Here is a 72,089-nt window from a genome sequence, read left to right on the forward strand (position 1 = left end):
TGGGGATGAGTATGTGAACTAGTTCCAGCCAATGAAATGGAAGGGTAAGTAGGTCCGCTGGGGCCTCCGGGGAAAGATTTTTCTCCTTATTAAGAAAGTAACCTTTTGCCCTCTCTCTGCTTTGTATCTTGGATGCTGTTATGTGAGGGAGTGGTACTTGAATGAAAAGGACAAATCTGAGAATGGAATGCAACACATAGAGGATAGCAGAGCATAGAGACTAAAAAGAGCTGGTTCTGAGCCGGATTTGGGCTAGCCTATGTTTTGTCTTTAAGCCACTCTTGGCTGTGTGTTACTTAAAGCCAAAAGCATTCCTAATGGATTACTCAACCTTCTCGAGCAAACTAACTTTGGTATGCCCCTCAGTCCTGTTTACCCCAGGTATCTAGATTGTTTTGGCCTCATTTGGAAACCTGATACACATTCTTCTTTGCAAGTCACCTAATCTGGCTCTATCCCTTCCTACACTCCCTAACTTTACCTCTGTGCTCTCTGAAATTCAAATTCTGTGAACTGCAAACTCTCTTGTACTCTCAACAGCTTCATCTTGCTTCAGCTGATTCCTGGTTATCCTTCTAGGTCTTTCAAGCAGAGGCCAGCTACTTTTTCTCCCATATGGGCATTCCATAATGTCGGTGGGTTAGGTATCTTCCTCATTCTCCATTGTTATTTCCACTAATCCCTTTTTTGTTTCCTCACAGTCACAGCTCTTTGAAGTATATCTGTACATGGCCACAGACTTTACCACACATTTCTACCCTTAGATGCCATCTTCTATCAAATTCCAGGACACTCGCTACTTCATTTTTTTTTTTTAATGACTTTAGCCTCTGGCTCAGTCTTCTGTCCACCAATTTCCCTGTTGTTATTCTTGGTGACTTCAATATATTCGTAGATGTCCAACCCTCACTTGGACCTGTTATTTCCTAGACTCCTCAAATCCAACAATCTTGTCCTCTGTTCTACTTAGTGTAACTGTGAAGAGGAGAGGATCAGTGGAACTTAGCCAGAAGGTCTTTAGACTCCTGACCCCAGCCCTCCTTTGAACTCTACCTTGATGCCTTCACAGTTAGTCACTACTTATGGGGACATTAACTCGAATGTCTCTGCATTCAACAATGGCTGGTTCTAGTAAAGATAACAAGGTATGAGTTGTTTTTGTTACCGTCTGAAGGAAATAGCATCCTTCAAAAATGTCAGCATAAAATGCCATTCAAGTCAATTTAAAAGGTTAATGATACCTTGGACTTCCTAGGTGGCGCAGTGATAACTAATCCTCCTGCCAATGCAGGGGACACGAGTTCGAGCCCTGCCCTGGGAAGATTCCACATGCCACGGAGCAACTAAGCCCGTGCACCACAACTATTGAGCCTGTGCTCTAGAGCCCGTGAGCCACAACTATTGAGCCCATGTGCTGCAACTACTGAAGCCCACGTGCCTAGGGCCCATGCTCCACAACAAGAGAAGCTACTACAATGAGGAGACTGCGCACCACAACGAAGAGTAACCCGTGCCCACAGCAAATAGAGAAAGCCCGTGTGCAGCAATGAAGACCCAACACAGCCAATAAATAAATAAAATTAAAAGAAAAAAAGGTTATGATATCTCGTTTTGAGGGTTTCAAAATACATTATCAGATTAAATAGAAGCTACAATAACGTGTCCCCCATGAAAAGACAAAATAATTAGCTAAAGCTATTTAAATATCCAGTAAATATATGAAAAAATTCTATTAATCAAACAAGAATGTGTTTTAGGTTGTTTGCTCAAAACAGACCCATGTTCCCCAGTGGGTCCTTTCATATGTGTGAATGTTCAGTACGGTCGTCAGAGTTGTCACTGAGCACTTAAATCAGGCGAGGTCAGGGAGGGGCAGGGCATATCTAGCAAGAATTTGTGGTAAAGTGCTATTTTATGGAGACATTGATGGAGTCATAATTTTTCTGAGGAATTAAGTGAATAGCCAGAAGACAAGTTTGGATAGGCCAGGGCATCTTGAGACAAAGGCTTAATGCTGATCTTGGGCTGTGGTGTCTCCTTGGTAACCATGGTGAAGTTGGATGAGCTTAAATACTGCATGCTGAAAATTCCTTAAGAATGAGTCAGTAATGAATTTCTTGCCTTTGGTGAAATTGGGCTAAAATACTTCAAAGTCAGATTTGGAAATCTGTGCTTGAAGACTTCAGAGTCACAGAAGTTTCATCTACAGTTGATCAAAGAAAAAACAACCCTCAGTCCCTCATTTCCAAAAAAAATTTAAAAAAATAAAAAGATACCACACCCAAAAATGTGATGACTGGAGTCTTTTGAGCAACTTTTATTTCTTAAAAGGACTGGATAACCAAAATCCACTGATTTCTCAAAATTACAACTATGTGCAAAGGTTAAGAGCAAAATCCTTCTGCTTAGAGATGAGTAGGGTATGTGCAGATCCTGTGAATGAGTTCAAGATTAGTCATTCTAATATGTCTAATTCTTCCAATAAGGATGATAGCTGTATTACTTCAATATACTCCAGCAAGATTTTGATGTGTCAAAATCTTCTTTTGAACTTCCTGGGTCTAAGGAAAGAAACATCTCCCTTCTCTTTCCTCATCCAATGTCGCTGTTCTCAAGTATCCACTGATTAACAGGGGAATAAGAGAATCAGAAGTCATCATTATACCTTTTAATAACCAAGACATTGGCTTCTGCAGAAGGGAAAAAAAGGTATTTCTTTTCTGAGTGTGGTGCCTTTATAGTGGTTCATAGTCTGGTAGTCTTCCTCTCCCAGTTTAGTCCCTTTCAGGGCTAGGGTCTCTCAACTGCTAACTACATAGACATGTTAGTTATATATTGACTACAAAAAAAGGATAAGCTATATATCTGAAAAACAGAACTTAAATGGGATTTGAATGACAGAAATTTCCATTTATTGACCCCATAGGAAATAAGTAGACCAAAAAGTTGTTCTTCATTATCTACTTCAGAAGAAAAAGATGCACACATTCAGATAGAAATATTTATTACTTTCCCCATCTTTTCCCCACTGCAGAGGAAGGATTTCACTCTGGCACCTGTACCAAGTAAGCCATTATTTAGAATTGAGGTCAACACAGAATATAAAATGATGGTAGCGAGTGAGGAGATAAGCATATCCTAAATGCTAGAGGAAAAATAAATCTTATAGAATCTAGTAACCATCTTACTCTCTTAAGTGCTTATAGAACAAAGTATTTGAAAGATCTTTAAAAAAAAAAACTGATTAACAATTAAAAATGGTGCACATTTTCTTGCATTGCATTTTATTACAGTTCATTCTGTTGTATTACAAGGCCAAACTAAAACTAAGTCAGGGTAATGAGTCAAAACAAGTGGTTCTATATTTCTCAGGCAAAGTAGTTTATTCTTCTAGGAAATGCCTAATATGCTTGCAATCAGTATCTCAGGTAGTGACTGATGGATTTAGCCAAACTTCTTGAGCCTCTACAACTCCAAAACAGCCTGATTCAATCTCAGCCCCAGCAGAGTGCAGGCTGCGCAGGCAGACATGTGAAGAGTAGTCCTGTTAGCATGCAGAGAAATTGTTTCAATTTATTCCCACTTAGCCATGTCTGGTAAAATTAAGTTGTTCAACTTCTGGGAAAAATGCAATGGAAATATATCGGTTGCCATTTGAGATAAAGGTAAAAGAGAGAAAGTATAAAGTGATATTTATATACAATGATGGATATCTGTGATATTAGCATTTAAGATTGCATGCAGGATTAGATTACTTATTAGGTAAAGTGACGTGTGTTCAAGACACTTTTTCATGGCTGGGAAAGGCTCAGGGCAGAGGGAATAAATGTGGATATTTGTATGTTAGTGAGTATGGGGTGGGGTGGGATAGGGGAGTGGGGTATGGAATTTAGGAGATGCACTGTTAGCCAAACAGACATGAGTTGAAAAAAAACATCAAATTATTCTGGGTATGTGTCAGAGAAAAGTGCTACTCCTACTATGACAAATACTTCAGACTGAGGCAAAAAAAAAAAAAATAAACAAACAAAAAAACTCATGACTTGCTAATATTAGGAGGAATGAAGCTACAACTATTCCATATTTGATTCCCTTTTCACAATAGGCTGCCATGAAAAAATTCTTAGAAAACCAGAATTGCAATTTGAGTATAAAGTAACACTTGTTAGACTTACCTCAAGAGATTATAGTTTTCCCAAACTTCAATTAAAATGACACTTTTTTCCCTGAAAGAAAAAACTCGTATGTGACTTGAAAACCAATAATTTAAATGCTTTCCTTTATTATAAAATTTCATAAAACTTATCCCTTCACCATAATGAAAAGCCTAGTTTCTGTCCTGTTTTGTCAGAAATAGCCTTTCTTTGGGAGTTATTTTTTATGCTTGGAAACACCGCCCCCTGCTGTAACAAATGCTTAATTGCAGAAGGGTTTTTTTTTTTGCTCTTAAATAGAGGATACAAAGAATAAAGTTAGAATTATTAATGTGAAAGAGACTTTATTTTGAATAATAATATACATATTCATTCCACTTAATTTTCATAGTGCATAGCTATGTATGGAAGTAGATAGGGGAAAATAAACATTAGAAATACCTAAGGATGGAAGTATACAGGCAAAGAAGACATTTGATATATACCCATGAAAAGGCATCATAGGACAGTATCCATTAGAAAAGAATGAAAACCATGCAAAAAGTCTATCCAAACCGCAGCAGGCAAGTGCAAACAGTACAAGTTATAGTTTCTTGGATACAAAAAGTATACATGTTCTTTGGATTGAAAATATAATATAAATGAGTGACTTGGCTTTTATGTCCAAGCCAAAATCATCTATAGAATTAAAAAGTGTGAATAAAATATTCAAGGCCACAGATGGAGGTCATCAGCTTACAAAGAGAATACTGAGAGGCAGAGCAAATTAAAAATATAGAGATATGCAATAAAGCCACCTCTGCCTAAGTTAGGAAATAGCAAATGCATAGGTATTAAAATGATAACAGTTCTTCATACTATGCTGCATTTCTATTTTCTCTGTCAAAAGAATTCACTGTGTATCACTACAAAATTCAGTGAATAAGATGAGGCAATAAACATAGAGCCTTGGCATTAGGGCAAGTTTAATTTCCTTTTTATTTAATACAAGAAGGGAAAAAGAATATAGAACATGAAATGCTCATCTTTCCATTCAAACACTAACTTTTAAGTGTTTCATATATACTGTGTTTGGAATAAAGGGGGTAGGAATATGAAGGCTTAAACCCAAGCTTCCAACTCAAAAGACTTTACATCTGGAAAGCCAAGAAAAGGTAAAATTCTTTACCATTTTTCAAATCAAATGCTTAAAGCTGGTTTTAAAAATTGAGATGAAAAAATTTGATAAGGAAAAAACATCAAAGAAAGATACTGAACAAAATCTCCTGGTTTCCTTTTATAGTTTCTCTTTCTCTTTTTATTTTTCCAAATTGCATTTTACAGTAGAAATGCAGACCACTCTGGATAGTTATGGCTCAATATTGCTTGGTGCTCTCCTCTTAAGACATCATCTTCTTACACTCCACTGAACAGAAAACCATCCCTTCTACTGGCATGAACTTCTGCCCAATGAGACACTTGCTGCAGCAGGAGCACAGAAAGCACTCTGTGGACGCGTGCCAGCTGAAGTTGTTATAGGTCACCCGCTGCACTTCGGGATCAATGGCATTGTGGCATCCTTGACATACCTGTTAAGTCAATTATACAAAGAAGAGAAAAGGATGAGATCAAACTGTGATGTTAACATTTTGATGTTAGAAGAAACTCAGCGCATTTCTTCAGATGGCAAATTAAACTGATAATGACAACCTCAGATCTATACAACTGAGAATGACCTTCTAGTTAACCTTCATAGCCAACAACTGTTAATGGGGGTCTATATGTGGAACACTGTGAGAAATAACAGGTGAAGTCCAAACAGAACTTGATGCTTTTAAGATATCCCCACGGTGTTCAAGGCAGAAAGTCTTGATGGCAAGTTCCAAAGCAGTGTGTTTGGTTCCAGTGTATTCTACTAGATTGTACATTAGCAATTATAAAAAAAAAGTTTTATGGTTTTTCCTATGCCACCAAGTGCTGGCATGGATGTGGAACAATAAGAACTCTCATTCATGGCTGGTGAAAATGCAAAATGGTTCAGCTAATCTGGAAGACAGTTTGGCAGTTTCTTATAATAAAACTAAACATACCCTTATCATACAATCCAACAATCATGCTCCTTGGTATTTACCCAAATGAGTTGAAAACCTATGTCCACACAGAAACTGCACATGGATGTTTCATTCATAACTGCCAAAACTTGGACGCAGCCAAGATGTCCATCGGTGGGCAAATGGATAAATAAGCTATGGCACATTCATACTATTTGGCAATAAAAAGAAATGAACTGTCAAGCCATGGAGGCACATTACTTAGTGAAAGAAGCCAATCTGGGGCTTCCTAGGTGGCACAGTGGTTAAGAATTCGCCTGCCAATGCAGGGGACACGGGTTCAATCCCTGCTCCAGGAAGATCCCACGTGCTGTGGAGCAACTAAGCCTGTGTGCCACAACTACTGAGCCCATATGCTGCAACTACTGAAGCCCATGCGCCTAGAGCCCGAGCTCTACAACAAGAGAAGCCACAGCAATGAGGAACCCGCACACCACAGTGAAAAGTAGCCCCCACGCACCACAACTAAAGAAAGCTCATGCACAGCAAAAAAGACCCAACACAGCCAACAAAATAAATTAAAAAAAAAAAAAAAAAAAGAAGAAGCCAATCTGGAAAGGCTACACACTGTATGACTCCAACTATACGACACTCTAGCAAAAGCAAAACTATGGCAAAAATAAAAATATCAGTGGTTGCCAGGGTTAGGGAGTAGGAGACAGGGAGGTAAGAAAGATGAATAGGCAGAGCACAGAGGGCCTATAGGCCAGTAAAAACATTCTGTATATTACAGTGATGGATATATGTCATTTGTCCATTCTATACATTTGTCCAAACCCATAGAATACACATCAAGAGTGAACCCTAAGGTAAACTATGGACTTTGGATGATTATGATACATCCATGTAGATTTATCCTTGTTAAAAAATGTACCACTCTGGTGAGTGATGCTGATAATGCACAAGGCAACGCATGTGTGGGAGGAGGCAGGATATGGGTAATCTCTTTATCTCCCTCTCAATTGTGTTGTAAACCTAAAACTGCTCTAAAAAAACTGTCTTGAAAAAAAAAGATTTTTCCTAACTAAAGCTTTGAAGTGGTAATTTTACCAATGTTACCTATGACACATGAGATTGTTAACACCACTAATTTCTAGACAGTAGTAAGTGAAAACCATGTTCAAAGTAATTGAGGACTCAATAAAAAAATACTGGCAGTTTTTGAGAGTAATTAGTTTGCACTAAAAATATAACTTATAGTTAGTTGTCTTCTGTTCTGTCATGTCATAATAAATTATGATCTAATATCATGGAATATTAGCACAAATTCCATATACCATTCAGTGTATGTGTATGTTATATACAAGTAAATATATGAGATACACACATCCACACCCACAAACACATAATTTTCTTCTTTAGCTGGACAAGTATAGGAAGAAAAGAAATGAATAACTGGCAATATTATAGCAGAAAACAAAACTACCCAGTTGAGAGTTCCAAAATATTAGATAGTCCATAAGCCTTCTTGTTTAATATGTGTTATAAATGAATGTACCTCAAGTTTTCATTTTAAATATTTTATAACAAATGAAGAAACCAACAAGATTGTCCAGCATTACATCAAAGTGACTAATCTTCCACACCCTTGGTCTCAATGTGATTGTCAGGAATTTCGGAGAGATGAGAGTGGGTGGGTTGACGAGGATCATTTAGCCTGAGCCTTCTTACTTGAAAGTACCTCAAAGTGTGGCTGCCACTCAGTGGGTGAACTGGTGTGAAGTGAGGCCTTGTTATAAATATTCACTTCAGACCTGCAATATACTTCCCATATTTTTTAGAACTACAAGCCTTCTAATTACAGAGATTGTAGCTCCTTAATTCGCAGGTTAGGTCAACCCAGTCTTCCCTGAGACCTTTAGCAAGGGAGATACTCTCTTTGCATATCAATCCACTATTCCTGAATACAACAAAAAAGAGTGTTTTGATTACATACTCCTAATTTGTAGCTCACCATGCAAGCAACTGCTTTTGTATGTATTCTTTTTATAGCTTTGTGATTCATTTAGAATGTTGCCCTCTGTTGTTTTCTACATTTCATATTAATTTTTCAATATTTGAAAACTTATTTGTGTACAATAGAAGCATTTCACACTCAATTTTTATTCCCTTGACTTTAGAACATGATCTTCATATCAGCCCCCTAATAATATGACGATGATCTTTTTATAATCTTTCAGAACTTACATTTTCATTTGCAATAAAAAAAAACGATAACTACTGTTCAACTGCACATAAAATTAAGGAAATTCTTTTGGTAAAAAAAAAATAACAAGGGGCTTCCTAGGTAGCACAGTGGTTGAGAATCCGACTGCCAATGCAGGGGACACGGGTTCGATCCCTGCTCCAGGAAGATCCCACATGCCGTGGAGCAGCTAAGCCCAGGCACCACAACTACTGAGCCCATGTGCTGCAACTACTGAAGCCCCTGTGCTTAGAGCCCGTGCTCTGCAACAAGAGAAGCCACAGCAATGAGGAGCCCGCGCACCACAATGAAGAGTAGCCCCCACTCACCGCAGCTAAAGAAAGCCCGTGCACAGCAAAAATGACCCAACACAGCCAATAAATAAATAAATAAATTAATTAATTAATTAAAAAAAATAACAACACTGAATGGTATAGGAATTGCCATTCATCCCAAAGTCTGACATGATCCCAGGTAAAAACTACCAATCCCTAATTCTTCATAGATCTGAAACCTGCCCAGTTCACAACCAAGGGTCTGAAGACTGCAGGATGGGTCAGGGAGATGATGTACTTCACTACTTTCTTTTTGGCATTAGATTTTTCCTGGATTCTTAATTAAACTGCTAATAATTCAGTAAGTTCTGATTTCCTTCAATCCATCCTACTTCTTTTATTTGTGTATGCAATATAAAATTGATAATGACACGTTGTAATGTGCTTTCTAGCAAGAAGGTCCTGTGAAATCTCAGAGATGTGAATTCTGGGGTTGGTCATTTGAGACTGGAATTCCAGAGACATACAGAGACAAACTAAGTGTATTTCCCATTTTCCTCCTTCCAGGTTAATTTTTAACTCAGAAAAGCCCTGTTTGGAGTTGTTCTTGGCTTCAGGTCTAAAAATAAATTGTATTCTCACTCCTTTTTTTTTTTTTCTTTTTTTAGATTAAAAAATCTAAGCAGATCAATGCCCTGAGCTAGATAATCTTCAAATGTTTCTATCACTTAGCATGTTGCATGGGTACCTCTCTTTGCTATCAGCTAAGGTTTGTTCAGGTGATGGACAGATATGTTCATAGTAATATTAAGCAAATGGCAATAGTGTATCTTACTGAGAAAGTAAACTTTCTAAAAGAAATCATGCCACACTGTAAAGCTAAATAATTTAGAGATTCTCTCATTCTCTTTTTAATCATATCTGTGCTTATTCCTCTACAGTGATTATTGCAATGTAATGGAGAGAAGCTTGTAACAAATAAAGAACTCTTTTCATCTGTTTAAAGCTTTATTTTATAAATATTTGAGTGCCTGTGTTGTTCTAGTGTTGGAAATAGAACAGAAAAAAGCAGACAAAATCCATGCCCTCGTGGAGTTTACATTCTAGTTCTTGAGACCAAGGTAACACACCCTACAGTAAAATGCAAATTATGATAATCCTAATCCTCTTCTGCAGAGAAACTGTTGCAACAACATTTAGAGAAGCATTTTTTTAGCTAAATGATGTATCAAGCCACACAGTGACTCAAATCTTATCCCCAGGTATAAGGAAGGTCCACGCTGACCCCCAAAGCAGATGAGAAATGTTAAAACACAAGTCAGTCACTCAAATATTTCCTAAGTGCAGACATTGTGAGTATGGAAATAAAGAGGTAAAACTCTACCCTCCAGCTATTTACAGTCTGGTGGAAGAGACAGATGAGTGATATTAACAATTAAACACACGTGGGCAAGCACATACAGAGCCCCCCGGGAACAGAGAGGCACCCGGCCCAGCCAGAAAGAAAGGAGTGGAGCTTGGGGTAGGGAATCAGAAGAGGTGTTTTGAAAAAAGTTAAGCCTAAGCTGAGTTGGGAGGAATGTGCAGGCATGGTCAGGTAAAACAGGGAGGGAATTTTCCTCGCAGTCCAGCGGTCAGGATACGGCACTTTCACTGCTGGGGGCCCGGGTTCAATTCCTGGTTTGGGAACTAAGATCCCACAAGCTCCATGGCAGGGCTGGAAAAAATAAAAATAGATAGATAGATAGATAGATAGATAGATAGATAGATAGACAGACAGACAAAAAGAATAGGAGGATATAACAGACAAAGGAATTAGTGTGAGCAGAAGACAACAGTATATAAACTATGAAATACAGGTGACTTGGGAAATGTATGATTTGGGTTAGATAACTAGAAGTGGCTGGACAGGTAAGAAGGGGCTGGATCTATTAAGCAAAGGTTTAATGATCAGATTTTCATTTTAGAAAGATTATCTTGTATCATTATGGAAGGTGGCTTTGAACAAGAAGAGTGGAAGTGGGGAGGCCAAATTGAGGTCACTACAATAATCCAAATGACAAAAAATAAAGATCTGAAGTAAAGTAGTTGTAACTGTGAGAACCTGAGATGTATTGATGAGGCAAAGTTGATAGAAAAGGAGAGCTGACAGATTATATCTGGGGGCAATGGGTAAAGGTTGAGAACTGGCAGTGACACCAAAACCTCTTACTTATTTTCATCGTATCATACTCCTAGAACTATATATAATAACTATGTCATTTTATTCCTTAGCCAGGAGTCTCCTCTACTTGATAACTCAAGGAGATCTTTACCTAGTACTTATTATCTGCATATAAAGTAAACAGCTATCCTTTTAATACCCCCTGGATTATAAGTTTTACCATATATGGTCAACTCTCTCTTTATCTACTCTTTATCTAATTTATCTATCTCTGGACCATCATGCAATAGCAGCTCTATGTAAGCAGGGTAGATTTTATATATATGCATACATACTTTTACATTAAATATTTGAATGTTTGGCTCATGCAAATAAATATAAATATGCAAGTCAAATTTTATTATAAAATTTTGTTATCTATATCAATTCAATGAGGGTTTAAGAAACAGGCACTGTACAATCTCCAGGTAGCAAAAACAAAGCCACAGTAGGTGATCTGGTAACATGAACAGAAACATAAGCATTCGAATAGAGATAAAGCATATGAATAGTCCCTAAAAACCTTAATTTAAGTGAAATCTGATCTGTATGACGAGAATCAATCAATCTCATTCTCATTAAGGAACTTTTTTTGGGGGGGAGGGGTTTGATGATCAAGTAGCACTTTAATAAACATTGTAAACTGCACAGATAGAATCTTGAGGTGGTTCATCCTAGTCAGTGCATGTATTGTTTTGAATTACCTGGATTTTAACACCCTATGGTAGGAATCAGGTCTTCTACTTAAAAGTAGTGCTTTCTGTTTCTCATTTGTAAGAGGCTTAAATAAAGCAGTTCAAGGCTACCGCATCCCAAGATGTCTCTTACCACAGCATGGTTCTTCACATAGCAGGGCTTGCACACAGGCTTGTCGTTGACCATCACGTATATCTCCCCAGCTAGGATGTTGTCACAGTCAAAGCAGCAGAAGTGTTTCAGATGCCAGTTTTGGTTTTCTGCCTGGGTATACTCATTGCTGAATATCAGCTGGGAAGAGGATAAAAATAAGATCAATCATGTTTTTTCCTTTTTGCTACAAGTGACCAAGCTAGGTTCTTTAAACCAATAAGGGATTTAGATCTACAAGGAATATCAGTCTACTTTAGGGGGTTTGAAGTCTGAAAATAACCTAAAGCTTGAACTTGGGTGATTACTTAGTTTAGTTCAAATCAATCTTTTGTTTCTGGATAGTATTTCATTAGTCAACACAATTAACATGGACACTCAGAATGACTGAAATTAAGTTTTTTTCACTCAGCTTCTTTGGATGTAAATAAAGCAACTGATGCTTGGTTAATTCATGTTGCCTTCTCGCTAAGGGTGGCCTGGTTACCATGGTGAGGGAACCACAGGAGGGTGGAAAAAGGAGCCTGCATGGGGGTGGTCCCAGAGAACATACCTCATCACAGCCAGCACACCGGGGTTTTTCACTGTCACAGTAATGCCTGCCACAGTACAGCTTGCCATTCTTCCAAAAATAAATCATGTCAACCAGGAGTTCATGGCAGGTACTGCAGACGAAACAAGCTGGGTGCCACAGTTTATCGTAGCCTGCCCTTTCAGCATAGATGGCTGGGTCTCCTTCCTTCATACTCAGTTTGCAGCAGTAGCAGGACTGAAAGGGAAACCACCAAAACAATCTAGTCATCCTAAGACTGGCGTTTCTCATCAACAGTTTTAGTAGGAATTCAGAGAAACCACTTTCAAGAGAAACAATTTCTATTGAAATTTGTAATTTGTCCATGCAGGCAATACAGTGTTAGTATTTGTGAAAGGGAATCTCTTGGCTTTCTCCAGGTTCTCCAGACCTAATTCTTGCACCCTATGTGTAACAGAGCACTGCTTACTGAATTAAGGCTGCTTATGGAAAAAGGCTAATGCTAATTTGCACCTCAATCTTAAGTAGTTCTTTCAAAAATGATTATCTTAAAACGTATTTTTTTTTTATATATACACAGGACTAAGCCTTGTTGGTTGATGTGCTAACAGGATCTATGAGGAATACATTACAGTAAGTTTAGTTCTTATTTTTTGTTCATCTATGTCACAATTTTCTTCTACTTTCAGAGCATGAAAAAAGACTTCAATATCCCTCTCTAGGACGGGGTTTTTAAAAGTATGATTGCTATATATCCACATAAATTTAAGTTTGAATGTTAGGCATGTTCTTACAAGCAAAACTGAATTAACCTAAGCATATGTTATTCTTATTTATGGGAAGAGATAAACAATTAACATCAAAATTTATGTTTAGAAACAGATACTAGATTGTATGTTGCATTCCAGCATGATACCAATGCTAAATGCTGTGTGTACATACAACTCACAATTATCTTTGGCAACAGATAATCAGAAAACTAGGCTTTAAACCAAGGCTTCAAACATGATAATTCTCTAAAATAACCCTAAACTGAATTATATTTCAATTTATTTCCCTCATCTACTCCCTTTTGGAAACTGAATAATGCAACCTCCGCCCCCTGCCACCCCCAATTCAAAGAAATGGAATGAACCTGCAAAATATACCAACTGGGCCAACATCGTGACCGCTTCACTTACATACTGAGTTCTTTTGTGTTCGACCGATTTGTCCTCCATGGCCCCTACCGCTGTTGTGGTGCTTCTGTCCCCTCCAGGAACGTACACTCTGTTGGGGCCTTGAGCATTCATGTCACGGGGAAGTTTGACATCTCCTACTCCCAGAGCCTCGCTCTTATACTTCTTTACAAACTGCTCCATCTCCTTCACCTCTTTGGGAGACAACTCATGGCACTTTGAAGGGTCCTGGTCATGGGCAGGGAGTTGCTTTGCCAACTGCTTCTTCCGGTACTGCGCCCCCTCTGAGCCTGCCACTGGCTGCTTTTCTTTGGGTAGCATCTGCATGTACTGTCTGGCCTGGACAACAAGGAGACCAGTGTTAACTGAGAGAGGCCTTGGCCATCCGATAAATGATGTTTTATAACACTCATTAGAATCAAATTACTGAAGAAAGAGGTTAGTTTTATCCATACTAACAACTGATCTTCATAATATAAATATTTTGATAAAAATGGTACAATAAATAGATTTAGGTCAGTAAAAATGAACATGTTTTCATGAAATTAAAGCTTTTTTTCTCAGTTTGTAAAAAAGACTTGGGTTACTAATGTTTACTTATGCTAAAATCACTTTGCTGTACAACCTGAAACTAACAACATTGTAAATCAACTATACACCAATAAAACTTAAAAAAAACAAAAACAAACAAACAAAATAACTGTATAATTGCAAGACAATACAGTTTTTTTAGGCAGCATGTTTAGAATGGCCTAAGGATCATCAGTATTTTCATCACTATAAGAAAATGATATCATGACAAGATTCACTCTTATGATTTAACTAACCCTCTTAAAAGATTTCCAAACCACTCATCTAGTTGTTACATTAGTGGAAGCAGCTTGACACAAAATTGCAATTTTTTTTTTCCTTACATAGTAAAAGAAACATAGCGTTGAACATCTTTTGAGTTATAAAAAATGAAGGAAATTCTATTCTTTAGATATTCTTAACCATCTTAAGAGAAATCTCAAAAGTAACACAGAAGCTACTAGGATTTATACAAGACAGCTGCTTTTCATTTACTTATTAAAAATGTCAGACCATCACTTTGAAAAGGTTAACATAGATTATCTAGGTAGAAAAATTCTGAGGTATCTAACTTACTTTCAAAAGACCAATAAGAGTTGCAAGTCAAAGTAATGGGAACCCCAGAAAAATAACAGATCTGAGGTCAGTTAGGTCACTAAAGGAACTGCCCTAAAGAAGTAGCCCAGGAACTTTAATAAAGGGACTTCCCTCCCCCTTGTTATTTACCAATGCCTGATTCTGGACAGGAGGAGCCCATTCATAGGTAACTGTATTGATGGAGACATTCTTCTTGGCAGCAACTGGATTGGTCAGTATCATAACATTGCGTTTATACATGGGAATGCCATCTGATTTTAGCTTTGCAATCAGGGTGGTATACTTGGTGTCTTCAAAAAGTTTCCCCACTTTTCGATCCTCTTCATTGCTCAAGAGGACATCATGCTCTTCTTGGCCACACTTGCAGTTACGACATATTTTTCTACAATTTTGGAGATAAGTAGGCAATGATTAATTATAGCTAATCAATTATACATACATAGTTCATAATATACTTTTACAAATGTTCCATATAATGGTATGCAAAGTCAAGTCAGAAGGGGTGAGGGGATTACAAGTAGCTATCCATAAATTTAAGCAAGGAAACATAAAAATGCACCTTCTCTTTATAAGACTTTGAAAACGTCAGGTTTTGATTAAAAACTGCATGCTCAAGAAGGCATGTCTGAGGGTAACCCCATCTGGTGTTCCTCATTCTCTCAATGAGATATATAAAAAAAACAAAATCACCCAAAACTATCACAGCAAGCAGTTTCATATTTTGCTGCATGATAACAGCCATTGCCCCCTTTTTTTTTTTCTAAGTTAGAGATAAGGAAGTTGATATGTCCTTTTCTGATCAAGGATGGTAATCTGAGATTTAGGCTTAGCTCTTTTCATTTCCTTTCCTGTCCCCTTTCCAATTTCATTTCCTCTCTTTTCTCATGTTCCATTTCCTTTCTCCTTTCTCTTGCTTTCTCTTTCCTTCCCCCTTCTTTTATTTCTTCAAACACTTAGTGACCACCCATCATGTGCTCCCTTATGTATAAGAAGACAGATGAAGTTTTCTAGCCTTCTTATAGTTGAAGGACACTGTCTCCCTTCCCCAGTCTAGTCTGGCTCGTAATTTTTCATTCATGCAACGTATATGAGTGTTTGTGTGCCAAACAATATACTTGATACTAGGACATAATGGTGAAAAAATTAGGCCCACTCTCTGCTCTGACATTCTAGAACTTACCACCTGGTGGGAAGACAGACATGAAACACACACACACACACACACACACACACACACACACCCATAATTGCATTTGTGATAAGAAAGAAAACTACAGGATATTTTGAGAGGGTATAATTTTGACTTGGAACTGGTGAGGAAAGGACTCCATAAGAACATTACTTCATAAGAAAGAGACATTTAGGTTGAGATGTGAAGGATGTGTAAAACGGGTGTGAATTGTGTATGTATGTGTATTTGAGAAGAGATAAAGGAGGAGAAGAAAAGCCTCCAGACACTCTGGGTAGAAGAGTATTTGTGGCGGCCCTGAATTAGGAGATTGTGCCCTTAGGTCCCATGATCAGAGAAGTCTAGTATGACTACAGTGAGGTAGGTAAATGGGGTGGTGACAAGGCTTGGTGACGAGCCTGAGATCATGCAGGGACTTGCAGGGCACATTAAGAAATTTGCCTTTTATTATAAGAGTAATCAGGAGGCACTGAAGGCTTTTAAGTAATGGAATAACATGATTAGATCTATCATTTTAAAAACTTTAATACCTGCCATATGGAGAATGAATTAGGGGAAGACATAATTGAAAGTAGGGAGACCAGTTAACATGTCAATGGTGCATCCAGTTTGCAATGGCAAGGTTCTAAGCAACAGGGATTCCACTGTTATTTCACAAGTGGAATTTACGTCTTGGATGGTGATTGTTTTGGCCTGGGTAAGACATGTAACAGCTTGGAATACAGTATTTGATAGTGGAGATAAAAAGAAAGGAACAAATTTAAGATATCCTTGAATGTGAAACTGACTAAATTTTGTGGACATAGTGATGGTGAAGGGAAGGCCCAGTCTGTTAAAAAATGAACCTAGGTTTCCAGGATGAGTAAGTTGGTAAAAGGAATGTAACTTATTGGATCATAAAAGCAAAAGAACAGACCTTGAGGTATGGGGTGAAAAGGCTGGTGAAAGGTATCCAAAACTGAAATAATAAGTTTGAAATGCCTATGAGACAGGGTAAAGATATCAGGTAGATTATAAGATATATAGATCTAGTGTTAAAAATTGTAGCCTGGTAGAAAATATAAATTTGGAAGTCAGGGAATGAGTTGAACAGATCACTTTCACCTCCTGGGGGAAGAGCAGAGGAAGATGAAGACTTGGGAGGGAATCTGGTAGAAGAGCAGAAGCTGGAAAAGGTGACAGAGGAAAACAGAGAAGTAGACTCTGTGGGGTTAAAAACATAAACTGGAACTAAAATACAGGACAATGATAGCATATAAGTTAGAGGGTAGAATCAGAGCTTTAAAAAAATTCTAATATCCTTACCTTGTTCAGGAAGATACTCGAGATATAGATATTAGATGTTGTTAAGCATATATGTTAAAATACCTAGATAACTAAAGAAAGAAATATAATTTCTAAACTAATAGAAAAAGGAATGAAAATATAAAAATGTAATTAGTCAAATAAGAGAGGAGAAAAAATAAACTTAGGAAACTAGGACAAGTAGAAAGCACAAATTAGATGGTTGATATAACCCAAGCATATCAACAGTCACAATAAATGAACCCATTTCTCCAGTTAAAAGACGAAGGCTTTCAGAAGGATAAGACAACAAAGGTAAACTATATGCTGTTTGTAAGAAACACTTAAATTTTAAACACACAGAAAGGAAGAAAGTATAAAGAGGCAAAAAGATTAACCAGGCAAATACCAGCAAAATTTAAGTTAGATACCTATATTAATATCATACAATTAATGCTTTTTCCTGCATGAGTATTAAAGAGAGTCACTTCAGAGTAACAAAAATTTAAAAACACTTCTATGATATAACAATTCTGAACTTAATACAACCTAATAACCTAACTTCAACATATATAAGCAAAAGTAACAGAACAATAAGAAATAAATGGACAAACCCATCATTATGGTGAGCTAAAAAAATTAGAAATGAAGATATGAATAACACAATTATCGAGCTTGATCTAACAGACACATAAAAATATCATTTCTAGTGACTGGAGAACATACATTCTTTTTACAAGTATTTGAAACACTCTGAAAAACTAAACAACTACTATGCCATAGAGCAAGTCTCAGGAAATGCCCAAGGACAGATCATCAAACACATTATCATTATCTGAACAGAAAGCAATTATATTAGACTAATTGGCAAAAACGTAACTACAAAGTATTTTTTAAAAAAGACAAAAAAAATTCAGTGTTGAGAGAAAAAAAATCACAATAGAAATTAAAACAGAACACATTTTTGGAAAAAAGAAAGCAAAACTATTACTTCCTGAAACCTGTAGAACACAACTAAAGGAATGTTGAAGAGGAAATTTATAGTTAAGGTATGCTCAAATTAGAAAGAAGAATAAAAATTAATAAGCTAAGTCTTTAACTCAGGAAGTTAGGAAAAATTCAGACTAAACCTAAAGTAAAAAGAAGGAAAATAAAGATAATAACAGAAACTGATAAAGTAAACGTTTGCTTCCCATCAGATACAGATAAAGGATTCAATACATTTCAACATTTCTTCTAATTACATTTTAAAGTAATTTTATCTATAGAAGGGAATTAGACAGGATTTTAGAAAGGGTTTCTGGGGAAAAAACCCAGCATCCATCACACTTAGTGCATCCATTTTAGGGTCTGAAACAAGAAAGCAGCGTTGCCATCGTGACTTCATTCATTCCGTCCTGTGGGTACTAATCAGAGAAGTAAGAAAGTTCAGAGAAATACAAGTTATAAGGATTAATCAGAAAGGAAGAAACTAAACTGTTGTTAATCACACATGCTATGATTGATCATATAAAAATGTATTACCATAATTAAAGAGTTTAATAAGTCTTATGGATTTAAAATTAATATAAATCATTGGATTTCTCTACATCAGAAAATTAGCAAAAAAATGAAACAATTAAAAAACTCTTTGCCAAATAACAAAGAGTTAAATAATTATTGATTTTTTGTGTCCTATTTTCTTAAGGTGAGGTATACAAAGTAAAAACATTAGATCTGACTTATAGAGTCCCAGAAAGAGAGAGAAAGAGAGAGATAGAGTATCAGAGAGATGAGGGTGGGGAGGCAAAATACTTCCCTTGTGCACACACTGGTCAGACCTCTTTATTTGGTAAGAATTCGCTGAAGAGTTTGCATATTTCAGTTCAGCTATAAAAGACTCTTACATCTGGTTATCTCATACTTCCATCTAGTGGAAAGGAGCATACTATTCTACTAGAGTATGTTCTTCATTCTTGTTCTTCAGTTAACAAAAACAACATAATTATTCATAAAACTATCACACTGCTTTTGGATCAAGTTTAAAATCAGACCTTCCTGAGGGGAAAGAGGTGGGTTGGGAATTGAGTTCTTAATGTAGATAAATAGATCCTTATATGGCTGTGAACTATGGCATGTATCTTAATATTAGCAAAATGACTGACTAAAGAGGGAAGTAATAATTTTACAAGGATGTGATGAATACTGGAGTTCCTTTGGAAATGCTTATTATCTGGTTCTACACCAGTACAACATGTACGCCATGAAATGAGGGGAGTTGGAGTCTACAATCTGAAAGATAAATATTAAAAAAGTAAGTGAAATAAAGCCTGTGGGCTTTCTAAAGCATGAACTATACTATGACAAGCTGTAGCACGGTTAAATAAATTATATTTACTATGAAAATGTTATATAAAAAAAGTATATTAATCAATGATATAACACCCACCTCTATACTTTTTCTTACTATTGTCTTGGCTATTCCTGGAAGATTCACATTCTGAAAAAAATCTATATTTCCCTGTCCACCCCTTCACCCACTTGACATACCTTTATTAAGCAAGTAAAATCAGGTTAAAACACCACACCAAGAGCAGCAGTGGTGAGGGAAAAAGAAGTAGCTAAAGAAGTTAGACTATGCCTGATTATCAGTTTTCTAAGTGGGGAAAACCTATTGATTGATTCATGATAGGTTTTAAAATCCCAATGTATTATACGCCTCATCTGCATCCTTACTCCAACATGGTGACCTGTAATAGCAGAGTACTTGGCAGCAATGTGACTCAAGAAGGGTAGGATGGTTCTCTTAGTCAGAGTTGTCATCACTGAAGTAGCTGGAATGGCCACATCCCTTCCAGACTCCTAACACCAGAGCTCCATTTCTGCAATAAAAAGGGACAGCTACAAACCACTAGGCAAGAAAGAAACCCATAAAATCTGGGCCAGGTGCCAAGAGCTATCCATGTGGAAATGTGTGCTATCTACTACTTACCTAGGTTTAAAAAAATGTTTTAAATCCCTTTCTTGGGGTTTTAGTCTTGGGGTTTACAGTGTTTTACATTTGACTCTCCCCTATATAAATTAAAATCTTTTATTTTTAGAAATATCTTTTAAGGTCATTCAAAGTCATTTGGAAAATAGCCAATAAATTAAGAGGAGAATTTTTGTTGAGGAATTAGGGAAGAAAGAGATACCATTATCTTTGTATCTAATAGAAGGTATGAGGATGAGTGGGACACATCATATATTTACTTTCAGCCTAAAATAACCCAGATTACATCATTTTTAGAAAACAAGGAACTTCTAAAAATTGGTTTTATGTCAACCTGAAACAAAACAAAAACAGGGCACAGGTGAGCACAGTATCCATGTGCTAGGGGCTATGTTTGTAAAGTGTGTACACTATCTTTCCTCAGATGAGTCACACATAACTTTTGATGATATATGTAGACTTACATCGTTTATTTTTATTAAATTTATTTGCGCTATTCCAATTCAACAGCAGTTTGGGGGGAGTATATAAATCAGTTCCCATACTTAGCACAGCTGTCATATCTCTAAATCTTCTAAACTCCTCTAAAGCAATTCTCCCCAAACTTTCCATGGGATGTGATGTTAAAGTTGTGTGAAGGGAAAAAAAGGGGGGTGGGGGATTCTGAATTAAGTTAGTTTAAAAGTCTTTTTTATGACTTTCTAAAGATGTGAGGGTAGACTAGTAGAGTAGGAAGCTCTAAGATGTAGGGGGAGGAGGGTTATTTGTACTAAAAACTTCTTTGTACAAAAAAGTTTAATGCTGCTAACACAGACACATGCAAAGATTAATATGCATGACAAATCAGAACTACATACTCAAAATTTTACATTACAACTTCAGAGTTCTTGAGTTAAGTCCAAGAGAGAGTACCAAAATTTACCAAAAGCACTGCCTCAGAAAAGTAGATAGATTTACAGTTTCGAGATGAAAGCAGTCAAGAAACTATTCCTCATCACCTCAAAAGAGAAATTATTTTTGTAGCGCTATTTGTAAAAATTATTATTTTTCCAAGGCAAGTAGTAGCAACTGGAGTGCTTTGACATGCCGCCAGCAGTCACGGTGATTTAAAGGAATGGTCAGGGCATTGCTATAAACCAATAATTTAAAAGGGTTGGAAGCTGCCCTTTTACAACAGGGATATACATATATGGACTTAAGCGTGGGCCTCTGTTATAGAATTCAACACAAGCATTAATCCATTTATGGTAGGGAATTTTCACTTTTCAGCCAGCTCTAACCCAATCAGAAAATCTCTGGACAAACACATGCTATATTCAAGTAACACTTTTCTTGTAAAATGCAACTATTTTATTGGAAGGATTTATCAAGGATAAGACAAAAGAATAATTATATTACTTACATGATAAGTGATCTGTGGTTCCAATGATATGAAATAATTGGCTATAAACTCCTTGATATCTTGGATTTCTGTCTTGCATTTCATAAATATTTGTCATCTCTAAATATTACTTAAAAGTGTGTCCAGAAGATAGTAGCTCTTATAAGTATCCTCAACCTTTTATTTTCCTATAGTCCTGTAATTATTGGTGCATTGAAAAAAAGGAGAGCTCACAGTTAAATTATTATTGTCGACAAAGATGTCTATGTCGCAAAAGTACCACACTGTGGGGTGGACAGTCTGGTGCAGTCCATAGTTCACTGGGCAGGAGAGTGTAAACATGGGTTTGAGTTTCTGTTAGGTCCTGTAGAAAGGTGGTGAAAAGGAAGGTTTTGGCAAGCTTTGGGTCCATATTCCAGCTCTGTCATCTATAAGCCTTGCTTAGTCTTTGACTTCTCATATATAAAACATGAATGCTAACACTTATCTCAAAAGATACTACGAGGATTAGGTACAATCAGGTAAATAAAGTGCTGTGATAAGCAGATTTTTAAGAAGGTCCCATGACCTTTACCCCTGGTGTTATCCCCATTATTATGTTACTTTATATGGAAAAGGGGAGATTATCCAGGTGTGCCTAATCTAATCACAAGAGCCTTTAAAAAATAATTTTTCTCTGGCTGGGAGCATAAGAGGAATTCGTAGAGATCGAAGGTGCAGAAAGTATTCTAGGCACTGTTGTTGGCTTAGAAGATGGAGGTTGCCATGCTAAGGAACGTGAGTGGCTTCTAGAAACTGAGAGCAGCAGCTGGCTGACAGCCAGCAAGGAAACAGGACCTCAGGCCTATAACCACAAGGAAATGAATTCTTCCAACCTAAGGAGTGAACCTGGAGGCAGATTCTTACCCCAGAGTTTCCAGATTCGAGATCAATCTGCCCAACACACTGATTTCAGCCTTTTGAGACTCTAAGCAGAGAATCCAGCTAAGCTACCCTGACTTCTAACCTAAAGCATAAATGCATGTTGAGTTGATTCACAGGTGTTGTTTTAACCTGCTACATTTGTAGTAATTTGCTATGCAGCAACAGAAAACTATTACAAGTATTTATTGGTGTGTGACATAGAAGATGTTTATATATTTCTTATTAATAACTAATAGGCTCAAACAAGTCACTTTTAACTCCCTTGGGTTTTAGTTCTTTGGTCTAAATGAGTTTAGTTCTTTGATAAAATAAGGTTTGGCTCGCTGAGTTACGAGTTCCACTCTAAACTTCCATATGTCTAAGAGTTCATCTTCGGCTTTTTAAACTTTTGAGACACATCTTCAACAGGCCGTCATTGTCTGTTGGATCTCTTCCACTCACTCTCTAGATCCATTCTGCACAGTACCCTGTGCTGTGCCCTAGGAGGCTGACCCTGAAGGACTGCAGCAGCGTGCTACCTTGTCCCCAGCAATGGAAAGCACCAGCAGGAGGTCCGACTGATGAAGAAAATGAGGTCTGAGAATTTATTTCCTAGCTTCCTACAAGTGTACAGGGTGCTAAGGGGGAAAATGATTTACTTTGATTGGGGGTGTGTGGAAGCAGGGAAAGAGGGTGCCAGTGACTGAATTGTGTCCCTCCCCAAATTCATATGTTGAAGCTCTAACACGCAATGTGACTGTACTGAGAGATAGAGCTTTCAGGAGGTAAAGTTAAATGAGATCATAAGGGTCGGGTCCTACTCTGATAGGACTGGTGGCCATATAACAAAAGGAAGAGAGAGATCTTTCTCTCCCTCTCTCCATGTACACACACTGAGAAAAGCACATGTGAGGACACAGCCATAAGGTGGCCATCTACAAAGCAGGAAGTGGTTCCTCACCAGAACCCAACCATGCTGATGCTTTGATCTTGGACTTCGAGCCTCCAGAACTGTATGATGATAAATTTCTGCAGTTTAAGCCACCAGTATATGGTATTTTGCTACAGAAGCCTGAGCTGATTAATACGAGGTGCAAAGAAGACTTCTCAGAGACAGTGCTTGGGCTAAGACTTAAAGAGAACAGGAAGGACTTTTTGTTTCCAGGTGATCAGATGTAGGGTCTTTCTAGGCGAAGGGAACATGAGACAAGGCACAGAAATTTCAGGAAATAGCATGTGTCCAAGTAGCTGAAGCACAGGGTGCCTGAAATGGGAGGGGAGGCTGGAAGATTAAGCAGAGGCCAGATATTGAGGTTTTACATCAAAGGTCAAAGACTTTGCTTAAAGGATCAAATCCAGTGGGAAAGCACTGTAGGTTCTAAAGCTACTACATGATAGTATCCATTTTCAAAAGACCATTCTTGTGGCTGCACAGGAGGCCAGACTGACAAAAGTAAAGAATAATTAGGCTCTGATTTTTACAATGTGCTCCATTGCTCCATGAAGCCCTAAGGGCCTCAAAAGCCAAGGGTCACCATGAAGATGGAGGAGGAGGCTAAGTGGGCAGGATCCTGAAACCCCATGTCCACTTCAATCACAGCAGTTCTGTGGCCCTGGACCAGACTGGAATCTTCATTACACTCAGGACAACCAGCCTTAGAAAGTCTGTAAAAGTCTTCAAAGACTGTACTGAAAATGGCTCATCTGGAGGTCAAAGGCACTTAGCCTCAAGCCTTCCAGTTGTGGTGAAAAGGTCAAGGAATTATCAAAAATTCTAAAAAATGTTTCTGGACTCATGCCAGGAAGAAGACAGAAGTACTAAATAACACCACTTGGACAGACTATATAAACCCAAGTTAGATTGGAGGCCATGGCAAAGCCCTAGTTTTTCATGGCTCTTAGCAGATTCTCAGACAATACCCAGGTAAGGAGATGAGACTGTGAGGAAAATTTAAATTTTCATGTTATAGAGATCTGCTCTTACTTCACATTTTTATCTAAAAATATCAGATGAGTTAGCTACAATATGAAAATAATATAGAATAAATAAAAACTCCTATAAAATAACCTGCTTTAGAGAAAAGATGCCATCACTGAGGATGAGCTTTAGTATATGTGCTGCCGAAGCAAGCACTAGGATGAACTTTAAAAATCTCATTAGTGGTTTTTGGCAGATGTAGAGTCAAACTAGAGTACACCTAGGAAGCAAGAACTGTGTCCAGCAGAGGGCAGTGCAGCTCTCCACAAAACCCGCTGAGTACAAAGGAGAGTCGTGCTCACATTAGCAGCTGAAATATTCTAATCCATGAAAACGATTTTGTATCTAGTGACTTTACCTTTCTAAAACACGACAGACATATTGACAAACTCCTATGTCCCTTGAAGATGTAGCACAAGGAAGAGCTATTAAATTAGTCTTGTAATTTTAAAATTCCCTGGAACATTTTAGCTCCTTCCAGATAAAGAATTTGGTGAGGGCTAAGGTCTCCTTTGCCTTCACTATGTAAAACAATTGTCTTTGTTTCCTAAGATGTGCTAAATAAATGAGCTTTTAAAAGAGCCTAATATCCCAAACTTTATTTTACATTCTTTAACTTACACTGAATACAACCCCAACAGCCGATAACATTTTTTATTCTAGAGTGTTTCCTATGGAAATATGCAGTACAAAAGCGGTTCTCAAGTGAGATTCATTCCAACAGGCAGCTGCCGTCCTAATAGTGTATGGTTGACCATTTTGATTTTTACTTCTAGCAATAATGTGCTAATTCAAACTTTGAACAGAGTTATAAACTATCATAATGGTCTTGACAGCCACTGATGAACAACATTTATGTTCTTCAAAAGAACAGGCTTAAAATACCCATTTTAGGTTTATATGACATACTTTAAAAAAAACATGCAAATAAAAGCTATACAAAATTCACATTTTTGATCCACCAACATTTCTCCTCCATGTATAGGCACCTGACTCAAACCAAGACAATGGCAATGAATTATTATGTTTTTAAACTAAAGCATTTCAAAGTTTTTCAGTAGTAAATTTACAGCTGAAAATTCTGAAAAGACCTTAGATTCAAGTTCATTTCCTGACAACTAGGACGTGAATGCTCAATTCATCATATTTATTGTTTATCGCAAATATACAGATGAGATGTTTTTAACAAAAGAATAACAATTAAATTAATAAATAGTCCTTCAAGATTACCACAAACTTATTTGCCACTCATAAAAGAAATAGATTCAGTATTTTAGTCTCATAAGAAAACTGAACAACAGCAAATAAACAATTCTAAATATAGTTACTATGGCCTAATTAGCTCAAATAATGATAGGAAGTCAGAAAAGCTTTATTTCTTATTTATTTCTTAGAAAAGAATATAACAGATCCACAACTTAGCAACCATGCTGGATAACTTGTAAGTGATGTCCACTGTCTGAGGAAGCAGTGACAAAAAGTAGAAATTACTAATGCGATTGTAGTTTTCAAAACATTACCTCCAGAAATGCAGTTCGAATCCCTCACATTTTTCTTTGCATTTTAAACAGGGGGCTCCAAATCCTTGCTCATGACCTAAGCCCATCTGTTAAGAGAAAACAACAGAGATCTGCTGTTACATTTTTTAAAAATCTAAAAAAGTTCAATAAATTATATCTTTAATTTCATTTAGCACTCCTGTTGATATAACTTTCAAACAAATCTTTTACGAGCATCACATTGTTTCGTCAGTGATGACACCCAGGTATACTATATGGCGATTCGTGATGACACCCAGGTATACTACATGGCGATTCCAAGTACATACACAACATACTTTGTATTCTTTTTTTTTTTATACACGGGCTTAGTTGACGGCATGTGGTATCTTCCTGAAGCAAAGATCGAACGAACCCGTGTCCTCTGAATTGGCAGGCGGATTCTTAACCACTGCACTACCTAGGAAGTCCATACTTTGTATTCTTATTGTTTTTTTCATGAATAGAAAAGCATTAGCATACAACTATATAAAAAACTACAAATATTACAAGTCACAAAAAGTCATGAATTTCTCTCTTTGGCCACCACATGCCCTGTATACAACAGGTACAGGGAGCAGTCAGAGGAGCCAGAGCTTGGAAAGAAAGCCTAGCCCCAAATAACATATTTTTTGGCAAACAAGGAATATGCAAACAATTTTGGGAAATATGATTTAATATTATTTTTTTTCATAAATATAATAATATTAATAGCAACAACAAACATATTGAATGCCAGGAATAGAGATAAGGACTTAACTCACTGAAATCTTACAGAACCCTCACAAAAAAATGGGCAATATATCTTAGAGATGACAACTGAAATTCAGAGAGGCTACAGAGTTGCTTAAGATCAAAGTGTTAATAAATGGTAGAGAAGAGATCCAGCTCCAAGTCTATCTGATTTCAAGGTCTGTGCTCTTATGCCCAAGGTAGGGGTGGAGGGGTAGTACTACCACCCTTATTATAGCAAACCATTTTTTTCCTTTACCATATTAAGCAATAATCCTCAGGAACTTCTGAGACATGACTTAATAAGCAGAAAACCAGGGGGTGCAGATGAGGGAAGGACACAAGAAGGCAATGTAAGCTCTTACCCAACTATTGATATTAGAGTAAAAATATCAACTGGCTTTGCTTCAGCACATCAGCAAATCACCAGTGCCTTGATTATTCTGTATTTTAAATATCACACTGGTGACTGCTGACAAATTTGTCACTGCCTAGTGTCTGCGGTAAGAGTTCAAGCCAGACAAGAGATTTTTTCCAATGGCTCTCTTTTGTACCTTTAACAAGTTGTGTTTGCAACTGTGTAATCAAAACCACATTGTAACTTGTTCCTTGAAAGATCAGCTTGACCATGCCCTGAAGTTTAAAGGAAGACCTTCCTTTCTTTCTGAGGAAAATTACCACATCCTCTTACCATAACTAAGGGGATATTCAAAACCAGCTGGTCCAGCTGGCTGCGGAGGAGAACCTATAATATTTTAAAGTTAGACTGTCTCTAGAATACTTTCTAAAGAAGATGAAAATCTGTCCAGCATTAACTAAACTTTGTCACCTTTGCCATGTCTCCATTACCAATTTCCAAAAGATTTAAAATTCTCTGAATTGTCCACTTTAACACTAGACACTTTTTTTTGAAAGAATCAAGTTATTTCCTTGTCACTGATCATTATAGTTCACAGTACATAAATAAAGTGGGTTATGCAAAAGACAGAGAGAGTCTAGTTATTTTAGTTTTCTGGTCTTCTGCAAGGAACATAATTAAAGAGTTTTCTCCATTATAATATCCATAGTAAAATGAACAGCAAATCTAAAAAGGTCAATTCTTGGTACTTCCCTGGTGGTGCAGTGGTTAAGAATCCACCTGCTGATGACGGGGACACAGGTTCCATCCCTACTCCAGGAAGATCCCACATGCCACGGAGCAACTAAGCCCATGCACCAAAACTACTGAACCTGCGCTCTAGAGCCTGTGAGCCACAACTATTGAGCCCATGTGCTGTATCTACGGAAGACCACACGCCTAGAGGCCGTGCTCCACAACAAGAAAAGCCACGGCAATGAGGAGCCCACGCAACAAAACAAAGAGTAGCCCCCACTCGCCGCAACTAAAGAAAGCCCGTGTGCAGCAGCTAAGACCCAACACAGCCAACAAATAAATAAATTTATTAAAAAAAATAAAAATAAAAAAATAAAAGGGTCAATTATTTTTCAAACCCTTTCTAGTATTCCATTACAGGCGAGGTAACAATCCTGAATCTGCCTGGTATATGGATTTGCCTCATACTATATTTCATGAATCTCCTGCTAAACTCTGATCCCAAATGAAAATTAAGATTACATTATTAAGGCTTAATCCCATAATTTAGCTTAAATCAGCTGCTTCTAAACTCTCTTGTATATAATTCACAGTAAGAAATACATTTTACTTCATGAAAGAGAACACGCACACACACAAAACTTTTTTGTTTTTAAGTGTTTATAAAATCCTGAAACAAAGATTTACTGGCTTATATAATAATAGAGAACTAAGTACTTCTGCCTGTAAGTTAAATGGCCACCTAAACAAATTCTTGCCTGCCTTCAAATTGAAATCATCTGGTCTGAGCAACCCTGGCCTTAATAAAATACCAGAAACATACTGAACCAATACCATCTCATTCTGTATTTCTGAATGAAACTTGGAAGTTCAGCTAATATAACTAGAATCTCAATTAGTCAGCAGAGATTTTACACCAAGGCCTCAGTGTAGCTCACTGCTGATTTACAAAGTCAGCCTTGCAAAGGGGCAAGTTGTTTCAGTCCTACCTGCTTTTTAATCTTCTTAAAATGGTTTTTTTATTAGAATTATTAGAACTGGTGGTGTTTTATGAACATCTACTCTTTTAAAGTGCCCCACATATTCTTAGTGCTGGACCCTGGTATAAGAGATCAGGAAACTAAAATTCAAAGGAGAGATGATTTGCTCCTGGTCACACAGCTAGTCAACAGCAAGCTAACCTAAAACCCAGTGTCTAACTTGTGCTCCACTGTGCTGCTGGGGCAGACTCTGTAGGATGCCCAGTGGGAGCCCTTCTGTTTTCCAAAAAGATTCCCTGCCTCATTTCTGCTTCAAGGAAAAGAACGCAAGCCCCAAGCCTCCTGCAACACCCTCAGTGGAGATGACTGAGATCTATATAAAGAGATGCCTTAAATCAGACAGGGAGGTTGGGAAAGCTCTTTTGAACAAGTGATACCTGAATTGAGCTGGAAAAGATGAGCAACATCTAACTTGGTAAAGAGAAGGAGGAAGTACATTCAAGGCAGAGCAGACACCATATTTGAAGCCTGTGACAGAGAGGGATGGTCAAAACCAAGGACATCTTAGAGTGCTTGAGAGGTGACAGGGCCAGCCTTGTACTTGTAGCAGATCAAGTGAGGTTTTCTCTCTCTCTCTTTTTTTTTTCCTTTTCCTGAGGGACAAATAAATCCTCTGAAGCATTTGGCACAGTGTCTTAGGCCTCTGGGTTTAACAGAGAAGACATTCCCAAAGAGAGGATGAGACTCTAAGGAGGAAGCTCTAGAGAAACGCCATGCAGGCAATGGGGGTGGGGTGGAGAATGGGGGGTAAGAGCCCCTCTTAAGTTCTGCTGTTCAAACTTCAGGGGGACCCGCAGGAAGACCAGGAGATCCGACTCTGAGAAAAGCAGTAATTTGAGAAAACGGCTCTGCGGTCTGCCCTGGAAAGCTCAAACAGCACTGCTCTAATGTTCTTCCATTCCCAGTAGCCTGTCTGGAAGGTCAACTTAATCTCCATACAGGCTCCTTCCTGCAGTTTGAGTTTGTGACCACCTTAAGAACATGTCCCTTCCCACCTCCCCAAACACACACTTTCCTCCTCCCCCAGGGCCCAGACATAAGGAGAAGAGGACTCTCAAAATATCACAAAGAGACAACAAATGAAAGAGAGTGGAATGGGGTCATGGCGATATGATACACTCTCTCCTGCGAACCCAAAGGAAGTACAGTAGTTCTAATTAAAAAACAACACGCAAATGAAAAAAGCACCTAGTTTTCAAACCCACTGTTAGCAGCTAAAGTGATCAGAGTTTCAGACTGGCAATGAATTTATTTTCTTTTAGGGAATTTCATTAAGAGAAATGATTTTATAGCTATAAACGAAACAGTAAAATCTCAACATCCTTGACATCCAGCACTGAAACTCTCTAACTTATGCTACTTACTGGGTCGGTACATCTTCCATAACCTTACCCTCTTTATCAACCTCTGTTAGGATACAAAAGCACAAAGCCACTCAAACAACCAAGATCTGTGTTCACACTCCAGCATTTTCCCTGTTTCGTCAATGTGCCTAGTTCCAGACTAAATTATAATCCAGAGTGCAATGTGTTCTCTAATCCTGTTCAGTCCAAAGGAGATGATAAAATTGCACCCCAGGAAACATATCTCTACTGGTGTGAGGCAACTTTCTTCTGCTTTTGTTCCCACCTCAATTTAGGCATCCAGGCATCTGCTATCTTCCCTTTAACAAGTCAAACATATATCAAATGAAATAAAATGTACTAATTTTACTCTGTAGTAAGATGAGCTTCAGAGCCAAAACTGCCCTAGGCATAGTTTCTCAAGATCTATTCCGAGACCTTTTGGTCAGAAGTCACAGGAGCTGGGATACCCCAACTCTTTCTAGTCTCAGTTTGAGGGTATGGAACCCCATCTGTCCTAAGGGCTCAGCCAATTTCTCGTCCTCCTTACTCTGTGTTCGGGAATTCTTCTCACTATACCTCGTCCTTCACTTTACCTGCAGCCAGACTGCATCCTTTGGTCAGAGTCCTTCTCCTTTCCTCAAGAGCCATGGCTGTTACTCTTAGATATCCAGATCTTATAAGTCAGTTTCTGCCCAAGTTTCTGGGCTGGAGAATTCTTGGTAAGGGATGAGAACAGGGAAGGTGTTATTTAATGATACCCATGGTGTGTGGGAAGGGGTGCTAGAAGAAGGGGAGTCCAGAAAGTATTAGCTCCTCAGCTGAAACAGCCTGGCTGTTTGGAACGTGACGTTCAGATTACTGGACTAACAGAAACATCAATATGTATGTCCTCATATGTAATATATCACAAGAATTAGCTACACCAGGCATTAAGGAAATGATCAAGAATTACATGGCTAAACGGTGAAAATGTAGAAAGAGCACTGGAAGAGAGTCAGGAAAACTGATCTGGTCCCAAGGTATCACTGCCAAGTCCAGTGATTTTAGAAGTCATTTTTCTTCTCTAGGTTTCATCTAGGTAAAGAAGGAACTAAACTGGATCAATTCTAAGACACCTTTTAATTCTAAAATTATGACTGAAAATCATGCTTCAGATTAACTTCATCTTAGTTGCTATTCAGTATGGTTGTCTGCTCAACATTTAAACACTAAATAGAAAATAATTATTTGAGAAAACTAATATATTATTGGCTCTTATAGGTCAGAATCATTTGGAATTCAGCTTGAAATAGTACTGATAGTTTATGAAGTACAAATAGGAACAAAATATTTAAGTTCTGAAGGATAAGACAAAGTTCTGTTGCACATAATTATTTCAACAACAAATGTGATATAGTATTCCCTGCAGAGTCAACACTTGTGGCTGAAAACACATGTTTTTCATAAGCACACAAGTCCTAAAGCTGTCTACTTCATATAATTTTAGTAATGCATTCTGGCCAGCATCAATATAAGGCTATGACAGATTAATTTTTCTTCTTCAGTGTCCAAGAAAACAGGTCCTTTGGATTGACCATATTTGGAAAAATTACAGTCATGCTTTAGGAATACCTATCAAGGTTCTTTGAAAAAATAAAAATGACTATATAATATTTATCCTGAAATACTAGTCATAGACAAATAAGACTTTTTAAATATCCTTAAGTATAAGATCCAGATACTGAACTTATAGCACTATGATCTGTGCCTCCAAACATTCCCCATCTCCTGCTTATTTTAGAGTAAGAAATGGGAATAGGATCAATTTCTCCATATTCATAATTTCAGGCAACCAGATAGGCTGGCAACATTTCAGGTGACCCTCATGACCCAGGAAAGGGTATTGCATGTCAGATACTTTTAAAGAGAAAGGAAAGAAGAGTAGGGAACATCTGGTATTTCAAACACTCTGAGCTGATTTGGATACAATTTGGGTCTGGAAGATATTACTCAGTATTCATGGTGAGATCATCTGATTCATGCTGTTTTTCATAACCAAATTTCCCTCTGGAGCAAAAACTCATATGTGGTTACTAAACAAGCAAGTGTTACTAAGACTTCTTTAATCATCTTGGAATGAAGCTGACCAAGGTAGATTATATGAATACACATATATTCTCTCTCTCTGTATATGTGCATGTCTATTCATCTACCTATACATATATATGTTTACATAAATATAATATTATACTCAGACATTTGAGATCTTGTTCACACAAATGAATATTCTAGACAAAGGAAATACATTTCAAAATAAACAATTCTTCTAAGCACGTGGCTCTTTTAGAAACCTGGTATAATCTGTGAAGTTCCCCCCAACCAAACAAATTGATATGTTTTCATTGATCTCTGACATAAGATTTTAAACAGTTTTAGATTTTTAGCTCAATGCCTGTTTCCCATTATCTGCTAAGATTTTCAGTAACCACCCCCCACCAAAAAAAAAAAAAAGGTTAGGTTACATAGAAAACCGGATTTAAGTGTAAAAAGAGAGGTATCCTTTAACTTTAATATAGTTTGCCAAATGTTTTAGGTGAGAATACAAAGAAATAATTTATTGTGATTAAGAGCTACTATTCCTAGTAAAATTGCTGTTATCTTTTCCTTTACTCATAAGAACAAAAGCTTCCCCTCTCTCACTTACTCAAGTCTGAAATGTATGCGAAGAATGAAGAAAAAGTCATTACCACCCACTTAGTCACCCAAACTTGGGCAGGGAGGCCTCTTTATCCTTGTCTAAGTCATGCTTTTTATGTCCAAGTCTTGCTGGTCTCTTCTCTAAAACCCACATAGTTTGTTCCTTCATCTCCACTCCAGTGCTCATGGTCAAATTTCTATCACATCAACCTGGGATTATATTCTCCAAACTGATCCCTCCCTTCATATAATGTCATAGTGCTGCTCCCAAGATTATTTTAATAAAACCCAAAGATGATCATAACATTCCCCTTGTTAGACACTTTTAATGAGTTCAATGAATTTCACATGTCTCAGCTGGCAGAGAAAGGCCTTTTCAACCTGGCACCACCCTTGCTCCTGCTCCCTTCCTCACACCCCTCCCCTCCAGCCGTGCTCTGCTTCTGCATGAGATTTTCCCTTTCCTGGGTATCATTTCTCTTCTCCTCCCATCTGGTAAAATGCTACCCTCTATATATCCAAACGGCAGTTACTCCATGATACCTTTCTTGAACTATCCTCAGCCAATATCTTCTGAATTCCTATTGGACTTGCTTCAAATTCTATTATTTAGTCCTTTTTTTCTATACTATGAAGTCCATTTACCCCACTAGACTGTGAGTTTCTTGTTCATATTTGAATTCCTGAAGCCTGCTGCACAGCCTGAGATTGGTAGAAATGCCAGAAAGTGTTATCTATTTATTTAATACTTGTTTTAATTATCAAATGATCTATGACATAGACCCTTCACCCCAAGGAACACCCATTTCTTTTCACAAAAAATTTAAAAAAGGGCTCAGGCAGGGGTGGTGGTTATAATAGCAATGGCAAATATTTATTTAGCAATTATGTTGTCAGGCATGGTTATAAGACTTACATGGATTATCTCATTTTATACTCATAACAATTCTATGAAAACTATTAATTATCTGCATTTTCATCCAGATGAAACTAAAGCAGAAAATTCTTTCGGCCTAAGGTCAGTTGCATTGCAGAATGCCTGTTCTTAACCACTAGTACCTAAACATAGGTCATGAACATGGAAAGACCATACGTTAGATAAATATTTAGTAACTTAATTTTTTAAAAATAGAAAGAAATATAATTTTTAACTTGAGATCAAAATATTACAGCCAAGAATAAAACAATTAATGAAGGGTCTTTAGTCAAGCCCACTTATTCAGAAGCAAGTGGGAATAAAACTCTTCATGGCAGATTCTAGGATTCATTCCCACATCCCTTCAGTTTTTCAGTGCACGAAGTACAAAGCCAGAGCCCTACATGAATCTATATAATAAAATCCACTGTGAGACAAACAGACACTTTTTTTGTTCACACGTAGTAAATCATCACTAACAAATCATTGTAATAGGAAAGAAAAGGAAACAAGTGATCTTTCCGTCTAAGTAGTTTATAATAAATTCTGTTCTGGAGGTACTGGGTCAATCTTCCTGGAACTTTAACAAATTAAATAGATAACTCCCACCCAGTTTTCCCCTACATTTTTTAAGGCAGTACCAGTATTACGTAAGTGACACAGGACTGTAAGCAAGGCAATCTGTCTACTTCGGTCTGAAATGTAATCAAATTGCAGCAGATTACCTAAGACATGTATACAACCTCAGTAAATATAGTGACATTTTTGATGAAGATCAGAAGTAGATCCTGCTGCTTTTTTCTAGGAAACAATAATGAATTTTAGTTTCGGTAGGTCACCTTGAAGCAATTCTAATTATGCTTTTCCTTAACGAGCACTGGTAGTTATGAAGGTAGAAGTGGTAGCAAATAGAAATACCTCAACCACCATTTGTTAAGACGTAGATACCTACTAGGCACAATACATACATCACCTCAGTTAATTCTCAAGACAACCTGTGGGAAAGGGTTACCACTCCTATTTCACAAATAAAGGCACTGAGACTTGGAGAGATTAAGTAATTTGTCTAAGACTGCCTGGCTATCTTGTGGGCAATCTGCCAAGTGCAGAGCTGAGATTTAAATCTTGGCATTTCTAACTCCAAATGAGCTCTTAACTACAAAGTCACCACTTTTTTCTCCAAAATGGGACTCTGAAGATAATTAATAATTTAAATGAGTAATATTCCTCACCTGTAACTTCTGTTTTGAACAATAGATTTTGATCTGAAAGACTGCCTATTTGTCACCAGCCAGAGCTCCTCCTTCCTAGACAAACCAGAGACTGATTATAAGAAACCTGAGTGTCTGCAGACCAGCTGCACTAACACTGAAGGCCCTGAAGTAATTACACACACACACACACACACACACACACACGAGGGCCCTCAAAAGAATTAAGAATTAGGCATGAGTCAAGGAAAATATCCAGGGTCCTGATGCAAAATAGGTCTCTTCCAATGTTACAGAAAGAGAAAAAATCTTTTAAAAGAAACAACGAAATACAAATGAGCAAATCAAATCTCAAAGTTGAAAGATCTTTATTCAAAATGTGCAGACTTATCACTAGTACTGAAAATTACTTACTATATTATATAGATGATTCCTTACATTTATGTAGTGTCCGTGGGTAATATAATAAGGCAAAAACTGCAATAATTATTTTCATTTTTTTTTCCAAATCACTAAATTCCTAGATTTATAACCGAAAGCCTCTGAATTAGTTGCAAATTACCCTAAAACTTGGGAGCTGAAAATAACAAACATTTGTCACCTCATTGCTTTCTGTGGGTCAGGTTGGTAGGAGTGGCTTACCTAGGTGGGCTGGCTCAGGGCCTCTTATAAGGTTGCAATCAGGGGTCAGCTAGGGCTACAGTCATCTCAAGGCTCGACTGGGGGGAGATCCACTTTTAGGCTCTCTCACATTGGCACCAATGACATGGCAGCTGGTTTTCCCAAGGGCAAGTGATCACACAGAGAGTGAGAGTACCCAGGACGGAAACTGCAGTCTTTAATCTTGGAAGGGACAAACCAGCACATCTGCCATGTTATATTCCTTGGCGGCAATTGACCAGGTCCAGCTCACACTCAAGGGAAGGGGAATCCACAAGAGTATGAATTCTAGGAGGTGGGGATCAATGGTGGCCACCTTAGAGGCCATCTACCACAGCATCTCTTCTGTTTTGATATTCGAATGCTAAGACTAAGTGATTTGTGATGACAGACTTTACAAAGGGAGGGAATATAGGGTGTGCTTATCTACCACCTGACTTTATTTCCATTTCAAATATTTAAATGTCTCTTCACCCAAACGGGCATAGTAAAACAAAACTTTGCTCCTTCCTTATAAATGCTCTTATTCCCCTCAATTTGTTAACCGTTCACTCAGTCAAGATTAAGGAACAGTATTCCAGAAGACAGGGTAGAATATGAGTTTCAGTTTCTTAAGTCTTATTCTCTAACCATCTCAACATATATACACATTTGTGTACACACATACACACATACTTGTGTTTTACAAAAGTCACAAACCAGAATACAAAATATCAGGTTTGACTAGCAATAAATTCCTAGAAATATACTTAAGAGAAAAATCTCACAATTTTTATAATGTGTCATAGTCCTTAACGAACAGAGAATAAAACTGGAAAAAGATTGGTATAAACCTTATTCTATTATATAACTCTTCTGGTGATGGAAAGTAAGGGAAAAAATATATAGCACTTCTTTGTGACATCAGAGTGTAAATTACTTGATTCAAATTAGGTAGTATTTGGGACTTCCCTGGCAGTCCAGTGGTGAAGACTTTGCCTTCCAACGCAGGGGGTGCAGGTTCGATCCCTGGTCAGGGAGCTAAGATCCCACATGCACCGTGGCCAAAAAACATAAAACAGAAGCAATATTGTAATAAATTCACTAAAGGCTTTAAAAAACAATCCACATCAAAAAAAATGTTTAAAAAAAATTAGGTGGTACTTATAGTCAGCAGTTTATAACTAACTTTTCAGTACTGTGTACTTATTCGAAACCTAATGTATCCTCACAGTATTATTATGGACAAAATAATTTACATATTTTTTTAAAGACTGCACTTATTTTAGGTAAGTAAATTACAAAATGAAATGTATTGTGTCTGTTCAGTTTATGCTGGTTCCTTATAAACATTTTTTCAAACTGACTACTATCAAATTATTTTTAAACTCTTATGTTAAAGGCAGTCACTGTGATATTCACCAACAGAATACTACTTCTGCGAATTCTGCTCATAAAGGGCCTCCTTCTAACTCTGTTACTTTGAGAAAGACAATGCAGGCTATAAAAATGTCACAGGTTACAACTGCTGATGAAATAGCTTCTTAATTAAGATTGGCTGAGCTCTGGATCAGTGGAAAGACTCCGTAATGCATGTGCTTTTATACACAGGCCTCACAGACTCCCAATTATTAGCTATAAAAGGGATTTTTAAAACTTGAATCCAAAAGGCATCTGTAGGAGTCTCTTAAAAGAATTTAGATGATGACAAACAATTCTAATTTGGTCTTGTGTCACTACCTCCACAGCTGGCTCTAAAGAGTGGATTCCACAGATAGTGCTGTGTATTGAGAAGCCTTTATTAAGACTGCATATCCCCAAACTTGAATATTGACATCATTTTTTACCAGGCCTAAGGGCTATCGTATTATTTCTTTAGGAGTAACCTGTTATAACAGAGGGGTTAGGATGACTATACAATTAAGTGATTTATTGCCACTAATTGCCTATCTAATCAGAGCACATGCAGGAAAAGAGGACAGTACAGGCGTGTTTCCAGACCCAGAATGAAGGGAAAGGCCTGTGGCACTGGCTGAGAGAGCTGCCAGAGGAGACCCCCAGGGGAGCATGTAGCATCCAAGGGAACCTGGAGAGAAACACTCAATGGAGAGAAGGCACAGAAAATTGGGGGTAAAAGGCACAAAAAGACAACCTTATCATTTTCTACCTTTGCCCAGGATTGGTATTCAGGTGTATTTAGAGCAAAACCAAAGTCTTACAGCACAGATAGGGGTCTTGAAAACTGGGAAAGGAAGGGAGAGATGCAGGAACGCTACTGCCAGATGCCTTATGCTTATTTACTTATTGTCTAGCCTTTTCACATCATCCCTTACTCTAGAAAAAATTATGTTTATGTTATGTGCTGTGTAAACATAAGTGCCTTAACTAATTTTTGACCCATCTTTTGATTTTTGATCTATTAGAGAAGTGGTTTGGATTCACATGCTTTTTGTTCTATATTTAAACTATAGCCCAAGGACTTCCTCACTACAAAAGGTACAGAGACATTATTTTAGATTTGTCTGGGGTTCAGGGGAAATAGACAACTTTCACAACATGCATATACCACCTTTTTACAACTAGAATCAAATTTCAGTTGCAGATTAATTTAATTTTCCTTTATTTTGATGGAACAACAAGCAAAGAAATCAAAATTAGATTTGACTAGGTTAGAAAGGGGGCTCATTCTCAAGTGGCCAATGATGTCAAGGAAGCTACAGTGTCCTGATTCTTTATTCTTTCTTATGTACAGAGGGCTATGAGGGTAATTCAGAATGAGAAAAACCTTCTCTAAGACCTTGTTATAGCTTTCACTGTGGGTGGCTGAGAAGACTTACATCCTAGCAATAAGTTATGATCTGTTGCCTAACAAACCACCCTTAAACATAGTGGCTTAAAGTAACAACCATTTATTCTGTAGTTTCTGGTCATGATATTCTGCTTATGCTTCTGCAGTTTAGCACCTTGGGCTGGGTTCAGCTGGGTGGTTTTTCTGGTCTGAGCTGGGCTCACTGCATCTGTAGTCACCTTTCAGGTGAGCTAGGGACAGCTAGTATAGGGGAGCCTCAGCTGAGATGTTCCATGTTTTCTTTTTTCTTTAAATTAATTAATTTATTTTATTGGCTGTGTTGGGTCTTTTTTGCTGTGCACGGGCTTTCTTTTGTTGCGGTGAGTGGGGGCTACTCTTCGTTGTGGTGCGCGGGCTCCTCATTGCTTTGGCTTCTCGTTGCGGAGCACGGGCTCTAGGTGCGTGGGCTTCAGTAGTTGCGGCACATGGGCTCAATAGTTGTGGCTCATGGGCTCTAGAGCACAGGCTCAACAGTTGTGGCACACGGGCTTAGTTGCTCTGTGGCATGTGGGATCTTCCTGGAGCAGGGATCGAACCCGTGTCCCCTGCATTGGCAGGTGGATTCTTAACACTGCGCCACCTAGGAAGCCCTGTTCCATGTTTTCTATGTGGTCTCTCATCCTCCAGTGGGTTGGCCTAGGCTAGTTCACATGGCAGTAGCAGGGTTCCAAGAAAGTAGTTAGGAGCAAACAAACTGCTGTGAGATCCAAGCTTGCAGGACACACAATGTTACTTCTACACTGTCTACCACCAGCCCAGATTCAAAGGGTAGGAAGGCAGACTCCATTTCTTAATGGGAGGTGCTGCAAAGAATTGTAGCCATTTTTTGCAATTTACCACAAAAACTCTGAGGAAGATTCTTTTCAGGAAAACATACCTGTATTCTATACTGGACCAGAGTACCTGGTAATGATAAGTCAAATGCCCCTGCTAGAGAACCTAATCAACATAGCTTTGAAATCTTTCCCATAGTGACTAGCACATGGCATGCACTCAATGAAGTAACAGAAACATTACTTATAAATTTTCATTGTATCATAAAAAATTAAAATCAAAATAATTTGCAAATTATACAAGGAAAAAATGAAATTCAATAATTTAATACATCCCATTACTGAACTTTAAATAGTTCATTGTGTCCAACAAAGCATCAAGTATCAATAATTTTCTGAAAGTGTGCTGCCGTAAAATTCTTGATGATATATTCAGGTGCCTGTTAAATGGTTTGACGATCTATGCAGGATTTTCTTCCCTCTAAATTGGATTTCTTGATAATGATTATGATATATTTATTTATTATATGTGCAGGCACCATACTTTGTGCTTTAAAATGTTGATGTCAATTATTCTTATGCCCCTGTGAGGCAGATGGTTGTAACTCATTTTCAGATAAAGATCCTGAGGATTAGAGGGGTAAGTAATTTTGCCAAATTCACACAGCCAGTAAGTGCCAGGGCTAAGAACTGAACCCAGAATTGTAAAGCTGATAACCTTCCTGCAATTCTGGCTCTCCAAACATTTACTTATTGATACTAAGGTCTAGATAACTAAACAAAAACGATCAGAGAACATTAATAACAACACTGATCAAGTCCTCTCTATATATCAGGCACTAAGTGTTTACATGCATTACTTTATTTAATCTCACAATAATCCAATAAGGAGGAATTATCTATGTTTTACAGATAAGTCCCCTAAAGCCAAGAAGGCTAAGGAACTTGTCCAAATTTCTTGGGGAGTGTCAAACCGGGATTCAAACCTATGAAAATTCTGTTCTTCTCCTTCTAAACTCTGTGTTCCAAAGGAGTGGGCAGCAGTGGTCCACTGGATGATTCCATCCTCTGGCTTGATTTCATCTGATCCATGAGAAAAGTGCCAACAAATAACGTCTCAATTGTTTTTACGTGTGACATCTTAAAAGAAATATGGATATTAAGCCACTCAAATCTGTTTTGCCTCCCTCTGCCATTAATTTCTGCCTATTTCTCTTGGGATAGTTTTCTGTTCTGCTACCACTGGCAGAGTCTAACATATAGCATCATTTGAATATTTGTAGAATCTACTTTCCATTTGTTGCTGTATTTAAAAGGCCAATTTTGTAACTCCTCTTAAAAACCTTTGGCAACTTGACATTTTCCAGAGAAATGAGTTCTACATTTCTTCACATGGAGATCATATGACCTAGCTAGGGCAAATCTGGAGAGGTCTGTTAGTCTCAAAACTAACAGAAGAGTGACTAGATTAAAAAAAGAACCCTCTAAAAAATCAAGTAAAGGATATCCCAAGGTCAATTTTCCTTTATACTTTTTCAGAAGGGTCAAAAACTAAATATCAGTTGTCTGTGAAACTGTGCAGAGTATCTTCTCAGAACAGACTCTTGATACATGACAGAACTTCAGAAAAGTATACTTAAACCACCAAAGTAAAAAAAAAAAAAAAAATCCCACTATAGAACATATGATAGGCTGAAGTAATGACCCCAATTCTTCATTCCCAGGTAGTAGTTTTAAACATCCACAACCTTGCCTCATAGTCATTAGACTGCACTTATCCTCCCCATGAGTTTGAACTTGGACATGTGACTTCTGTGACACATGCCCACGACTGCTCCAAACTTTTGCTTAAGATATCTAATGATCTAAGGAAGATGAAAGGTATGGGGAGCCAATGTAGTCCCAACCCACAGCTTGGAGCCAAGCCCAGACTACATCAGCTAGACTCCAATGTGAAATTTCCTCTCTTCCTCAAGAGATGACAGAGTGTATTAAATAAGAATCAAGATTAGGACAGAGCTATTGATCCTCAGCAGTAGGTTAGGTTCCTGTACAAGCTCAGTGGCACACTTCCTAAATTCAAACCTGAAATCTAGGAAAATCACAAATCACTGCAGATCATATACCCTGGCTTTATTTTAGAAGAGTCAACACTGAGAATGTTATGGTGTGAATACCAAGGGTTTACTGACTTCTTGCAGCCGTGTTTCTTTGGCTCATGTTATTTATTCTTCCTGGAATTCCTTCTTTGCCTACTGAAACCTTATTTATCCTACAGAAGTTAGTTTGAATGTTGTTTCCTCCATAATGTTATTAATTAAATTACTTCTACTTCTGAAATTTCATAATACAGTAGTTGCCCCTTATCTACATTTTTGCTTTCTGAGGTTTCAGTTATCCACAGTCAACCATGATTCAAAAATATTAAATAGAACATTACAGAAATAAATAATTCCTAAATTTTAAACTGCATTCTTAGTGTGATGAAATCTGGAGTCTTTGCTCTGTTCTGCCCTGGATACAAATCATCCCTTTGTTCGGCTTATTTAGCTAGTTAGTCACTTAGTAGCCAACTTAGTTATCAGATTGACTGTTGCAGTATCACGGCAGTGCTTGTGTTCAAGTAACCCTTATTTTACTTAATAATGGCTCTAGGGGCTTCCTAGGTGGCGCAGTGGTTAAGAATCTGCCTGACAATGCAGAGGTCACGGGTTCGATCCCAGCTCCAGGAAGATCCCACATGCCACGGAGCAACTAAGCCCGTGTGCCAATAAATAAATAAATAAATAAATAATGGCTCCAAATAGCAGGAGTAGTGATATTAGCAATTTGGATATGCCAAAGAGAAGCCTTAAAGTGCTTCCTTTAAGTGAAAAGGTGAAAGTTCTCCACTCAACAAACAAAAATTGTATGCTGACAAACAAAAATTGTATGCTGATGCTGCTAAGATCTATGGTAAGAAGGAATGTTCTGTCCATGAAATTGTGAAGAAGAACAAAGAAATTTATGTCAGTGTTGTTCTCGCACCTCAAACTGCAGAAGTTATGGCCACACAGTGCATGTTAATTGCTTAGTTAAGATGGAAAAGGCATTAAATTTGTGGGTGGGAGACACAAACAGAAAACATGTTCCAGTTGGTGGTAACATGTGACACCAGAAAGCATGGAGCCCACACAAAGACTTCAGCAAGGGATCCCCTAAAACAAATTACACCATTTACTGTAAGTAAGGGATGGTTACAAAGATTCAGGAATAAGTTGGGACAGAAAAATATAAAAATTACTGGAGAAGGCTGCATCTGCCAATGAAGAAGCCACTGCTGAATCTCTGGCAGAGTTGAAAGTTAATTAAGGAAAGAGACCACGTCCACAAAACTTTTATTACTACAGTATATTGTTACAATTTTTCTATTTTATTATTAGTTACTGTTGTTAATCTCTTACTGTGCCTCACTTATAAATTAAACTTTATCATAGGTACGTATGTATAGGGAAAAACAGTATACATAGGCTTTGGTACTATCTGGTGTTTCAGGCATCCACTGGGGATCTTGGAAGATATTCCCTGTGGATAAGGGAGGGATACTGTAGTTGTCTGTATTTCTATTATTACAGGACTACAAAGTTTGGCAGTCTGCAAACTGTTGCTTACCAGTCTGTGATGAGACACAGAAAGAAACCAGAGAGAAAGCCATTAGGAATTGTTAAGCAATTTGACAGTAATTTTATGTCTGATACATTTAATTAATTAATTAATTAATTTACTGGCTGCATTGGGTCTTTGTTGCTGTGCACGTGCTTTCTCTTGTGGTGAGCGGGGGTTACTCTTCATTGTGGTGTGTGGGCTTTTCTTGTTGCGGAGCACAGGCTCTGGGTGCGTGGGCTTCAACAGTTGTGGCACGAGGGCTCAGTAGTTGTGGCTTGTGGGCTCTAGAGCGCAGGCTCAGTAGCCGTGGCACACAGGCTTAGTTGTTCCGTGTCATGTGGGATCCTCCCGGACCAGGGCTCGAACCTGTGTCCCCTGCATTGGCAGGTGGATCCTTAACCACTTTGCCACCAGGGAAGTCCCACATTTAGTTTTTTAAAAATTGGCCTCATATTTGTCTTTTTTCTTCCTTTTACTAATTCATTTTTATTGTGTTTTTAAAAGTATCAGCCCATGACAGATTCAGAGTTTTGAGAAAATGGTTCCTCAACATAGATATCTTGAGCAACACTGTATTACAGCACTTATTTCATTCTCTCCAGCACTGTAGTTAGTTTGCATGTCTTGCCCACTAGCTAGCTTGCCTACCTTCCTTCTTTTATCCACCAAGGCTGACATCACAGTGTTTCGGGGGATAGAAGCTCAACAGGTGATATTGATAGAAAAGGAGTTGAGATTCTGTAGTCTTAATTTAAACGGACCTTTTAATATTCTCTATGAAAAACAAAGGGTGACTCTGTTTTGTTTAAACATTCAATTATTTTTATTGAAGGCCAGTACCCCTGTAAAGGAAATATATTCTTTACTTCACTTTGTGACTCATTCTATCAAGACTTCTCTGATGTTACACTCATAGAAATAAAAATCCACCTAATGTTTGCATGATCATTTTACAGTGAAACATGACATCACTTTATCTTCAAATAAAGCAAGGGCAAGTTCATGGTGGCAGCAGACATATTAATGGATTCAGCACTAACGCATTGGTGCTAGGCTTTCAGCCTCCTTTTTGCTAGGCTCACTGTTTAGATAAGAACCTTTGTAACCAAAAGACACCCTGAAACCCCTTTTTAAAATTTGTATGGTGGTCAGAATGTCACTGTAATAGACACAGGCTGAATCATTTGTGATTTGAGGATGATCCAGCCTCATTCAGAGACTAATAATATTTATGTAGTGGTAGCTGGCTGTCATTTGGCAGATGAGCTCTCAGCAGTCCTCACTGCCGGGCTTCTCCCACAGTTCCCCGCCTCGAGCCATGTTCGAACCCAAGCAGTCCTGCATTCTTGGCAGACTAGCCAAAGACAAGAGAAACTGGCAATCCTAAACTATGCTCTTCTCCTTTGTTGAATATGACCAAAATAAAAGTAGTGATACCTACAATCAACCAGTTTTTATATTCATTGTGACAGAAACATGAAATACTTCCATAGCACAGTTTCCAAATAATACCTAGTGACTTTCTTTTGGTTCTTTTCTCTATCACCTTCTGTTCTCTCTTACTGTTTTTTTCACTGGCAATAAACAGTGATTATAGTGGCTGAAGAGAAAGAAAAGTAATTAAAAAGTCATTTTAGGGTCATTGTATGAACTTACATTAGAAAATTATAGTCATGCATATTCTTATCTAATTTCCCATTATTTAAGTAGGGAGTTAGGTAGATCAGGCACTTAGAAAAAAATACGTGATACTACTTTAAGTATGACTGGAGTTCTTTTAAAGAAGAGTCAAAGATTGGAGCTGGATAGCTGAAAAGCATAACCTCTAAATTTAATCCTCTAATAACAGTGCTTAATGCAAGTTTTAATACATGGATTTTACTCAAAGACCAGAGGTGCATTTATCAATTATCAGATTATTTTCCTTAAAATCTTGAAAATTTATGAGGTTTTAAAACCTATTTTCAATTTGGCTAGTCTTTTCTCTATTTGCCTCTCCTTGAAAAAGATGATTTCATAATTCATAATTTATATAATGCTCCCTGAACACTGCCACTTTGTAAAATCAAAAGTAATTTCCTGTATGTACTACATATCAATGATCTAATAAACAGATTTTTAAAAGTCATTCTTTCAGGTACCATGACAGTACTTAACACAAAAATTAGTAATGACGGTGAACACGAAACACAATACAGGAGTGACTCTTGTAGGGCATTTGTAATCAGGAAAAAGACAGTTTGTGTATTTTATAGGTGTAAGACTGTAAATATTTTGGCTTTATCCAATTAAGAGCTTTTTTACATTCTAACACATAAAAGCTGCTTTCTCATTTCTTTTTCATTTGCCGTTAGTTAAGATAAATAACTCCTAATTACAAAGTTTGCAAAACCAGGAACCAATGCCAAGAATCACCACTAAATAGGACATTCTGTATTAGAAATCCAGCGTACTGCTGATCTGTAAAGAATTCACTAAGGGGGTAAAATCCCATTTGTGCTTACTTTCTATCATTTATTTTGTCATTTACTTTCATTTACTCTTTTTTTTGCTCCATCATTCCTCTCAACAGTGTTAGTTCTATAATACAAGGTACTTTGTCTTTTTTGTTCATACTATACCCCCAGAGTTTAGAACAGTGCTTTGCACATAAACTATTCACATAGTTTTTAAATGAATCATCTTATTTTGGGAGAGAGAACTTTTAAAGACAATAAAAGCTCTATTATTTTTCATTTTCCTGTAATTAAGTACCAAGGAAAGTGATATATCATGCCTAGGCTTACTTGACTCATGCTAATAGAGAAGTCTGTATGCCTTTGAAGCTTTATACTACAGATTTAAATGAGTTAAACTTAATGTCTTCAAATAGCCCACAAACATTTAAAAGGCAAACTAAGTAAAAATAAGGTAAAAAACAGCTAAGATCTATGAAAAAAAATTGTTTCATTTTCTCATGGACTTCACAGGAGTATATACCATTTATATACATGCCATTTCATTAAAGTCACATATATTGATATATTCTTGGCTTGTGTGGTTTTTAAGCACTGTGGAATATTATTATACTTTGTAAACTACTGATAATATTTTCCACAGTCAGAAAGAGTAACAAGGTTTGAAGAAATCTTGGAAATCACTTGGTTCCCCATTGATTTATATATATATGAAAACTGAGACCCAAAGTGGCCAAGATCACAAAAACTAGAGTGGACCCAGATCTACTAACTCTCAGCCCAGAGTGAATTTAATGACATCATATTGACAAATACAAGTGAGAAAGCTGATACACTATAGAAGATCTTTCTGTACACTACAGCTCTTTACCCATACTGGCACCTACTGACCTTTTCTAATTTCTGAACATACTGTAGTGATTTGATTCCTAAAACACTTATATTCAAATTAGCATAGGACAAACTACTTCTTGGCTCTCAGAAAAAGAACATAGGAAGTAGTTACTCTTTTACCAATTTATCATGTTCTTTCTACTAAATAGGCCCCTCAGAGTAACCTTGATGGTCCATGATGTTAATTCCATGCTCACAATGCTGGTGTCATCCTGAAGCTCAGTGAGAACCTCACAAAACAGCTCATCATTTTGGTGCTTCCTACTGCTTCTCAACAGATCTTGTTATATGAACAATTCTCCTCCTAGCACTGAACTCATTTTTTTTTGTTTTTAACTGCTCTATGCTAAGCTGCCTGGTCTGCCATTCCAGGGGCACTCCAAGCATTTTGTTGCTAGAAGACAGAGAGGTTTAGACTACCATGCTATGTGTAAGGCTTTCTATCAACTCTGGGGCTCAGCAGGTAGAACAGATTCTTCTACAAGCCAACCATGAGTGCCCCTATACAGTTCCAGATGACACTGGTTGAAATCCCAAAGCAGAGAGCCAAAAGCAAGGTCGCTATTGTTCAGAACCATATTAAGTAGCTAGGAGGCAGCATTATCACTGCTCCCCAAAAAAAGCTGGGAAGTTGGAAGAATCCTAGAAGATATGGTCCAGAATATTATTGGAGCTAATGGAATTTCTTTGACTGTAAAAGTCTACCAGAAGTTCCTTTTTGTGATGTTTTTACTTATTTAGACTTTGTTTCTGTGCAAAGAAGGTCAAAGGCAACTTATACTAAAGGGCATACACATAGCCATGGATAAAGTATAAGTAAAATGTAGAAAACCAGTAGGGTGGTAATTTTATTGGAATAGAAACCATTTCTTTCAATATAATTCCTTTAAACAAACCAATAAAAAAGTTGAAATGGACCTAAGCTTATTTCTCTTTTTATATTAGTGTACTTCATTCGACATATATGTAGTGATCAAGGCAAGGAGTTCAGAGGGCTCAGGCTAGGTGGTATGATGGAAGTCTCATGGATTCTGAAAACTATGGTTCAAGATCATAGTTAGGTTCTGCCAGTTTCAGATTAACCTATCTAAACCTTAAGTTTCTTTATCCTTAAAATGAGGCTAAGGTCTACTTCATAAATTGCTTGGAAGAGCAAACAAAATAACTATACAAGTATAAACAGGATATGAATTTCGCTCTCAAGAAGCCTGCAATCTAGTTAAGACTATAATCTAGAGGGAGAAAGCAAAGAGTGTCCCAAGAGTTATGATAACATGCTTTGGGAATACAGAAGAAAGAGATTTTCCATCTAGATAGAAAAAAGAAGAAAGATTACCTGGAGGGTGATGTGTGGTGGGGGTAGGGTGAGGAGTTTGTCCTGAGGGATGAGCAACATTTAGCTTTGAAGGTGAGCAAGCAAAGTCAAGGAGAGAGGTGATGGTACATAGCTAACAGCCAGCAGAGGCATAAATCCCTAATTCTACTTCATAAGATAGCATTAAGGAAAATGCAATAGAAAACCTGCTACAGCTCTATTCAAACCAATATTCAGGGCAAGTTAGAGAAAGTGACTTTTCATATCCAATTAATGTAATGACTCACACTAGGGGCTGGAAGAGATAAAAGCCCCGCTGAGGACCACTTTACTCTATTCTATACTTGTTCTGAGAGAGTAACTGCCTGTAAGGTAAAGCCCTGGAAGTACGCTGCCCTCCCATTACCCCAAGACTTGCCAATGACTCTCACAGCAAGAATGGCATCAAGCAGAGAATTCAACTGTAGATTTGTGCCTCCAGGTCACCATTTACTTGCCTTTTCCACTTCAATCAGGGGCCACCTAAGAGAAAAGGCGCATTCTAATTTCTAATGGAAATAATCTTTGTGGTTCAGTACTCTTTCCAATTGCAATCACTTGGTTTCACTTTGGTTTTCTGGCAAATGACAGAAGCTTTCAAAACATGTTAGGATGCTGAGAAAGAGGGTTTTTAGTGACTTGTAATCCTTAAAATGTATCTCATCTTTTTAAAATTAAATTAAAGAAACAAAGAAAAGAGTCCTAAGAAAAAAGTATGCAAGACATCAGGAAGGATCAAAAGACAGAGATTAGAAAGGAGGCAAACAATGAATAAGGTGTAAAATTAAAAGCTCTGTGGCAATTCCAGGCAGCATAAGGGAAATTACTGAGTTCTCTTTCTCTCTGTTATGTTTTTAAAGGGAAAAAAAAGTGATTCTCATGGGAGAGTAACACAAAAAGGAAAGAGGAAAACAGCTGGCTGTGGGCCATGATTTACCATTCACCACAAAAATGAGACTCTGTTTCTGCTTCTCAAAGGCCATTGTTTTTTCCAAACAGTCATAGGCTCTACTTACACAAAGTCAATTATAATGAAGAGACATAAGACATAAGGAAGGGAACTAGACAAATAACTCAGAAGACAGGGCAAAGACGTAAAAGTCAAAGTATACTCTAAAATATTAAAACAAAACCTCTGTTTAACCAAACTAGCTCTCACATCCTAGCAACAGCTCACTTACCTCAAACAAAACAAAATATAGTAAAATCTAATTATAAAAATTCCTTGCCTTTGTGATGGTGTGTTTTAACTGGTAATTAATCCAAATTTATGCCAATGATATGGACACCCAAGTTCTCCTTTTATAAACAAAGAATCTTATAACAGTGTCATCCACCTAGGTAGATGTGAAATAAAGGCAACCCTCTTTAATTCTTTTTACATGAAATGTTAATGGGAAAGGAAAGTAACATTGGTCATCTGCCTGGAGAAAATTCCTTATGAAAACAACAGTACAAGGGTTTTAGAAGGAAAAAATGTATCTTAAAACAGAAGTCAAATTTAGTTTTACTTAAATGGTTGTGTCTTTGTTCCAACTTCCATCCAGGCTTTTTAAAAGGTACATTCAAATTATTAATTTCCTGTATACCAAAGTCAAAAAGAAGGGAGACCTGAAAACCATCTAGGTACCAAAACAGGGTGAGAAGGCTCTGCTCAAAGATCAGAGATGATCTTGTAATGTGTTTCCTTCTTCTGGTGTGTTAGAAAATAATTTCTAAAGGGAATGCAAGTTTCTTTTTGAGATTATGAAATGTATTCTTGGGACCTCTGAATTCTTTGTCCTGGGAAACATTTTGTCGAATCCATAGAACATTAAGCCTGTTAAAAGTCCTACATGGACACAGAGAGGGTATGGTTGGCAGTCAAATTGGATGTCTTTGGAATGTTCTAGTACTTTCCAATTTACTAGTTGAGAACTCTGTCCTGAGAATCACCAGTGGTGACAAGGTAGTGAAACAAAGATTTGTTACTGTCATGGTATCATCTGTAAAAGCTTTGAATTTATGGAATCCTTTTTCTTGGGGGCAGAAGAAGGGGAGGAGAGGATTTGAGAGAAAGATAAGATTCTTGGTTGAAAAGATAACCTTTTAAAGTAAAGGGGAGATGGAGGAGAAAAGTTACACCATATGTCAAGAGCATTATTTATCATAATCCACATTCTGAAACTAAGGAAATTGTTTATAAATAATGTCTGGATTTTTCTTTTGCTAGCACACATTTTCCCTTGCTAGTCCACTTAACTCTGGACTTTCTCCCTCAGAATTACTTCTTCTTTGTCTCAAATAATTTCAAAATCACTTTTGGATGTTGATTTTTTTTTTCCTTTTAAGTAGATGTTATTTTTCAGATCAGTTTTAGGTTCGCAGCAAAATTTAGCAATAGGTACAACATTCCCATATATCTCCCTACCTCCTCTCAAAGCCTCCCCCAGTATCCCACATCAGAGTGGTACATTTGTTACAACTGATGAACCTACACTGGGCACATCATCATCCCCCAAGGTCCACAGTTTATTTTAGGGTCCACTCTTGGTGGTGTTCATTCTATGGATTTTGACAAATATATAATGACATGTATCCACCATTATAGTAGCATACACAATGGTTTCACTGCCTTAAAAAAATACTCTACTTCACCCACTCATCCTTCCCTCCCAGAGGATGCTGACATTTAAAAAGTCATTTTTGAAGCAATACGTTTAAGCATAGACAAGGCCCTCCAAATTTTAGACAAGTACTAAATGACCCACTCTTTCCCACATGAAAAACAAAATAAGCAATGTTCATCAACAGAAGACTAATTAAGCGGCAAACAAAATGCAAGCAAGATTAACAAAAAATTTTAGTGTCATCTAAAAGCAAAGACAAGAAACGAAACTGGAAGAGAACAGAATGCAATCATGGTACTCAGAATTTACACTACGTTTTCCCGTCCTTGGATTCCGTTTTGTGTGCCAGTTCTAGTCAATAAAGGGCTAACTTTTTTTTTAATTCTTCAACAGCCTCCTAACCTAATATTTTGCACTTCCATACATTTAAAAAAATTCAATTCTGGGCATGAAACAGAATTAATGCTTAGGTCAGGAACTTTGTCTTTAGATGATGAAATAATGGCAATGTAAGCAACCCATAGTGGGCAAGAGAAGAAAATTAGGTTCTCTCTGTTTTTTCCCCTTTTTCTCTCTGCAAAACTTCCTTCCTTATTTGATAAGGAGCAGCTAGTTTAAATTTACCTCAAAGTAAATATGAGCAATCCGCTGGAATGAGACCTTTCACACAGAACGTTACACTGGAATGTGAAATCAGCATTCCTTTTGAGTCACAGTCTAGTACCCACCTCTTTCTCCCAGGAAACAGGAGGCTCCCAAAATCAGGGAGCGGCTCAGGTAGGGCCGTGGGTCCTGACGCCCGGAGGGCAGCCAGGCAGGAAACGTCTCCTGAAGCTAAACCACTGGTAACAATCGTCCTTTGGGACTAGGTGCCAAAGAGGGAGAACATTTTCTTTGGAAGACAGCCCCCTAGGAGGCAGTGCTTTGGAAGTAATGAGTGATCAAAGAAAGAAGAAAAAAGAAAAAGAAAAATCATCGCCTTTCACGTTATCACCAGCAGCGTGTGCGAAGGAAGCGCATTAAATCAACGCTCACTCTAGAGAGCTTGGGACAGCCGAGCTGGAGGGGGAGGAGGTCTGAGCTGTCAAAGTCACATCAGTGACCCCAAACCACAAGGGCTTAATAAAGCTGAGCTTCCTGAGACAGGAAGAAGTAGTGTCATGGTTTCGCCCGAACTCGCCCTAACCTCATCCTTTTCTTTTAGGGAGGCACAGGCGCAGTTGAAACATCTTAAAGAAAGTTTCAAACACCTCCAACCGTTGGACATGGTTAGACGCGGAGAAATGTCCCGCGCCCACCCTCGCTCACGCGCGCGACTCTCCATCGCTCCCGGGTTTCAGGAGTTAGCGGGGCCACCGGGCACCCCCTCTACCCGGAGGGTCCGGTACCTGGGCCCGGGGCTCCGGAGACCCGGAGCCGGCTCGCGCCTAGCCGCCCGTGCGCCCCACCCGCCGCTGGCAGCCAGGGGGCGGCGCCCCGCGCAGGTGAGGCGGCCGCTGCCCGCCGCCCGCGCCGCCCTACCTTCTTCACTTTGGCCTCCAGGTCCATGTCTGTGTGTCAGAGGCGGTTCCTCCTCCTGTCCGGGATCTCACACCCAGGCTCGCCTGGCGTCCGGCACCGCTGCGGGCACTGGCGGAGGTCTGCGGGGACTCCGGCGCCGCCGCCGCAGCCACTCTCCCCGCGCCGTCAAACTTCCGCCGCCCAGTCCGCCGCAGCCGGCCTGCGGCGGGGACCGGGAACAAAGAGGCCCAGGCAGCCAATGGCAGCCGGGCCCTGCCGGGCAGCCGCCAATCACCGAGCGCCGCACGCACCTTCGCGGCCCCAGCGCGGCGCAGTCAAGGTGAGGGGCGGGGCCCTGTCCGGGGCGGCGCCCTGTGGAGAGCAATCCGGGAGGCCTAACCGGGTCTCTGAGGCTGCGCTGGGCGTCAGCCGTCCTGCGCGTAAAGAATTGGAGCCCATCTTATCGCCAACTGAAGATGAGGAAGAGCCCCTCCCATTCGGTCAGCTTATACCTGTTTCTGCTTGGGACCTTAGATATACGTCCAGCGGAGTATCATGCCACTACTAGCTTCTTGGTTTCTTCTCAGAGCAAAGAGAAAGACAGGAGCTTGTGGAGGTTGTTAGGGATCCCAGTGATGGGCGTCCCACCCTAATTTCACTACTGAGGTGTGGAGATGGCCTTTTCTTAAATACTTTTATCCAATGTCCCAAGCACTGGCAGGAACCTCATCTCACAGCCTTAACGTCATCAAAGATGGTAATATGAGTTTTCTGAGCATTCGGTAGTTCAAAAATGAGGGTGATGTGAATCACTTCAGAGACAGGTTATGTCATTCCTTTGGAAGTAGAGGCTTGCTCTTTGTCCCTGGTGTGTGAAATGGTGTGAGGCTGCTCATGTGCCTCATGTTTGATGCAGCAGTTTCGTGGGCATAACAAGCAGCACTGGAGCAAGATCCATATCATGGCCTCATTCAGGAGTAATTGCAATGAATACCATTAGCTTGGTGGATTTGAAAGGGATCCTAGGGGGTTTTGAGTCTAGCTTTCTCATTTTGCAGGGAACTGAGGACCCCAGAGGTATAGGGAGCTGCCCAATTTCTTAGTCTCCTGGGGACAGTGCTCATGCATCTTTAAGCAATGTCTCCAGCACGTGTGGGGCTGAAAACGCAGCATTTTGACACATTAAAAGAGGAGACTCCTTCCCCCTCCCCTCACCACCCCAGTTCATGGTAATGACAGAAAACTATAATGGTCAGATAGCAGGTGACTTCCTAATCTGGCATCTGCTTTTAAAAAGGAAAAAATCCCAAAGCATGTAGATATTTAGGTCCAGATTTCCATCCCCTTTACCTCTTGAAATTTGGTAACTGAAAACGCCCCTAATTCATTTTAGCTAACACGTTTAACACTTTGCTTACTTGGCTATTTATTAATGTTGTTCAATATGAAGCCAAGCAAGACCCTGCAGGGTCTTCCCCTGGACAGAGTCCCCTGCCTCTTGTTTATAGAAGAACCTTAGCTTCCTAGGCTTTTCCCAAGTTCCAAAGAGCAGATTTAATCGGAGAAATGAGAAAATGCAGAAACAGAAAAGAGTCAAGCAAGACAATAATAGTTTAGCCATAAAATAACTTTAAGGACTTCTAGTTCCTCCTTAAGTTCAGGAGATAATATCCTAAGCCATATCCTTGAGCTGATTTTACAGAAACCAGACGCCCCTGATGAAAACTGCTGACCACCAGCATGTAGACCCCAGACCGGGTGGAGCAAACAAGAAGGTTAATGATTGGGATTCCTGAGACAGCACCATGTTACTTCACCATCAACCAATCAGAGAATTGTGTGTCAGGCACCCTGCAACCCACACCCCTAATGTTGCCTTTAAAACCCTTCCCTAAAAGCCACTGGGGAGTTCCAGTCTTTTGTGCATTAGCTGTCTGTACTCCTTGCTTGGTGCCTTGCAATAAGCACTATACTTTATTTCACCACAACCTGGTGTCAGTAGATTAGCTTTGTTTTGCATTAGATGAGCAGATCCAAGTTCACTCAGTAACAGAGCACTGATTTATGATGTGATGTTTTTATTATCCTATTAATAAACTACAAATTGAATGACCAAAATGGTCATGAATTTTTTTTCTCACTCAGTTTAAGTAAAACTTTCCCATCCCATTTTCTCAAACCATCCTACAACTTTTGGGCCCCTGCAAAGTTTACCCAGTGTAAGCTCCAGTGAACGTGAGGTTTAGTTATGACAGGGCAATTTGGTCTTTCTCAGGGAGCTTAACAGATGGAAAATGTCCAGTGAAACAGTTTAAATAAGGCATCAAACAAACATTGTAACATAAATTTTGGGCTTATTTGGTGAGATTTCAGAGATGACACTAAGAAAAATATCTGGGAACATTTTTTACCATCGTATTTTGCCGTTTCCCTCTCTTCCCTTCAAACCCTCCCAGTATCACCTTGTGTATCACTGGCAAGTTGAAATTCAGTGATTTCTACCTGGAATCATTACTATGCCAATTATATAGAAGATAACATTGACATAGATAAGTATTGTTAGGAGGATTAGATTTTAATTTCTTATTTAGCTATCCAAGTGTTAAGGTAAAGAGATATTAAGGAGTTAGAACTGGCAGTGTTTGATGACAAGATGTAGTTGATGACAGAAAAAATGAGACGATGACACACATGTTTCTGGCTTGATCATTTATGTAGATGGTTCAGGAAAAGGGAAAATATAGGGCGATGGGCAGTGTTTAGTTGTTTTCTTGGGGGTGGGGTGGGGACAAAGGCTACAGTTTTTAATATATTGTGTTTGAGGTTGGGATATTGAAGTATGCAAATATTAATCTTAGAAATGAGACCTGGACTGGAATGGTGATTTAGGTGTCAACATCTTACATAGATATATAATTGAAAGCCATGGATGGAATAAGATCAACATGGGAGACTGCAAAATAAGACAGAATATCAAAGACTACAATTGAGCAAAGCTGAGGAAGAAAAGCACAGAAAAGAGATGGTTAGACAGTAAGAAAAAAATTAGAGTCCCAACAACCAAGAGAAGAAATGCAAGAAGAAATTCATCAACAATGTCAAATTGTAGAGAAGCGTCAAATTCTTATTGGATTTAACAAATAGGAAGTTATTGGTAAACTTGGGAAGTACTAGTTATATCCCATGTCAAATAGGCTGTGGGCCAAACTGAGGCAGCAACAGGTATGGAGGGTTAGAAGGAGTAACCAGTGATTTTAAGGAAGTAGAAAATATTGGAATTGAGTGATTGACTTGAAGGAAGGGAGGATGTGACTCTTAGGAATCTGTATTATTTTTGTGACTGTTGTGATGGCTGTAAATCACTCCTTAAGGTAGGAAATAGAGGAGGAGGAGTTTGATTGAGAAAGATGAGGGGTTTCATTTGCGTGTAATGAATTTGCAAGGCCAAATGGATCTAAGTTTGGCAGTCAAAAGAAACATATGGGCTGGAGATACAGATGACATTATAAATACACAGGCACGCACATCTACATATACACATATATACATGTGCATATAAACACACACACACAATCACATACTATAAACACTAGGGAAAGGAAACACCAATAGGAAAGTTTTCTATACCAGGTAAGGTAAATATTCAAGATAAAGATGACTGCACCTGTTTCCTCAATTATTAAATTGGTCCCAGGCAGCCTCTTTAGCGAATGTTAATCATTCATTAATCCCTGTTAGAGGAACTCCTGTGCCACTGACATAGCTATTATTGCACATTAGCAGCTTGTATAGGATTACATATTGTTCTATAGGGATATACCAACATTTCTCAGAGCAAACTATTGCCTGTAAAAACTTTTTTAATTGACCAAACATTGGAGATTGGCTAAGAAAATAATGAATGATAGATTTATATTAAATTTTTTTCATAGCAGTAAAAATTAGAAAATATCGGATTGGCCAAAAAGGTCATTGAGGTTTTTGGTACCATCTTACGGAGAAACCCGAATGAAGTTTTTGGCCAACCCAGTAGAATTGTATGTAGATTGTGCTCACAACTGCACAAAAATATCATGCACAGAAAAGAAACATGAGGAAAATTCACTAAAATGTCAGCAGTGGTTTTTCTGTGATTGGTGGGTCCATGGGGACTCCTTCCTTTAAAAAATATTCCATGATGATCATGACATATTTCTTAATGGAAAAACCTTATATAAAAATATATTATTCAAAGCATTTTAGGAAGATGGGGCAGTGGCAGCATAATTTTTCAATCTGTCTGAAAATCTACATTAAAGAAACAAAAAAACAGATCAGCTGGTTAGCAAAACCAAAAGCCATGGACAAACTTTACAATAAAACTGGATGACAAGATATCTCCATAAATCCCAAAACACAAGACATAAGGAAAAACCACCAAGAGCCATAAGACATGTGTGTATAAAAAATTCTGTTGGGGGAAGGAGAATTTTTTTCTTAAAAAATCAAAAAGTAGGTTGCTGTCCAATGGACTGGAAAATTCAAGATGTTCTCCTCCAGTTATTCATTTTAAAACACTGCAGGCCAATTTTCTAACAGCAACTGAAACGTGAAATATGGCTGAAGGGGCTGAAGCGATCTCACCCTGTGATATCTCAAACTAACCCACTGGGACTCCTTTCTAGGACAGGGTCCCACAACAAGAAACTTTGTCAAGGGAAATCAGAATCAAGTAGGATGGGGCAGAAGAGACGGTGGACAGTGAAAGGCTAGAGGAGCTCTCTCCAATATAGCAGCCAGTAACTACATGTAGCTAATTAAAATTTAATTAATTAGATTAACTAAAATTAATTAAAATTTAAAATTTGACTTCTCAGTCATACTAGCTATGTTTCAAGTGCTCAATAGCCAGGCAAGTCAGGAAATCCCAAAAGACCTAGTGTATTTTTAAGCGCTTCATAAAAACAAGGGAAGATGGAGCTCTCTGAAGTTAGACAGGGTTTCCTGAACCCTGCCTCATTGGAAAAGTTTAGGAAAATTAATATCAAGTAAAAATGGGTAACAGTAAATTATTAAGGTCAACTCCAATACAAAGTTATAAGGAAAGAGAGAAAACAGAGCAGAATAACTTCCCTACAGATAACAACAGAACATCAGAAAGATGTGTCCACAAAACAGAGCAAAACTGTAAACTATTACTTTAAAACAGGTTAAAGACATTAAAAAGTTAACTCATGTCATGAAAGAACCACAGAAATCAGAATTAGAAAAACTCAGAAGTGAGGTAATAGAACTCAGGAAAGATTTAGAAATGAAGAAAATAATATTATATAGATGAAGAGTAAACTAAAAAGAATATTGGGGCAAAAAACTGATAATGCCTACAAAAAATGGATAGTAAAAATTCTGTTTTATAAAAAATCAAAAAGTAATGAAGACAGAAATATAAGTATTCTAGAGAAAGTGACAAATACTGAAAATAAGATAATGAGATCAAACATATGGATGATAGGAGTCTCTGAAGAAGAAAAGCAGACCAAGGGAACAAACACTAAAAAACTATGATTCAAGAGAATTTCCTGAATTAAAAAAAAGATATAAAACTAGATATTAAAAAATCATACTGCATACCTGAGAATACACTGACTTAAAATTACCAACACCAGACATATTCTAGTAAAGTTACTTGACTTTGAGGAATAGGAAAAGAAATCCTTTGGGTATCCAGCTTTAGGAAAGGATGTGACTTATAAGGGGAAGACAATTATATTAACATCACACTTTTTCTACAGCAGTCCTCTAGATCAGAAGAAAGTAGAGTAACATATTTAAGCTATTCAAGAAACATAGTGTAAACCAAGGATTTTATGTGAAGAGACTTTCAAGTATAAAGGGCACAAAGTTTTACAAACATAGAACTTTAGGAAATACAGTTCTCATGAGCCCTTCCTAAGGACTCTTCACATGGCTGTTTTTTCTGTGTCTGAGTCTAAATCTCTCCTCTCTCTCATGAAGACACCAATCACTGGATTTAGGGCCAACGCTAACCTGGTATGACTTCATCTTAACTAATACATCTACAAAAACCCTATTTCCAAATAAGGTTATATTCTGGGTTCTGAGTGGATATGAATTTTGGGGGGACACAATATGACCCATTACAGTGGGGGGACAAAAGCAACATAACCACAATAAAACTTCTACTTGGAAAAAAGCAGAAGTAATCAGTGGCCACTGTTCCACAGCAAACACTATATTTTGCAGAACTGATAATATAAGCACTAAATTTACTGTCAGTGGGGTTAGTTCCTTTGTCTTCTACTTCAGATGCACTGGATTATTACCTCCGGGAAACTCTTCCTTACCCATTGATCCCTAAGGTGAATTTCTAGAAAGGCATTGATAGAGGTTTTCCTTCTTGAGAGCTGTGTTAGCATAAGAGCATGTTTTTGGAGGACTGAGCTATTTGGGGTAACATAACACCTTTTGCCAGGCTTGAGACTTAAAGTAACTATATGCCTGTCATTTTTATTTCAGGGGAACTTTAAATCAGCATTTCTCAGCCAGATAATTATTTGTTGCAGGGGGCTGTCCTGTATATTGTGGAATGTTTAATAGCATTCCTGGCTTTAAGCCACTAGATGCCAATAACATCCCTCCCCAGTTATGACAGCCAAATATATCTTCAGACATTGCCAGATGTTTCCTGTGGAGCAAAATCATCCCCGGTTGAGAACCACTCACCTTTAAATGATTCCAGAAGCCTATTATCTATCGTTGTGTAACAAACCACCCTAAAACTTAATGGCTTTAAGCAACAAGAACAGCAAATTTATTTTGCTCACAAATCTGCTGTTTGAGCAGGAAAGGCCAGAATCCTTTGTCTCTGCTGCATGCACTGTCAGTTGAGATGGCTGAACTGGAGTACTGCAAGGTAGCTTTACATGACTGGCATGTTGGTGCTGGCTGTCAGCTTGGACCTTAGTCATGTTTGTGGCGGGGAGGACTCAGTTCCTCTCCAGCTAGGGCCTGTATGAGCTACTTGGTGGCTGGGTTTCAAAAGCAAGTGTTCCAAGAGAGTTAGGTGGAATTCACAACATTTGTACGATCTGGCTATGGGAGTCATATAGTGCCACTTCTATTGTGCTCTGTTGTTTGAGATAATCATAAAGATTTGCTCGTTTAAGGGGAGAAGACATAGATCCCACCTTGATGAGAGGAGTATCCAAATCACAATTTAAGAAGAGTATATAGGATGGGAGATATTGTTGCAATCTTCTTTGGAAAATATAATCTTCTGTTATCTACCATATTGTCACAAAAACTCACATCTGTTCCACATGCCAAATATAATTATTCATTCTCTAAGATCTTTAGGTCTCCTCAGTACAAAGTCTAATAGCTGTCATCTAAATCAAGTCCAGATGTGGATGATACTCCTCAAGTATGGTTAATTGGTTACAGCTCTTTGAGTACCATTCCTCTTGATCTGAAAAACTCTGAACCAAAGAAATAAGATATCTGTACCTGATGCACACTTAACATATAGTGGGCCAGTCCTAGAATACCTGCTGTAGAGAATCCCTTTCAAAAATGTATAAAACAGGAGGCATATAACAATCACTGTTCCATAGCAATTCTGAAATCTAGCCAGGACTAATGTTGTGACTTCCTTGATTGGAACTCAGTTCTACTCCTTGACAATTGTTCTTCATGGATCTTGGCTCCACTCTCTGGAATCTTGGCTCTGCTCTCTAAGGCATTCTTTCTTTTCCATCAAAAGTACTCCATTAAAAAAAAAAAAAAGTACTCCATGTTTGTATTTGAGTCATTTTCTCAATCTGCTTCCTGAATGCAAAAGTTAGGAGTCCAAAGGCCTCTGTCCCTTTCAGTTCAAGCTGTTATAATTATTTGAAAAATCACGTGTGTTTCTTATGTGTCAATGTATATTCTATTAAGCCAAAGCCACATCCACATCCTCTCTGGTACTATCCTTTCTTTGTCTTGTCCTTCCAGTGAGAAATTTCCATGAGATACTATATTTAGTATTCCTAGAAACTCTTTATTTTAAATGCAGACACACCCTTAAGATTCTTAGGGGGCCTTCCATCTGTTTAAAAGGTTATATATGAGTCGCTCTGTTAAACCTTTCTGATGTCTTAACAAAGGCTGTTACACAGCACTCTGGATTTGATCTTTACCCAGAAGTCATTTCTCAATTCTTAATTTAAAAATTTTTGACATATGGAAATGTTGGGTACAGGAAACAGTTTTACTTTTGAACCCAGAAAGTACCAGTCCCTTTTTATTTGATAGTGCATTTCTTTCTTTCATTCATCTCTCCTCTCACATTTTATCATAGACAGTAAAAAGAAGCCAGGTGGCACTTTCAATATTCTTCAGTCGTCAGGTTCTAGGTATTTTCTGTTTTCTACATTACTGCAGGCAACAGTCTTGGCAAACTTCTGCTACTACATAACAACTGCTTTCTTTCTTCCAGCTTCTAGTAACACTTTCATACTTTCCTTTAAGCCCCCCTCACTGACAGCCTCCTTTAGCTTCAGGTAAAAGTCACCTAGAAACTTTTTAGACTTTCAAATAGTATCCTTAAGACCATTTGAGTTTCTTCTCAATTCTTTCCAAAGCCAGTGCCACATGTTTTAGATTTTTTTTTTTTTGGGGCGGGGGGGTGGGTGGGTAGGCAGGACCCTTCTTCCAGTGCCCAAAGTTAGTTGCATAAAACAGCCATTTTAGTAGGGTTAGAAATTGTGTGGGCCAAGATTTGGAGAGAGCATAGTGGGAAAGTCTTGTTCCATGGTGTTTGGGACTTTAGCTGGAAGTCTTAAAGTCTCAGGATGACACAAGGGTTGGGGAACAAACTTCTCTGGAGGTGTCTTCACATGTCTAATTAATGATAGATATTGACCAGTACTATCAACAAGAACATCTAAATATGGCCTCTCTGTGTGTTTTTTCTGTATGGGCTAGTTTGAACTTCTTCACAGCATGGTAGCTGAATTCCAAGATCCCAGAGAGTAAGGTGGAAGTGCATGCCATCTTTCTGAACTAGCCTTGTGCTTAGCAGAGGGTTAACTCAGCAGACCCTGCACATTCCAAATATAAGATTGGCTTTAATTGTCGCTGAGGAGATAACCTCTAAACCTTTGGAATATCCTGCCTGAGAAAAATGTCTTTGTGTATCTGGAGACTTAGGATATACTAGACAGTTTATATTAAAAATGTGACTCATGGTAAGGGGCCTTGGGCTGTGCTGTATCAATTTGACCTCTTGAGGGGTTATAGACTGAGTAAGTAAGATCCATGCCCATGTGAATGACTACTAATAATAACAGTGGACACCAAGGCTCAGGATAGCTTCCTTGGTTGGCAATACTTCATGAATATTGTCATACATCATTTCTGGGAGAATTAAATGCTATTGTTATAGCTCCACTGGGAGAAGACAACTAGGAGCTCATGTCTATCCTGGAGTCTGCCCTATGTGCCTTTTTCCTTTGCTGAAATTAATCTGTGTCTTTTCACTATAATAAAACATAACCATGAGTATAACAGTTTTTCTGAGTTCTGTGAACCTTTCTATTGAATCATTGAACCTAAGAGTGGTCTTGGAGCCCACAGACATAAAAGGCTTGTTTCTGTTCCATCATGTTTGACGCTTTTGCTGGAAGACTTGAAACCTGGGGTTGTCTCAGTGGTTAGGGTTAGAATTATCTAAAGGCGCTGCATGTGTCTAGTTGATAATGGCTGGTGATTAGGACTATCAGCAAGAACATCTACAAATGGTGTCTCCATGTATTCTTTCAGCATGAGCTAGTTTGAACTTCTTCACGTATAGTAGCTGGGTTCCAAGAATAAACATCTCCAGAGAGCAAGGTGGAAGTGATTGACATCTTTCTGAACTAGGCTCATAAGTCTCATGACATTGCTTTCACTAAATTCTGTTGGTCAAGGAAGTCACATTCAAGATCACGGGGTCATAGACTTTACTGTGCAATAGGAAGGATGTCAATATCATACAGTAAGAATGTGGCATGGAAGGTATTTTTGTGGCCATCTTTGGAAAATACATTCTGCCACCCTTGTCAAGTAAAATCTTTGCATCTCTAGCCTATAGCCATAGATTTGATCTCTTAGCAACAAGTTTGGCTTTCTGTCTACCCCCTCTAACCTCAATTTAATTGCCTGCTTTAGGCCACTGTCCACAAACAGCCAGAGATAATAGAAAGCTTCACCTTACCACAGGGCTGATCCCAGGCTACTGTGTCTTGAAATGAGCGTTTTGAAGAGTAGTCTAGCAGGGAGTACACAGGAGATAATTTTGTGAATCATGGGAGATTAAATCTTCCCCATTTCTCTGACTCCTTCTGAAAGCACTGCTCTAAGCCAACACACCACATTTAGTATGGGACAAAGTATTTAGTCTTTGTAACGAGCAGAACACAGGATTTTTTGACCTTCTGCTGTTTTGGATTTCTGGCAGCAGGTAGAAAGTGCTTCTCTTAACAACACTGTTGATTGATCCCAAGTGATCCTTTCTTCTTTCTGATGAGCCAGCTTGGATCCTAGCTTATCTCCGTCTTGTAACTTATGGAGATTTCAAGATGTCACCCACACCCTCCAGTACCCTGTCATTTGCTATGGAATTATTTTAAGTGACAACCTTGATGTGTATAGCCTGTGTCCAAACAGAAAACTGGAAAGAAATTTGACCAACTTTCTTAATATCATTTTCAGAGGATTGTATCTCATTATCACCTCCCTCCATCAACAGAATCACATATTAAAGTCTTTCCTTTCCAATACCCATTTTCAGATAGTAATTTCTCAGTCTTGCCATTATCTAGCTGCATAGGACAGAAACATAATTTGAACTAGTTTAAGCCAATTGGGTTTATTGACTGCATTAGAATTCCTACTCTCTCTCTGTCTTTCTCTCCCCCTCGCCCTCCCTTGCAGTATTTCAGATTCATTCTCTCTGACAAGCTTCTCCATGTCATGGGTGACAAGGCTACAGATAGTTCAAGCTCACATCTTTCATCATCAAATAAAATAAGGCTCTTCTTTACAGGTTCAATTTTGAAAAATTCTGGGAATAATCTATGATCAATCCAGCTTTCTTTTATTAAACTAAAGAGTCACGAGGTGTTACTATCTATTTAGGTCCCTTATAATCTTAAGGCAAATATTGGCACAAAATACTCATCTTTCTATTCTAGGAAAAAAAAAGACATTTTTCTTTTGTTATTTTGGTTGAGAAAACTCCATACTATTGCCAAAATTTAGTAAGATTTATTTTTAACCTAAACCTAGAGCACTGAATAATCCCTCTTGAATTGCTGGATGAATTTAGAAATGATGTAAAAAGCAGAAAGGAAAGATATTATTTGTTTTTGCCACAAGTCAGTATTAAATGTTAATAATAATGCTAAGTATATGCTCACTACTTTCTGAGGCAAACAAGGAAAATGTGATGTAAAAGATAGGGTTGTAAAATAAAAGGATGAGATGTTATAACATTGGAGTTCATTGAGGTAATTGGCTAGAAATCCTTGTGTGTCTTGGAATGGAGAATTTCACATCATTTTTAGTATAAATATTTTCTTGTCGGCAAATGCAGTGAGTGCCGAATGGTATTTGTGGAATTATTGTCTATGGTGGCATGCTCCCTGGGTAGAATGATACCTTTTAGGAATAAACAATGAGGGCTTATTTAGTTTTGTTCAGTAATCAAAACAGCTGTGGAAAATGACCATGAGCACTGCCATAGACTAAATGTTTGTATCCCTTGAAAATTCATGTTGAAACCTAATCCCTGATGTGATAGTATTAAGAGGTGGGGCCTCTGGGAAGTGATTAGGTCACGAGGGCAAAACTCTCATGAATGGGATTAATACCCTTATAAAAGAGACCCCAGGGAGTTCCCTTGCCCCTTCAGCAATGTGAGGACACAGGGAGAAGCAGGCTGTCACCAGACACCTAATCTGCTAGTGCCTTGATAATGGACTTCCCAGTCTCCAAAACTATGAGAAATAAATGTTTGTTGTTTAAACCACCCAGTCTATGGTATTTTCATTATACTAGCCTGAAAAGACTGACAAGTACCATGAAAAATTAAACAAATATTATTGTCTTACATTCTTTTAACTATTTTAGCAGTTTATTTTCTAAACCATGTAATTATGGTTTTTCTAGTACAGTGTTTTAGTACAGAAAAAGACAAGTTGTACATAAAACACAGTGCTATGTGCAATCCCTATATGGTTCAAAGCTCACAGACATTTTAATTCTACATTAATTATGACACAACACCTTGCCTTAATGGAGTATTATTACTTAATAGTAAAATCATAATTATACTTTATAGGAAAATATTCTTCTATCTATTATATTGTCATTTAATAAATTTTCTTACCTTAAACGTTTACACAGATCTTGTTTTTTTTTAAATTGCTTTTCCTTGAGTATACCACTTCCCGAGAGCTCACTATGTTATGGCTAATGGAAATGTTACACTTTTAGGATTGCCTCTTAACTGTAATATAAATATGAGTCTCTGGTAAGCCTCAGTGTGAACACAAGCTACTAATTTATTTTTCATAAGTTGAATCAGTCCTAAAAAGGGATGATACCAGCCTATTGGTGACTATTTTAGTGTAGTGTTTGCAGTAATAGCTGGTAAGGAGGAAAATCAGTTACAGTTCTGAAGGAGATGTAGACTTTGTTCCCTTAAAACTCAGGCTTTTAATCCCTGGACTAAAACCTAGCCTGGAATGCATTCTAAAAGGCATTTGCTTCTACCATAAGAGGATTTAGTAACTCCTAGAAGCCTATCATTTAAACAAAAGGATTAGTCAAAATAATGATGTGAGAGATATGCCAAATAAGGCCAACATGTTCTTTTTGAATGTGTGAAAAGGAAATTGTGCAATAAAATTTCCATCATATCTTGTCTGTTTTTTTTATAATGTTTATATTTTTTATTAAAAAAAATTTTTTTTTGGCTGCTTTGGATCTTTGTTGCTGTGGGCAGGCTTTCTCTAGTTGTGGTGAGTGGGGCCTACTCTTTGTTGTGGTGCTCAGGCTTCTGAGTGTGGTGGCTTTTCTTTTTGCGGAGCATGGGCTCTAGGTGCGTGGGCTTCAGCAGTTGTGGCACGTGGGCTCAGTAGTTGTGGCACACAAGCTTAGTTGCTCCTCAGCATGTGGGATCTTCCCAGACCCATGCATTGGCAAGCAGATTCTTAACCACTGCGCCACCAGGGAAGTCCCATATCTTATCTGTTTTTGATAGATCATAGAAGCTGTATCAGTATTCATATGCACACAAGACATTCCAAGAGTGTCAAAGGTGAATGAATTAATTGACTGGTATGCTTCTCCTTAAGATTCAAGTTCTCTGTAACCTTCAGTGATAAACACCTACACATATTCAAAATATATATACAGTTAATTTTATCCTGTTGCTTCTGCTTTTGAATAACAGGAAATAATGTTACATTTCACTGCCTAACAGCAGACTACTAATTCCATTCAATTTAATTCAACTCAATTCAATTTATTTACTATTGAGAGTGCATTCCTATCCTAGTCAATATGGTAAATAGCCCAAAGATGTAAGATTATCTTCTTTTCCTCAAGTCCTAGTGTGAAAAGAGTGAATACATTGTAAGAAATACTTAAACATCAATTCATTTATTCAATTAATGCAAGGTATAATTGATAGTAAGTGCTATAGGCTTCAGAAATAAGATGTTATAAAAGCACATTTACGAAGCTCTGCTTATAACTGCAAAATTCTGGAAATGATCAATATGCTCATTATCATTGGAGAAAATAAACAAGTTGTTTATATTCACACAGTGGAATGCAACATTTAGAATGAATGTACGGTAGCTGTATGCATCGACATTGGTGAATCTTATACATAATGTTGGGGTGGAAAAATTAGGTAGCTCCATTTAGGAAAAGATATGGTTAGAGCCAGTCCTTGTACTATACACTGATATAAACTCAAAGACTTAAATGAAATCATGTAAGCACTGGAAGGAGACATAGGAGAATGTCTTGATAAAATTAAATTAGGAAAGTACTTTCTACCTTTGATTAAAAATCCAGAGCTGTTTTAAAACTGACAAAACTAGTTACATTAAAAAAAATTTCTTTGTGGCAAAACTACAGTACACAAAGTGAAAAGACAAATGACAAATAAGAGTAAAATTGTTATTCGTGTAATTCTAAGAATTAATATGTTAGGAATTAATTTGAAAAAGTATCAATAATTTAAGAGAAAAATGTGCAAAAGATATGAAAAAGTATATCTCAGAAAAGATAGATGAATGGCCTTAAATGTAAGAAAAATATACACAGCTTTACTTGTAATACAATAGATGCATTTTCCACCTATTAGATTAACAGAAATCTAAGTTTAATGAGACAGAGGAGAAACAGGCACTTACCTATCATTGGATGAACATCAAATAGCACACCCTTTCTAAAGGGCAATTTGGTAATGTCTATCAAAATTATAAATGTGTTTCCCCTTTGACCCGAGAGTTATTATCTGCAAATTGTATTAGTAAAAGATTGGAGAATATCCGTGTCCGTTAATAGAGGACTAGTTATAAAACTATGTAGATGCACACCATGGAATGTTATGGAAGCTATAAAAAGGAATAAGTGCTCTAAGATCTATATGGAAAGATCTGTATGTGATGTTTGGTCCTTTATAAATTAAAAATGTGGGCGGGAGGGAGTAAGAATACAGTTGTGTTTGCTTTTTTTGGAAAGATTCAAAAGAAGCTGATAGGAATGGTTACCTATGGGGAGAAGGTAACATGTGACATAGATTGGCTGCAACAGGGGAGGAAGTAAGGCTTTTCAGTGTTTTGTATTTTATTGTTTTGCTTTTTGAACCATGTATATAATACCTACTCAACTTAACTGACAGACCCATGCTGATAAGAAGGAACAAAGTACAGAAGAATAAATACATTATGATTGCTTTTATGTGAAGTTAAAAAAAGAGAAAATGTAACAATTTATTATTTCAGGAAATATACATGAATGACAAATTCTGTGAAACAAACCAGGGAGTAATAAACACAGAATTCAAAATAGTGTTTACCAGGTTTGGGGAGTGGGGGATAGAGGCATAGAACAAGGAGAATATAGTTTTAAAAGGAAAAAAGGAAGAAAGGCAGGAAGGAAGGAAGAAAGGAAAGAAGGGAGGAAAAATATAGAAAAGAAAAAGAAATAAGAGATCAGTGACAATAGGAGTTTAGTAAGACTTCTTGGAAGAAAAGGGGACTTAAACTGGTTCTTGAAGAGTGGGAATTCCAGCAAATGTAGTTTACATTAATGTATTGTTATAGTTTACAAAATTTTGCATATACACGATGTCTAATTGAGTCTCATACTGAAGCAGAGAGATGAGAGCAGGCATTCAATAGCATGGCAAAGTCTCAGAGGGTGTGAAGGCACAAAACCTAGAGGGATCACCTAGCTGGGCAGTTGGATTGACAGTAATGAGTAATAGTTTAATAGATTCACAAGGTTTGGTTTTAACAGGATTGGGAGTTTATCTCAGAAGCCATTGAATGTACAAGGGTGAGTCAAAAAATTATCTGTACTCTGGCTGTAGAATTTATTTTAATTAACTTTTAGAATAGACAAATACATCATTTTTTGATATAATCTCCTTGCTTTTTAATACACTTTGTCCATCTGTCAACAAGCTTTCGTATTCCCTCATTAAAAAATGTTTTAGGCTGAGCTGCAAGCCACGAATGCACCGCTGTCTTTACTTCTGATGAAATGAACTTTCATCCTTGTAGGAGTGCTTTCAGGGGACCAAAGAGGTGAAAGTCTGATGGAGCAAGATCAGGACTATAGGGAGGAAGCTTTAATACCTTAAAACAAAGTTTTTGCAGGGTGTCGACAGTGTGGGCAGAAGTGTGTGGATGTGCACAGCCTCAGACCTCAAAAAATGAATCACTGCACACTGCTCTTCTTTCGCACAAATCACAAGTGGGGCATCCATTTTTGCTCGCACCACAGTTACAAATAAACTGATGAAACATGTTCACACCTGCACAGCAGTGACTGGGGAGACAGTAGCCTTGAATGGAAAGTGCTGATAAGACAGTATGGGCAACAGAAGTTTTAATATAACCAGAGTGAGGATAATTTTTGACTCACCCTCATATCTTTGTTTACAGACAAAGACAGATCCAAGAAATATTTGAGAGTTGAACACAGCAACACTTCTTAGGTCTTACCTAACACTGTCTCTAGCCTTAAGGCTTATCACCAACAATCATCTACAGGACTAAAATCTCCCAGTTCAGCTTTGCAGCCAGGCAGATCCATTGATTATTTAGGAATGTGCTGTTAACTTTTATATGTTTGTGAATTTCTCAAATTTCCTTCTGTTATTGTGATTTTCTAACTTCCTTTCACTGAAGTTGGAGAACACACTTTGTATGATTTCGATTCTTTTAAATTTGAGACATGTTTTATGACCTAACATATGATCTTTCTTGGGGAAGGGTCTGTGCACATTTGAGAAGAATGTATATTCTGATGTTGGGGAAATGTTTTATAGATATTCTTGTCTTTTACTATGTTGATAATTTGATCAAGTTTCTATTTCCTTGTTGATCTGTCTTGTTACATCCATTATTGAAAATGGGATATTGAGATGTCCAACAATTATTGTTGAATTGTCTATTTCTCCCTTCCATTCTGTCAGTTTTTGCTTCACATATTTTGGAGCTCTGTTGTTAGGTGCATACATATTATCATCATTTTATCTTCTTAATGAATTGATACTTTTATCATCATGAAAATAATGAAAATAAAGACAAAAAAGAGCTACTTTTGGTCTTTAGTAACAATTTTTTACCTGATAATAGCATAGCCAATCTAGCTGTCTTTAGTTACTGTTGGCATTTGTTTTCTGGGACAACGTAGTATATAGAAAAGAGGAGGAAACTAATGCTTATAAAACTTCTAAAACTTCCTGAACTATGCAAGAAAATTCCCATATAAGCAATATTCTTTAAGTGAAGATGATAATGCTTTCCAGGAATGAATGTCTGGCTTACCTCCATGTTGTTGTTATATAATAAAGTCCTAAGTTTTGATAGAGAAGGTATAGAATTTTTGAAAAACTAGAAAAATTTCATTCTATGACATGAAAATTAGTAAAAATCATTCAATTGCATAACTGCTTAAATACTGATGGGCCATGATTGTGCCAGGTATAGCCTTTAGAAACACATTACTTGAAATATGACTGATGTAGAAAACACATACACACTTTCACTCGCATCCCTCAATAAATAATTGATTTAGGTATGTATACAGATGATCCCCAACTTACAATGGTTTAACTTATGATTTTCAACTTTACAATGGTACAAAAGTGATATGCATTTCAAACCATACTTCAGATTTTGAATGTTGATCTTTTCCCTGGCTAGTGATATGTGTTAGATCTTCTTTTGAGATGCTGGGCAGTGGGGAGCTGCAGCTTCCAGTCAGCCATGTGATCACAAGGGTAAACAACCGTTAAGCTTACAGCCATTCTGTACCCATACAACCATTCCGGTTTTTCACTTTCAGTACAGTATTCAACAAAGTACATATGCTATTCGACACTTTATTATAAAATAGGCTTTGTATTAGATGATTTTCGCAATTGCAGGTTAATGCAAGTATTCTGAGCACTTTTAAGGTAGCTTAGGCTATGATGTTCAGAAGGTTAAGCTTTATTAAGTGTATTTTTGCCATAATGATGTTTTCAATCTGCAGTGGATTTATTGGGTTGTAATCGATCGTAAGTTGAGGAAGCTCTGTGTTAGTTTTCTGTAGCTGCTATAACAAATTACCACAAATTTAGTTGCTTAAACAATACAAATGTATTATGTTACAATTCTGTAGGTCAGAAGTCCTACAGATGTCTCACTGGACTAAAAATCAAGGTGTCAGAGGGAATGAATTGGGAGATTGGGATACCAAATTGAACACTCTGGATATGTGCAGTTTTATTGTATGTTAACTTTATCTCAATAAAAGCTCTTAAAAAAAAATCAAGGTGTCAGCAGGATGCATTCCTTTCTGGAAGATCTAGGAAAGAATTTGTTTCTTTGCCTTTTCCAGTTCCTAGAGGCTGCCTGAATCCCTTACTTCATCTCCAAAGCCAGCAACTTAGCATCTCTCTGACCCTGCTCTCATCATCACATCACTTTCTCTTGACCACATGTGGGAAATGTTCTCTGCTCTACTGGGAAAGTTTCTCCACTCTACTTGGAAAGGTGATTAGATTGCACTCATCTCGATACTCCAGGATAATTTCGCCATCTCAAGGTCTTTAACCTTAATCACATCTGAAACTTCTTTTTTCATGTAAGGTAACACATTCATAAGTTCTGGGGATTATGACACGAATATCTTTGGGGGCTTTATTGTACCTATCACAGTAGGGAAAATTAATGAATTCTAAAACCATTAAGTAAATGGTTAATGGGGAACATAGATTAAATGCAGGTCCCAAAGGAAAATATTTAATGTTAAAACCAAGAGATTAGCTCGTCTCCCTTTTAACCCAGTAATTACATTTACCATCACTGATAGTGGGACATCAGAAATGATATGCCTTTCTATGTGATGCACAATGTTGTCCACAGTATCACCTAGGAAGAATTCTTGTTAAGAATGTAAACCTGAACATAGTTCAGGAGGTTCAGTTTTAACCTTCTGTGTATAGGAAATACAGGAGATAGAGGATTAATTCAAAGGATTCCACAAGGAAATGGACAAATCAAAGATATGTAATATTCTACAAGACAACTTGTCTGTATCATAGAGGAAAAAGGAAAAGGGAATTGTAATTGTTTTAGACAGGGAGATATAACAACTAAAGGCAATGTATAGTTCTTGATTAGCTCTTGGTTTGAAAATATAAACAGTTATAAAATATGTTTTGTAGAAAAGTAGCAATATATAAATTTAGGAAACAGATGACATAAAGAAGCTTTCTAAATTTATTAGATGTGATGACTATCAATAAGTAAGAGAATGTTCTTTTTTTCTATAAATGCATGCTAAAGTGGTAAGGTTGGATCATCAGAATATTTATAATTCATTTTATAATGGTTCAAGAAAAAAATGTATAGCAGAAACAAACACAGCAAAGTGTTAATGATTAGGAGTATATTGGTGATGTTTTGCTATTTCTACCTTTCTGTGTTATTAAACATTTTCATGTTAGTAAAACTTTAAATATCTAATGTAAAAGTACATATACACATAACTTAATTGCATTATAACCTGTTGGAGATAATGAGGTTGTCATTACAGAAGTAATGTCGTCTGCAGGAATACTTAGAAAAAGGAAAAAGTTTAAAAAATAAACATTTGTCAGCTTTATATAGTCTCACCTTTTCTCATCATTCTAGGGGACAGACCTATTTTTCCTTTCATCTTTTTTTTTAGAAAAAAGAAATAGTTTCTAGGGTCACTATAACGTGATGAATTTTTTTAGAACATTCGGGGTTTTTTTTCAGTATGCTTGGAGGGCTCACCAAACCTTATACAACCTATATGTTGGGATCCAGTGTGTCCTAGGCAGATAACCAGTCCCACTTCTTGAAATAGGAAGAGTATGTTTCATTCATTTATCATGTGATAAAGCTGCCAATACAAGAGACTACATGGAGGTCAGTAAACCACAGACCATTGAATCACTTGAAGGACTTTAATCAAGAGTGTCAGGCATCCAATAAACTGCTACTGTTGTGAGGCACCTGGCCTTCTTGATGAGTGGATGACATTGCTGGAAAAGCCCTCGTAATGATGCAATAACAGCTCAAAGGTACTCCCTGAGGACTCCCCTGACAGACATTGCAGGAGCTGTTGAAGACCCCTGGTGGCAACATAAAGGAAAAACAGCTCATCTCAAAATTCCAGACTTCTTAGTTTGGAAATCAGAGTAAATGGAAACTGAAACCACCTTCTCTAAGACTTATTTACTTCTCTGACCTTCCCATTTCATTTTTCTTTCTCCTGCTCTTTAAAATTTTGTCATTCTTTAAAAGTTTTTCCATGCCACTCTTCTCATTTATATGATCTCCCTTAATGATCATATCCATTCACCAAATCATAATTTTAGCATAGTTTTCTCTACTGAGCTTGTGCTCATACTTCCAACTCCCTGCTGGATATTTCCATTTAGATAGCTCTTAAACTCAGCATGCCAAAAGAAAGCTTCTTGGAAAAATTGCTAATCCTATATTTTCTATCTCAGGAAATGTTGTCACAATACAGCCAAGCCAGAGGGCTTATACTTCATTAAAACATAAAGGTACAGAGTCTTGCACACTTAAACCATGTATCAAGCGCAGGGATAGGTGCTGGGATGAAGAAAATAAAGACATATCTTAGAGTGGAGTTAAGAAAATAGATCCTTTAATGTGACAGAGGAA

At 37.7% G+C, this 72,089-nt stretch overlaps 1 protein-coding gene across 1 annotated transcript; it reads right to left on the minus strand.

Moving 5' to 3' along the window:
- Positions 1-5,434: 5,434 nt before the first annotated feature.
- TES (testin LIM domain protein) lies at positions 5,435-51,835 on the minus strand. The gene is made up of 7 exons (XM_057732796.1): positions 51,628-51,835; positions 25,857-25,942; positions 14,760-15,012; positions 13,467-13,802; positions 12,307-12,522; positions 11,736-11,894; positions 5,435-5,722 (listed from the first exon to the last, which is right to left on the minus strand). Exons 1-7 carry the CDS (start codon positions 51,652-51,654, stop codon positions 5,534-5,536), a joined length of 1,266 nt encoding a protein of 421 aa, XP_057588779.1. The 5' UTR covers positions 51,655-51,835; the 3' UTR covers positions 5,435-5,533.
- Positions 51,836-72,089: the final 20,254 nt, after the last annotated feature.

The sequence above is a fragment of the Hippopotamus amphibius genome, chromosome 4, assembly GCF_030028045.1.
Source record: "Hippopotamus amphibius kiboko isolate mHipAmp2 chromosome 4, mHipAmp2.hap2, whole genome shotgun sequence".
NCBI classification, from domain to species: Eukaryota; Metazoa; Chordata; class Mammalia; order Artiodactyla; family Hippopotamidae; genus Hippopotamus; species Hippopotamus amphibius.

What these genes read in the sequence shown, in the direction of transcription:
- TES (XM_057732796.1), bottom strand. Translation starts at nt 51,654, where the DNA reads ATGGACCTGGAGGCCAAAGTGAAGAAG. An exon ending in TGGAGGCCAAAGTGAAGAAG is followed by an intron (nt 25,943 to 51,627) that starts GTAGGGCGGCGC and finishes TTCTCTTAACAG; the next exon opens with ATGGGCTTAGGTCATGAGCA. An exon ending in ATGTGAAGAACCATGCTGTG is followed by an intron (nt 5,723 to 11,735) that starts GTAAGAGACATC and finishes TTGACTTAACAG; the next exon opens with GTATGTCAAGGATGCCACAA.